Source organism: Gossypium hirsutum, chromosome A02, assembly GCF_007990345.1.
Source record: "Gossypium hirsutum isolate 1008001.06 chromosome A02, Gossypium_hirsutum_v2.1, whole genome shotgun sequence".
NCBI classification, from domain to species: Eukaryota; Viridiplantae; Streptophyta; class Magnoliopsida; order Malvales; family Malvaceae; genus Gossypium; species Gossypium hirsutum.
In genome coordinates this window covers 106,685,737-106,757,825 of record NC_053425.1, presented here as the reverse complement: position 1 = coordinate 106,757,825, position 72,089 = coordinate 106,685,737, and the positions used below count along the sequence as shown (strand labels likewise).

At 31.2% G+C, this 72,089-nt stretch overlaps 4 protein-coding genes and 1 long non-coding RNA gene across 7 annotated transcripts; 2 read left to right on the top strand and 3 right to left on the bottom strand.

Moving 5' to 3' along the window:
- Positions 1–4,330: 4,330 nt before the first annotated feature.
- Positions 4,331–9,084, bottom strand: LOC107909365 (elongation of fatty acids protein 3-like). Its single transcript, XM_041080784.1, has 2 exons — positions 8,349–9,084; positions 4,331–4,707 (listed from the first exon to the last, which is right to left on the bottom strand). The coding sequence occupies exons 1-2, from the start codon at positions 8,905–8,907 to the stop codon at positions 4,418–4,420; spliced, it is 849 nt and encodes a 282-aa protein (XP_040936718.1). The 5' UTR covers positions 8,908–9,084; the 3' UTR covers positions 4,331–4,417.
- Positions 9,085–19,581: 10,497 nt separating this feature from the next.
- Positions 19,582–21,167, top strand: LOC121209684 (E3 ubiquitin-protein ligase RNF185). The gene is made up of 2 exons (XM_041080776.1): positions 19,582–19,826; positions 20,273–21,167. The coding sequence occupies exon 2, from the start codon at positions 20,275–20,277 to the stop codon at positions 20,959–20,961; it is 687 nt and encodes a 228-aa protein (XP_040936710.1). The 5' UTR covers positions 19,582–19,826; positions 20,273–20,274; the 3' UTR covers positions 20,962–21,167.
- Positions 21,168–27,477: 6,310 nt separating this feature from the next.
- Positions 27,478–28,962, top strand: LOC121209683 (probable galacturonosyltransferase-like 1). Its single transcript, XM_041080774.1, has one exon. The coding sequence runs from the start codon at positions 27,581–27,583 to the stop codon at positions 28,673–28,675; it is 1,095 nt and encodes a 364-aa protein (XP_040936708.1). The 5' UTR covers positions 27,478–27,580; the 3' UTR covers positions 28,676–28,962.
- A 4,699-nt stretch (positions 28,963–33,661) lies between these two features.
- LOC121209681 (seven transmembrane protein 1) lies at positions 33,662–37,401 on the bottom strand. 3 transcript variants are annotated; one of them, XM_041080764.1, is made up of 12 exons: positions 37,068–37,401; positions 36,939–36,981; positions 36,783–36,809; positions 36,367–36,465; positions 36,139–36,242; positions 35,862–36,033; positions 35,671–35,775; positions 35,416–35,511; positions 35,286–35,306; positions 35,127–35,185; positions 34,955–35,045; positions 33,662–33,910 (listed from the first exon to the last, which is right to left on the bottom strand). In XM_041080764.1, the coding sequence occupies exons 1-12, from the start codon at positions 37,289–37,291 to the stop codon at positions 33,806–33,808; spliced, it is 1,146 nt and encodes a 381-aa protein (XP_040936698.1). In that variant the 5' UTR covers positions 37,292–37,401; the 3' UTR covers positions 33,662–33,805. The 3 variants fall into 3 exon arrangements, with proteins under 3 accessions (XP_040936698.1, XP_040936704.1, XP_040936701.1); XM_041080767.1 differs by lacking the exon at positions 33,662–33,910 and adding an exon at positions 34,240–34,842; XM_041080770.1 differs by lacking the exon at positions 36,367–36,465 and having other exon boundaries at positions 37,068–37,386.
- Positions 37,402–47,047: 9,646 nt separating this feature from the next.
- Positions 47,048–48,216, bottom strand: LOC121209679 (uncharacterized). Its single transcript, XR_005904769.1, has 2 exons — positions 47,767–48,216; positions 47,048–47,456 (listed from the first exon to the last, which is right to left on the bottom strand). It is a non-coding gene; the product is annotated as an uncharacterized lncRNA (long non-coding RNA).
- Between the last annotated feature and the right edge of the window lie 23,873 nt (positions 48,217–72,089).

Sequence of the window (72,089 nt, the reverse complement as noted above, 5' to 3'; positions counted from 1 at the left end):
CTCATGAACTCTTTAATTTGAGACATTACAGACTTCAAAATGTGGTTAAGAAGACATTTGTTGTTGTAAAAAAATATTTCTCATATTAACAACATCACCTTATTATAGCATTAAAAATAAGGTTGGGTCGTACTAGCATGTTGCATATTTCATAATTCCAATCATAGATGAAATTGAGATGATCCGCACTTTGAAGAGTGCATGTAAGAATGAGATCTTAATAATCTTAATTATGTAGATTCGAATTTAGAAGATGATAACGATGAACTTGGTTAAGGACCAACAAATGATGATAAGTAGCATATATTAAATATTAAAAAGGGAATAACCCAAAAAAATGCTCTAGAATATTTAGATAAAATTCCATATGATGTTTATTTATTTTTTGTTATTTTTATTAATAATTATATTATCAACTACATTTTTAGACTAACATAATATATATGATGATTTGATTTTAATTTTAGAAATTATTTTTATCATACTAATAATTTTTTGTAATAATTAATATTTTTTAAAAATATAAATTATGTAACCGTGTGATTTCACATGACATAGAAAATTACGATGTAATTACACTATACCAATTAAACACGTCTAAGAAATTACAATTATTTATAATTACAAGAGAGTACAATTTATATTCTAATAATTACATTTTCATTCAATTACGTAAAAATAATAAGAGAGTACAATTAAAACTCTAAAAATTACATTTTCATACAAGTGAAATTCAATGTGCTATAAATTTTCTACTATAATGGCCAGCATTACATCATTAGTTGCTCTTTTTTATGATGTTAAATATAGAAATTATGAAGTTTGAAAAAAAAATGTCATACATATTATACTAAAGAAATATCAACCTCTATATCAGCATCATATGTCAAGTAGTTTGAAAATTAAAAACATTTATTATTTCAATTAAAATTAATGACTTTCACAAGTAAAAATTATAAATTATAAATTTAACTACAACAAAAAATATAATTTTTTTTATTTGTTTTGATTTTTTTATCAAAATTAAGGTTACCAGTAACAATGACTAACCCTTTTATCGTGAGTATTTTTAAAGATGTAAATAATTAACCACTAAATATTATCTATTCCCATAAACGAGAATTAAACCCTTAAACACGATTTACTAAATGAAAACAACAACATAACTAATAAAACATTGCTTTTTCAAATTTATAGACTTATTTGGATTAAGATTGAAGCCTCAAGTAATTGACTAATTTACCTTTATTGATATTATTTTGTATCTTACCGTTGGTTGCTTGTAAAATTAACTTGTATAATTGTAGTGTTTATATTACTTAAACAAATGATTTTTAGGGGAAAAATATTATATTCCATTGCCAAATTTTCTTTTAAGAAAAGGATTAATATACTATTTGGTACATAATTTTTTTTTCAACTTGATATTTGAGTTTTTTTATTCTAAATAAGTATTTGGACTTAGTTTCAATGTTTAATTTAGTACCTACGTTTTTTTATCTCGATTAATTAAGTATCTAGGTTCTTTTATTAGATCACATATGTCAAACATTCATAAATTATATAATGTCATTTGGTTTAAGTACCAAATTGAATACTAAAATCAAACCCAAATACCAATTAATATATTAATACTTAAAAGATTTTTTTTTTGGTAAACAAGAACATCACTAGGTGATTACAATAAAAAACATAAAATCAAAAGCCCAAAATATATTTTTGAATTAAACCCCGCACAACTTAAAGAGGTATGGAGAACACCTAGATACTTGTGAATCCTATAGCAGTATGTTTGGCCATAAAATCTACAACTTCATTATAAGCTCTGGAAACGTGACGGATACGAACTTTTCAATTTCTATGCAACATCTTATTAATAGCCTGTAATTTTACAATATGACTAGAAATAGAGTTACTGGCTAATATTAATTCTAGTAACAAAGTATTATCAGATTCAACTCAACCTGTAGATAACCTTTTCTTAAACTAGTTGAAACACTTCTAGGAAATATTTATGATTTTATTTTGCTATGGCCTGAGCGCAATTGAAATTGCGATGGATCCAAAGCAAAGTTCAACTATTCATATAATAGATAGATGGGTTTAGGTTTTTTAATTAAGCCCAATTGTTTTTAAAAAATATGGTTCATAAGCAAGAATCAAAATTTTTTTTGCCATTTGAGACCAATATCTCATAATTGAATATGAAAGACTTTAATTGTGATGTGTGAAAAATGTCAAATCATCATTAATATAGATGGGGTTTTGTTTTGTAATCAAGCCCATGATCAATACCTCATAATTAAATATAGTAAAACTCGAAACTTGAATTTTAAAAAATGTCCTATCACTATGAATGTAGATGAGTTTAGTTCCTTAATTAAGCCCAATAATTTCTAAAAAATATGCTTCTATTTTGTTATTTGAGACTCACACCTCATAATTAAACATGGTAAGACTTGAATTTAGTTGTATGAAAAATATCAAATCACCATGAATACAGATGGAGATAGCTTAATGATTTCTAAAAAAATGATTCATAAGCAATAATTAAAGAGACCAATAGTAAAACTCGAATTTGATTGTACATGAAATGTAAAATCACCATGAATTGCCAAGCTGTTGGTAGCTCCTTGAATAAGCTAAAGACTAGTCCTTTTCTATGGGTTTATAGATTGTTTCCTTCGTTACAAAGCTCCGACATCTCTTAACTCACGTTAGTGCAACATTCAAAGTCTAATTTACCGATTCAAGAAACCACCAGCAGGCCACTCCATATATAAAAATTGTTATGGAAATGCTCAGTTCGTGAACTGCTCAATTACTTTAAAATAAAAATGAACTGTTATCATCATCAAATCCCTAAATTCCACACTGCAAATTGGAACTTGTAATGGCAATAAACATCTGAAAAAAACACTGTACCACAAAATCTGAGAACAGCAAACAATTTTCTTTTTTGAACGTGAGAACAACAAACAAAATTGATGTCCCAACAAAACCACTTTCCCATTTATAAAAGAGTGATATGATCCAATGGTCCCTCAAGATGTTGACCCTTTTAATACTATCATAAAAAGATGGAGAATTATTCGATTTAAGATGCCGAAAATTGATGAATTTTGTCATTTCTCAATTCTCCGTCTACTACAATAAATGATGTTGGTCGAAGAAATTTCATCCATGCTTGTGATCGGAGTTCAATATACATATTTACATATGTATCGTATAAAATTTAAAATTTTTTATTATTTATCACATTTTATTTTCGCTAAATTCCCCCCAAAAATTTAATATTCAATGAAACAAACCAATTCCCTTATTTTAAGAAAAAATTTAAATTCGAGTCGAATTAAAAGATTTTAAATTCAAGTTTTTGAAAGGAGGAGACATAGAGCATCGTTGGAGCTAGAAGAGCCTTGGCACTCTAAAATTTTGAAAAACTTTCATTATACATTTTAAAATTTTTGAGAATTTTAATTAGGTCTCTCAAAAGTTTTAAAATTTTTATTTAAACTTTTCAAAATTTTTAAAAAATTTTATTGCACCCCTAAATTATGTGAAAATTTTAAGTAGACCCTAAACTTAGTGAAGAGAAAACATAAGTGAAAAAGTTTTCTTTGTTTCAGAACTCACTTGACTCAAATCCAAAAATAAATGAAACCTAATATCACTCAAAAAGAGAAAACGTAAGTGAGAAAACTTCTTTTATTTTTAAATTTGACATGACTTAAATTTCAAACATAATCTAAACTCAATATTTCTACCCGATGCGAAAACATATAAATAGAAACTCAATCTACAAACAAGTGCTATGAATTAATTTCTAGGGGAAAAAATGAAAGAGAGAAAAGAGGAAGAATATCTTATGATTGAAGTCTTTATTTTTCCATTATCTTTACAATTTAAGAAAAAAAAAAGAGAATTTGAACCCTAAACTAAACCCTAAACCCTAAACCACAAATATTTATCTTTCCCAATTTCACCATTTGCCATTTTTTCTTCTTGTGCTCTAAACATAGAACTTTTTAATTAAAAAATATTCTTAAAAAATTAATTCAATTTTTCAAAAATTTTCATTAATACCCTCAAAACTTAAAAAATTTTAATTAAACCCCAGAAGTTTTAAAGATTCTTATTTAAGCTCCAAAATTTTGTCAAACTTTTAATTAAACCCCTTAAAATTTGTAAAGGTTTTAAGTAGATCCCAAATACAATGATAGGATCCGCCTGAAAAGGATAAAAGATAGATGAGAAAGGTTCCTCTGTTTCAAGGTGATCGAAATTCAAAAGCAATTGAAACAAAATCAGATGAAGAAGAAGAAGACGATACAATTAAAGTCCTTATTTTTCCATTATCTTTACAAAATTCCTTAAAAACAAATAAAAATCCAATCCTAAAAGATAAAACTGTTTATCACAAATCTTTATCTTTCCCAATTTCACCATTTCTGCCAAATTTTTTTCTTCTGCTCTGAACATAAAATTTCAAAAACAATAACAAAATAACCCCATTTAGAACAGAGTTTAAAACCCAAGCTCCAATTCCATTACACCCACCTTTCATAAAATGTAACGTTAAAACTCCAATATGACACACCAAATTGCAGCTTAATAACACAATTTGACAATTAAGGACAAAAGGGAAACAAGCACTTCTCAGCCCGATCGCCGTCCAGAACCGGTAGCCGTAGACGGCGGAGTAAACTGTTGAATATTGGCAATATCCCACATTAGGAAAAGATAGAAATGGAGGGGGTTTGGTTTGTTATATATAGAACCCCTCCCCCTTTGGTTGTATTATCCCAAAATCTTCTCCTTTGTAATATTTCTAGAGGAAATATTAATTTGGTAGTGTCCGAGGACGTAAGCTAAATTGGCCGAACCTCGTTAAAACTCTGGTATTTTATTTCTTATTTGTTTGCTTTTATTTAATAGCTTTATGTTGGTTATATTTATTTAGTTATTATTGCTATAAATATCTAAGTGAGTTCTGTCTAGTTGTTGGGTTTTAAGCGGGACCATTGTGACCCCTCCAATTTAACTGGGAATTTTCTTAGTATAATTGTTGGCATAATAATTATCTAAATATTTCTGATAATATTGTTATTAATATTATCGTCGCTTCCGCAACAATTGGTATCAGAGCCAAGGTTTTGTAGTATGCTCTGTGTTTGCAGCTTAGTCTGATCTTACACATCAGAAACATTTCCTAAAGCTTGTGGGTATTCTGCATTTGGTGGCTATTAAGTAGAAGCTATGGCAAAAATGACAGAAGAAAAACCATCCATATCAACAACTTCCACTTCGTACATTTTGCCGAGGATTGGAACTGCAAATACGAGATTTGTAGTGGAAATTTTTGATGGAACAGGTCATTTCGGCATGTGGCAAAGTGAGCTTCTAGATGCCCTCTTTCAACAGGGTCTAGATATTGCCATTGAGGAAGAAAAACCAGAAGGGGTTGATGATAAAGAATGGAAGACCATCAACCGATTGGCATGTGGTACAATTCGATCATGTCTTTCCAGAGAGCAGAAGTATACATTCAGTAAAGAGACTTCTGCAAGTAAATTGTGGAAAGCATTGGAGGAGAAATTTCTGAAGAAGAACAGTCAAAATAAGTTACATATGAAGAAAAGACTGTTTCGTTTCAGTTATGTTCCTGGTACCACGATGAACGAGCACATTACCAATTTTAATCAGCTGGTGGCTGATTTGTTGAATTTGGATGTGACTTTTGAAGACGAAGACTTGGCGTTAATGTTGTTAGGATCGCTTCCTGAGGAGTTTGAGTACCTTGAAACTACTCTACTTCATGGAAAATCGGAAGTAACTTTCAATGAAGTAACTGCTGCATTGTATAGCTATGAACTACGCCGAAAGGATAAGTTGAAAGGTTCAGGTGAAGCAGCAGTGGAAGCATTGGTAACAAGAGGTCGTCAGCAAAGTCAGTCTAAGGGGAAGAGAAGAAAGTCCAAAGGTCGAGCTGTTGCCAAAGATGAATGTTCTTTTTGCAAAGAAAAAGGACATTGGAAGAAAGATTGTCCAAAATTGAAGAAAAAAGGGAAGACTCCGCAAGATGCAAATGTTGCAGAATGCAATAGTGAAGCAGAGTCAGACTTTTCTCTTAGTATGACATCTTCAACATTATATGCAGATGAGTGGATCATGGATTCTGGTTGTTCCTATCATATGTGTCCCATTCGGGAATGGTTCTTTGAATTTCAAAAACTAGATGAAGGGGTTGTTTACATGGGTAATGATAACACATGTAAAATAGCCGGGATAGGTTCAATTAAACTGAGGAGTCATGATGGATCTACTAGAATTTTGCGGGATGTACGATATGTCCCAAAGTTGAAGAAGAATCTCATCTCTTTGGGGTCGTTAGAATCTAAAGGCCTAGTTGTGACAATACGAGATGGAGTTCTTAAAGCAACTTCAGGAGCATTGGTAATGTTGAAAGGCATAAGAAAGAACAATCTGTATTACTACCAAGGTAGTACAGTGGTCGGGACAACAGCAGCAGCAATTACGAGTACCAAGAAGGACGCTGAGGCAACACAGCTGTGGCATATGCGTTTGGGCCATGCTGGTGAAAAATCCTTGCAAACTCTAGCCAAGCAAGGATTATTGAAAGGTACAAAGACTTGCAAACTTGAATTTTGCGAGCATTGTGTTCTGGGAAAACAACGAAGGGTGAAATTTGGCACTGGGATTCACAATACTAAAGGTATTCTGGATTATGTGCATTCTGATGTATGGGGACCGTCCAAGACTCCATCACTTGGAGGAAGACGTTATTTTGTCACCTTTATTGATGATTTTTCCAGACGAGTTTGGGTGTTTCCTATGAAGAACAAAGATGAGGTGCTTGAAGTTTTCCTTAAGTGGAAAACTAAAGTTGAAAATCAGACAGGAAGGAAGATTAAGGTTCTCCGATCAGACAACGGTGGAGAATATAAAAGCGATCCTTTCCTGAAGATATGCCAAGATTGTGGCATAGTAAGGCACTTCACCGTAGGTGGAACACCGCAACAGAATGGGGTGGCAGAGCGTATGAATCGAACGCTTGTGGAGAAAGTTCGATGTATGTTATCTAATGCTGGATTAGATAGAAAGTTTTGGACTGAGGCTGTGACGTACGCTCAACATCTCATCAATCATTTGCCATCATCTGCTATAAATGGCAAGACTCCTTTGGAGAAATGGTATGGAAAACCTGCTACTGATTATGACACCTTGCGCATTTTTGGTTCTATTGCATATTATCATGTGAAAGAATCAAAGTTAGATCCAAGAGCAAAGAAGGCTCTATTCATGGGCTTCAATGCTGGTGTTAAGGGATATCGTTTGTGGTGTCTAGAGGCAAAGAAGACGATAATCAGTAGGGATGTTACCTTTCATGAATCTGCCATGTTGAATAAGGTAAATCCAGAAGGAGTGAGTAGTACTTCGCAGCAGGTGGAGTGTACTCCGCAGCAGGTGGAGTTTGAGCAGAGTGTGGTAATTCCAGCAAAAGGTACCACTAGTGATTCTTCATTGGCAGATGCAGAGTCAGATGAGGAAGAGGTTTCTACCCAAGAACCTCAACAGCAATCAGAGCCAATTGCAGTCAGAAGGCAGAGACGAGAAATTCAGAAACCTGCTCGTTTCACTGACATGGTAGCTTATGCACTTCCAGTTGTTGATAATATTCCATCCACTTACACCGAAGCCATTCAGAGTTTAGAGAATTATAGATGGTTAGGTGCAATGGAAGAGGAAATGCAATCTCTAGAGAAAAACAAGATGTGGAAGCTGGCACAACTACCAAAAGGGAAGAAGGCGATTGGTTGCAAAATTGAAGACACTATTGAAGTTTGTGTTATGAGAAGATGTTCGAAGATGTGGAATATCGCCAAGGTGGAGATTTGTTGAATATTGGCAATATCCCACATTAGGAAAAGATAGAAATGGAGGGGGTTTGGTTTGTTATATATAGAACCCCTCCCCCTTTGGTTGTATTATCCCAAAATCTTCTCCTTTGTAATATTTCTAGAGGAAATATTAATTTGGTAGTGTCCGAGGACGTAAGCTAAATTGGCCGAACCTCGTTAAAACTCTGGTATTTTATTTCTTATTTGTTTGCTTTTATTTAATAGCTTTATGTTGGTTATATTTATTTAGTTATTATTGCTATAAATATCTAAGTGAGTTCTGTCTAGTTGTTGGGTTTTAAGCGGGACCATTGTGACCCCTCCAATTTAACTGGGAATTTTCTTAGTATAATTGTTGGCATAATAATTATCTAAATATTTCTGATAATATTGTTATTAATATTATCGTCGCTTCCGCAACATAAACGAGGGTGGTGAATAAAATAGCCAATACTTGAAACGATTGTGAGAATTCAAGCCAAATGAAAGACATAATGGTTAAAATGGAGTTGTTGAAAAGGTGGAAGAAGGTGAGTTTTCTGGTTTTAAAAATGGAGAAGATTGTACGGAACATATGGAGGAACCAAGAAAGGTAAAAGATATATGACCAGAAAAATACACGGCCAGAGGGACGGGTTCCGAGTGGGAAACAAAGAAGCCATTGAAATGGGGTTTTTGTTCTCCGCCAAAACCATCTGGTTTCTTTTATTTCTGCGGCGGTGGAAAGGAGGATTCCGGCGAATATGATAGCCGAAACAACACTCATCATCAAACTATGCAACGCCGGGATCGGACCTAAAGAAACCGGTTTCCCACGGCGGACGAGGAGGCATAAAAACAGATGCGTCATGACGGAGACGATAAGGTAAAAAGCTATAGACGTGACTAGGAACGACCATGTTGAACCCCATGATTGAGTATGACTCCAACGGAAAGCAACAATTGATGGGTGTTGGGAAAGGTAATACGTAACGCCAGCGATCATAGCGACGACGATGGAAAAGCAACGGCGACGGCTTATGATCGACGGTGACGTGAGCTCCGGTGATGGATAATTTAATTCTAATTTTTTTTCCACATGTGTTTTGAAGAAGCTAAAAGATTAAAGGGGAAAGGGTTCGTTATAATGTCTGGCTGCCATTACACTTTGATACTCATATAGTTCTCAATGTTGGGAGATTAAGGTGGTTGTTTTGTTGGATGAGGTGGTCGGAAACAATTTGTTACACGTGTGAATTGTTTTCCCTACACGTGTGATTATTAAAAAATCTACTTTTTTTACTTGGTCAAAAGATTTTTTATCTTAACCACTATGTGTTGTTGAAAAAACAAAAATAGTTTTTTTTTTAATTTTAATAATTGTTTTAAGGTTTAATTATTAAATTATTGTTTTGAGTTTTAAATCGGTTTTCGAACTTCGTAATTTGAAATAGAGTCTGTTTAAAACACATGGATTAAATTATAAAGGTTTTGTTGTCTACAGTAAGGTAAGAGAGAATATTTTTCAGTTTAAATAGATTAAATTTGTTAAATCGATGTGGGTTTCAGTTTGGGTAATATTTTTAGTTTTGTTGGTTATTTCAATTACATATCGGTTTTTGAATTTTCAAATCAATCTAACCAAAGAAAGAAACAGACTTAATTTGATAATTTTCAAGCGTAATACCTAAATTGAAAATAACTCAATTATAAAGAACCAACTAAGTCAGTTAACCTATCAAACCGTTCAACCTAAAGTTAATACGATTATGTAAGTTCTTCAGCTATAATTTGATCGAGTCGATTTCGTAAATTATGGTTACTTAAGTTGATTTAATAAAAAAACAACTAAATCGATCATGAAAACCGGATGCTACCCTACCATAAGGACAACTTGTATTTGATGTGTTTAGAGAAAAAAATATTTAACACTATTTTATTTTTTAAAACACATTAAATTCAAGTTGCCCATACGGCAGGTACACATGTTTATAATTTTGAATATGCCTCCTGTTAGATCCCAACTAACATTTGACGTTTAAATTAATCACTAGACTATCGAAAGAACCTAATTGGTACAATATTGATATTTTGACGACTCGGTTAGAATGTTTTAAAATTTAGATATGAGTTTATAATTTGAGCAATAATTTGTTGACATTTATGCAATTAACCCATATGTTAATTGTGATAAATAACTATTTTTTATAATAATTTGAAGGGAAATTAGCTCAATTAGAATTTTCAATGGACATATTTGCTCAGTCAAAAAGGCAGAAAGTAAAAAAAGGTAAACACATGTACAAATTTTACTTCAGTATTATAATGATGCTTCTGTTAAAGTTTAAATTCAAAGTTTTCAATTTAATTCACATGGACCATTATAAATTAGCACATTTATCATATGCTTTTTAAAGTTTAATTTTAAAGTTTTTTTTAATAATCCGTAATATTATCTGTTCTTTTTGACATAATGTCTAGAACTATTTATAGTTCTTCTCTGACTTATAAATAGGAGGATAATACATTTTAACGCACTCGAACCCACATCCTCCTGCATTAACAACAATATTCATATTAATCGAGGTAAGACTTAATCGAAAAATTATTTATTTATTTAAATTGAAACTCGATTCAATTAGTAATTTAATATATTAAATATTATATAAAATTAAATGAATATATACCAATTTTTAATTGAAATGACATTTTCAAAATAACGAAGTGAGCCTTGGGCAACCTTTTAAAAGTCAATTGTGCCACTTTTAAAGAAAGAAAGATAATTAAAATAATAATAATAATTTGCTTTAAACATAGCCTAGAAAGTAAGAAATGTTGACATAAATTATTATGTTTGATGATGTTGGTGTTCCATTTTTTTACTAATATGATTTGCATTTTTCTTGTTTTACTTAATTATATATTTTACATGCCAACCCACACTTTAAAAAAATATTATAGTCGGTCCATGCATGACATAATTGTAAATTAAAAACAACATATTTTTTTAAAGGAAGATATTGTGATTAATAACAACCATAAGAATATAGAGATATGAAAGATAGTATAAATTATAAATAAAATAGTGTAAATTAATGTTATCTGTAAAAGAGTCTTTTGGAAGAGAAAGATAAACTGATAATAATTATAACATTAGAAGGATTCAGAAATAAATAAAAAAATGTATTTTTTTGATAAATCATCGATAATTGCATTCTAATACTATTATTATTATATCAATTTGATAATGAACTTTGGTTAAACTAGAAATGATTGGCAATAACCTTGAAAGACCCACCACATCAACGATTCATGATCATCTTAAAGTTTAATTTTGCAAACACCATCATAGTGCTTTATTATAGCAAAGTCCTTTGAGAATGGTTCCGAATGAATCTAGTAATGTCCTTACCTTGATAAATTTCATGTATACGCCAAAATACAACTAGAACCAAAATTAAAAATAAAATTACCATTACTTTTAGAGAAAACATAGTGGACAATAACCACCACTATTTTAATAGAAAACAATGTGCCCTAAAAACACATATTAAAAATTATAAATAGTCGACATATAAAAATTATAAATAAAAAATATATTAAAAATTAGTTGATGTTTTTAAAAAATAAAATATATTTAATATAATGATATATATTAAAAATATAATTTTAATTATATAATTACACATATATTTAACATAATAATTAATTATATAATTACATATTTATTATTTTATTTATATAAATAATAGAGTTATTAATTAAAAATATGAATTAAAATTAAAATTGAATTAATTAAAAAGTAAAAATTAGAAATTAAAATATAAAACAAAAGGTAACCCATGATTCTAATTTTTTTTTCTTTTTCTTTTTGTTTTAACCTTTTGATTTCTTGCTAGAATCATGGGTTAGCTGTAGATTTTATCATCTTGAGTATTCATCCAAAGTTTGAGACGGGTACAATTATAATTATATTGATGAACAAATTTATTATATCTAAATTATTTGAGGTAGAATTAAACCTGGAATATAATTTATTTAAACCATAATAATTTTGGACAAGTTTCACATATGATAAATAAATCTGAGTAAATTTAGATAATGTTTATAAATGTTAAGATTGAGACTTTAAGATTTTTGATATTTTAGATTTTAATCTCATTTTGTGTAAATTATTTGTAAATTATCACTATAAATTTGTTATAGTTTAAGATCGAATATGATCGAATTATCGGAATCCAATTATAATTACAACATTTAAAAGGCAAATCATAGAAGAGGAACAAGGTTACAAGTAAGGACTATTTTTCCTTAACAAATTCGGATCGATGTCTCTTTCTATATGTATGTATGTATGTATGCATGCGTAGTTTAATATTTGAACTATTTCAAATTAAAGGTCGAGTGGCCCTTTGGATTGTAGGAGATGCTGATTGATTATGCTCTTTGATGGTTTTTTTGTTTGGTGAGATGATTTTGCCTTGTTTTATTATGTGGTCCAAGGGTTGTTTGATCATTGATGAATGGTGTAGGCAGAGGCAAAGGGAGTGGTGTAGGCACCGCGCTGGTATTTCTAAAATAGAAATTTATTGTTTTAGTCAATCAAAATTTATAAAATTTTAAGTTAAAATATGGTAAAATTATAATTTAGCACATCAAAAATGTTAAAGTTTTAAGTTAATTATTTTGAAAACTATAAAGATATAAGTTAATGTCAGGGTGAAATTGCATTTTAACTTTCATAAAAATATAGAACTTAATCTCAATCCCCTAAAAAAATTTTGAATGCCTCTAGGTGTAAATTATTTTATAAAATGCTAATACTTTAGACATGTGTTTAGATAGTTTCGCGAAAATGAAAAGACTTTTGTACTAAGTTTCGATGGAGATTGAAGTGAGTATTGGTGATCGGATTTGAGTGTTTTCCTACATTTAAATCCTATTGTAATGGGTTTTGTTATAAATATTTTTATATATGATTAAATCACTTTTGGGGGCCTGAACTTGACAACTACTCCCACATTGGAGTTTAAACTTTTTTTTTAGGTCCAAGTTTGTTTTTGAACTTGACAATTTTTCCTACATTTGGATCTAAATTTTTTTTTAAGTTCTTGATATTTCCTTGAATACCCTAAAGTTCAATTCCCAACATGAAAACAATTGCCAAGTTTAGAACTATTATGGGAACATTGCCAAGTTTAGAAACTAACTTGGACAAAAAAATATCCAGGCCCCAATGTCAATTATCTAATTTAGGCCCCAATACGAGAATATTCACCAAGTTTAAAGACTAACATTAATCCAGAAAAAGAAAAGCTCAATCATCATATGAAAATAGTTGCCAAGTTGAGTTTAGATAGTGGTTTTAACCATTTTATATTGTCAAGAGTTTTAAGTAAAAAATAAATTTATAAAATCATATTTTAAATTTAAATTTAAATATATATATTTATACAAATATTAAATACTTTAAAAATTACAAAATTTGTACCCAAATACAAATAGTCATTAAATGCCTTTGGACCACAAAATAAAATCACTGAAAACGTATATCAACCCATCACCAAATCAGATCTGAAACTTCATTGCATAGAAAGAGAATACTATTAAATATATTAATTCAATCTCTATATTATTAAAAAAAATTAAATAACCAATAAGTGGTTCAGTGCAATGGTAAAGTATATTCGACTCTTAAGGGGAAGATCTAAGTTCAAACTTTGGAGATAATATCATGGACTGAAAAATGGGCTTGATATTAAATTTATATTTTAGTCATCCAATTTAAAAAAAATTACAAGTTTGTCACTAAATTATTTAAAAGTTTTAGGGTTTTAGGGACCTCCTTCATAGTTGTATTCTAGTAATCTTGTCACCTCGCCTCTTCCTCCGGCAAAGAAACATGCCAAACTAGACCTTTTTTCCTCTTTTTTCAACTTTATAGTTTAACTTTCCTTAAAATGTCCCGAAACTCTGCTAATATAAACTTGAAGCACTAACGAAGAAGCTCTTTAGTCTCCATCCACTATCGGATGACCACTTGACTCCAATATGTTTCTCTTCTTAATGAGACTTTTTCCTTGACCTTTTGAATTAAGCATTCTTGCCTGGAACTTTATGACTAACTCCTAATTGAATCTAGTCCTCTTGCGTCTCCTTTTCTTCTTCTTCTTCTTCTTTTTCTTTGTCCCTTTGCTTTTATAGATTTTATCTAAGACTCGCAAAAATTAAGTGGCTTTCTTCCTTACTGGAACTCTTCAACTAACTTCTAATTGAATCTATTCTTCCTGAGTTTCCTTTTCTTCTTTACATTTTGATTCTCTTTTCTCTAATTTTATTGTCCCTTTGCTTCTATAGATCTTGTTTTAGACTGGCAAAATTAAACAACGTTCTTCCTTATTTTATTTCTTTCTTTTTCAGTATTTTTGTTTGCTTTTATTGTGATTATGGTGATATTTTGTTGCTGTTTTTTTTTCGCTTAATCAAAGTACAGCAGCCATATAACTATTGCATGGCAGAAACAAAATAGCAGGTACAAGCAGTTCCAACCAAACAAAACCCGAACACTGATAGTAAATAACAATCAATCTACCATAAACCCCCATTAATCCCATCTGATAAACATACCTCTAAACAGAAAGTAACCTGCTCTATGCCTAGAAAACCTCAATACTGCCAACAAAAAACTCCTGCTAACACCACACAATAAATGCACCTTAGATCACCACCATGACTTGAACATACCCTGCCTTTTCAGACTCGCACCCGCCAACGGCTCTGCCATCTTATTCCCATTCTTGTCAGCTTTCAAAAAGGTGCTGGTTTGGGATAAGAGTGTTAGAATTATGTGACCCAAATTCTAAGAGATTGCTTGCAAGTCAAGTTAAACAAAAATATATTTTCTTTCTAGAAGATTTAGTATTTATTAGTATAATATATTTAGCATTTATTAGTATAGTTTATTTGACTTACTAATTTAGCCTATAAATAGGCTCCTTTACAATCTTAGAATTAAGAGATACCCATTAGATTAGAACTCATAACACATTCAGAGAATTTTGTGTTTACGTTTAAGGGTTCTTTGTTTTTCGGGTTTTCGGGGTTTAGTTTTTATCTCCATCTTTTGTACTCTTCATTCTTTTGCCATTATAGTAAAATTATCTTTGCCCGTGGTTTTTTATCCTCTTTTGAGGGGTTTTTCCACGTTAAATTTGTGTGTTCATCTTCTCAATTTCTTCTACTATTTTTACTTGTTCGTTGCTTATTCGGGACGATCCTAACAAGTGGTATCAGAGCTAGTTTAACTTTCATAGATCAGCCCGTTCAGAGATGGCAGCAACAAGGTTTGAAATTGAGAAGTTCGATGGTGAGACAAATTTCAATCTGTGGCAAGTTCGGATGATGGCAATTCTAGTTCAAAATGGCTTGAAAAAGGTTGTTACAGGGAAAAAGCCTGAGAATCTAAATCAAACAGAATGGGAAGAGCTTGATGAAAAGGCCTTGTCTACAATCCAGTTGTGCCTCGCGAATACAGTATTGCAGGAGGTATTGATGGAGAAGACCTCATTCGCCTTGTGGAAAAGGTTAGAAACTCTTTATGCGACTAAGTCTCTGGCTAACCGTTTAGTGTTGAAACAACGTCTATTTACGTTTCGCATGAACGAAGGTGAGCTTCTTAAAGATCACATCAGTCAATTCATCACTCTTTTAAATGATTTAAAGAACGTTGAGGTTCATATTGACGATGAAGATCAAGCTATGCTGTTATTATGCTCTTTACCCTCTTCATACAAGTCTTTCAGGGAAACCCTGATTTATGGCAGAGACAAACTCTTGTTCGAAGATGTGAAGGGTCATTTGTTGAGTAGAGACAAACTCGACAATGAGTTTGGTTTGAATAGCAAAGCAGATAGGCAAGCTTCCGTTTTGGTAGCATCAAAGAAACGAGACAAAAGGTGTCGCTATTGTAAAAAGTTAGGTCACGTCAAAGCAGATTGTTATAAACTGCGAAATAAAAAGCTGCTGAGAGTAACGAGGAAGATGTAGCTGGTGCTAATTTGGTCGATGAAGGCGATGATGATTTCTTGTTAGTGTCAACGAGCGATAATTCCAAGCTTACGTCTAAGTGGATCCTAGATTCAGGATGTTCTTTCCACATGTGTCCTAATAGAGAATGGTTCTCCACATACAGTTCAGTTGAAGGTGGAGTTGTGCACATGGGAAACGATTCATATAGTAAAATAATCGGTATTGGTACTGTTAAAATTAGGATACACGATGGGACGATTAGGACACTCTCAGATGTTAGGTATGTACCTGATTTACGAAAGAATCTCATCTCCTTGAGTATTTTAGACTGGAAAGGATGCAGAATCAACATCGAGTCGAGCGACATTAAAGTATCTCGTGGAGCTCTCGTTTTGTTAAAAGGTAAAAGAACCGGCAGTCTTTATATTCTGGAAGGTTCTACAGTGACCGGTGAAATCGGACGTCCCTCGTCCGTTACGGAGTCAAAGTCAACTCATTTGAAGCGGAGGCAACTTGGTCATAGGAGGGAAAAAGGTATGACTGTTTCGTTGAAGAGAGGTTCTCTTTTGGATGCAGGTTTTGAAAAGTTAGGGCACTGTATTCGTGAAAATCAGACTCGGGTTAGTTTTGATTTGGCAGTGCACAAGTCGAAGGCTAGAAATCTTCCAGCTTCTAAGCATAGATTCGACTCAATTAATTCCCTGCATAGTTCAAGATAGGCCCGTGGCGGGTTTTGGCAAAGATGGCATTGAAAGAATTCGTGTCAAGGTGGAGATTGTTAGAATTATGTGACCCAAATTCTAAGAGATTGCTTGCAAGTCAAGTTAAACAAAAATATATTTTCTTTCTAGAAGATTTAGTATTTATTAGTATAATATATTTAGCATTTATTAGTATAGTTTATTTGACTTACTAATTTAGCCTATAAATAGGCTCCTTTACAATCTTAGAATTAAGAGACACCCATTAGATTAGAACTCATAACACATTCAGAGAATTTTGTGTTTACGTTTGAGGGTTTTTTGTTTTTCGGGTTTTCGGGGTTTAGTTTTTATCTCCATCTTTTGTACTCTTCATTCTTTTGCCATTATAGTAAAATTATCTTTGCCCGTGGTTTTTTATCCTCTTTTGAGGGGTTTTTCCACGTTAAATTTGTGTGTTCATCTTCTCAATTTCTTCTACTATTTTTACTTGTTCGTTGCTTATTCAGGACGATCCTAACAAAGAGTGTGTTGAATAATTTGATTGTGTGGATTTTTCTGGATTATGATTTTGGCCGAAGGGAGAATAGTGAGTGGGTTAAGAATGAAAGGTAGCTAAGTTAATTAGGTTAGAGGTGAGGCATAAGGTTGATAATGGTTTTGCTAGAGTTTAGGGTTTGAGTTGTTGTTAATACTATTTAGATTATAAAGTTAAGGAGTAATGGTGCAAAGATTTAATGACGAAAGTGTAAAATTATTAACTTGCAAATAATTAGATGATCAAATTGTAAATTTACTTGTTCCATACTTAAACGTCTGTTACCAAATTAACAAACTAGTGATTGTAACTTTTGAATAATTCGTTGCTCGACATGTAACTTTATAAAAAAATTAAATAGGGTAGATGTTATCTACTTAATTAAGTAGGGAAAAACTTTATAACAAATTTACTTTATAATTATGATTGTTACTTTAGATTTTGAATGTTGAAAATTTTGAATAAAAATCAAAAGGAAGAAATGACACAAGCATAAGTATAGGACAGGCCTATGACCAAATAATTTATTCTACATTTGAAGTCAATCAATTTTTCCAAACCTACCCATAATGTGACAATAATAAGAATTTAACAATAAAGTAATTTAGCTAGCTTCTAAAATATAAATTATGATATGTAGCATTGAGTTTAAGTATAATATTAATATTGTATATAATTGTTTTAGTCGGACGTAAAATATAAATTTTTAATTTTAGTCAATTTAATTTATAAAATTCAAAATTTTCATAAATTATGTATTGAATAATTACCTTTTTTTTAATATTTATATTAAAAAAATTATTTGATCCAGTTGCAGGGGTAAATCACTGTCATATTGCCTTCAAAAAAGAATTAAAACAAATACACATCATTCATTTAATCTTACGTTCTTCGACAATGAACATAATAATAGCCCTTTACATTATAGTATTATATTTTTAATTTTCATATAATATAAATTATATAACATAAAAATTAACATATTAAAAATGGAAACATTGGTTGGATTGAGTAGAACTCGAGTCTTGAATATTAAAACTCAAGGTCAATTGATAGTTTTCGATCAATATATCTACTTTTTTTTAATACAATATCTAGACCTAGGCATAACCCCTTTTCAACTTAAAAATAGGAGAATAATGCGCTTTAAACACTCAAACTCACGCCCTCCTACATTGATAATAATATTCATGGTAATCAAAGTAATACTTAACCTGTTTTTTAAAAAGCATTTTAATCATTCAAATAGTGCATGTCACTTTCTTTTCTTTTCTTTTCTTTTTTATGTCATTTCAAACTTTAATTATTCTCTATTCCACCTCGGATGAATTGCTATCTTGGTGTAAGAGATTCAATTGCATGGGTTGGGCCTTAAGTATGGGCTCTCAAGAATTGGCCTAACTTTTGCCTGTTAGGTTTTACATATAAATGAGCTTAAATCCCATTTGAGTTTCCTAGTCCAACAATCTTGCCCAACTCACGGTTAGTAACTGAACTATTAGTAATTTTATACTTTGGTCACCCAACTTCAAAAGGTTGCAAAATAGTTATTGAAGTATTTGAAAATTTTCATTTAATTTACTAGACTGTTAAAATTATTGTTGTATGGTTTCTTTTGTTCACAATGTCTGTACTAATCAAAAGCTCTCATTCCCCTTCTTTTATACAATTAATTTTTTTTCATGAAACAACTTTGAACTTCATGAATGCGTAAACCGAAATTTAAACAACTTTCTTCTAATAGGTACTGGTCCACCATACCAATCGTCGAATTGTCACTTGCAGCTCGCTAGTCGGACTTAAAAAAAAAAAACTTAATAACCTAATGACTTAAATAAAACTTTTTGAATTTGATTAGAGTTTATGTTCGAATAGTCCCTCAACTTAGTTCTTATCTTTTTTTTTGGTCCAAAATTTTTTCCCCAGCTTTGGTCTATGTAATGACATGACATTCTAAAATTTTGTCATGTCGTCACATAAAAATTACAAGTTTTTTAAAAAAAAAATAAATTAGGTGATGGTATAGCACTTTAATATTATGTCATGTAATCAGAATACTTTTTGTTAAAATATGTTATAAATCCTTGTACTCTTCATAAATTTAGAATTAGTCTCTCTATTTTTATTTTTAAAAATTTAGTCCATCTATTTTTTATATTTAAAGATACAAATTCAATCATCAACACATTAAATTTCTTTTGTTAAATAAAAATCTACTATAACCCATTTTTTTATTTACATAGCCATCAAATGAATTTTTTAATTTCAAAATGTCATACTGAAAAAATTAATAAAAAAATTAACAATGTTATTAATTAGACTTAAAATTTTAAATCTAAAAAATAGAGAAATTGAATATCCAAAATACAGGGACTTGTATATTCGCATGTCAAAGTAATTAGTCAAATACTAAATCCAAGCGGAAGGTAGGTGAGAATCAACGTTTTCCCCACTGCTCAATTACTTATTTTCTGCTTTGCAATTTACAATTTATTAAAAATATATAAATAATAAATTATGTAGAAATTTGAAAACCCTCGATTCTTCCCTAAATTTGCCCAACTTCCCATTAATAATAACTCTCTTTCCTCGACTCCCTAAAAAAATAAACAGAAATAATTAACGAAAATTGATCCAATCAGTTCCTTCAATACCCAGGTTAGTTTTATTTTTATCCAATTTGGATTATGTATTACGTCTAAGATCTTGTTTTTAGATTTTTTTTTACTGGGTTTAATTGATTATGATTTGAATTTGTTGTCTTCTTCTGATTTTAGGTTAGGGTTTCTTTTCTTTTGTTGGATTAATAAATGGTGTTGTTTGGTTTATAATTAATGTCGTTTATGGCACAATTTGATGAACTATTGTTAAAATAGATTCAATTTTTTTTTTTTTTGGATTTTAAGCGTTATGGTGTTAGTTTCATTTCGAGTTTTCTGGGTTTTTATTTTTGGGTAAAAAATTGGGAATTGGGTTTGTGTTTGGTTGATTGAATTTGAAAGTTGTAATCTTTGATTCCATTGAATTTTAGATTTCTTATTTTCCCCTTTAAATTATGTTTTTGAATTTTGATTGTTTTGATTTATTGTGTTGGGTGAATTAAGGAATGGGGAGCGGTTTTGGGGAATCAACAAGCAGACTACCCCCAAGTCCGCCTTGCTCGGGTAGTACTGATAATGCTAACGATGCCGGTGGTTTTGAATGCAATATCTGCTTCGAGTTAGCTCAAGACCCGATCGTCACTCTTTGCGGTCACCTCTTTTGTTGGCCGTGTCTATACAGATGGTTACACCATCACTGTCATTGCCATGAATGCCCTGTTTGCAAAGCCCTCATACAAGAGGAAAAACTCGTTCCTCTTTATGGTAGGGGCAAAAACCATACCGATCCACGTTCAAAATTGTATCCCGGCATGGAAATCCCTAACCGTCCCACAGGGCAAAGACCGGCAACTGCTCCTCCTCCTCCCCCAGAAGCCAATCCATTTGGCAATTACAGGTTTGGACTAATGGGAGGTTTCGTTCCAATGGCAACCACCAGGATCGGTAACTTCACAATGGGGTTTGGAGGCTTATTGCCATCATTGTTTAACATCCAGTCCCATGGATTCCCAGATGCTACTGTTTACGGAACAACTTCGGGGTTCCCTTTCGGGTACAATACAGTTCATGGCAGTCATCCTCATGGGTTTCCCCAGCCACCAACCACTCGAGGACAGCAAGCAGATAACGTGTTGAAGAATCTTCTTTTGTTGATCGGGGTCTTCGTAGTCCTTGCTCTGCTATATTGGTGAAATAGGTATAACCGCTTAAGCTCAGACAAAGCTTGGTTATCTAGTGTCTGTATATATATGCTTATAGCCGAATCGACGATTCTGTTTTGGCTCGAGAAGAAGTTGTCAATATAATACTTTGCCATTTGTAGCTTCAGGAACAACTTACACTCGTCTTAATTCGTTCTTTTCAAAATAAAAAAAGGAATTAGCTCGTTTCCCCCCTATACATCGAAACATTGTGTTGATTCTTGAATGGTCATTTGGTGTCAATCATGTTAGAACCATAAAAAGAGAACAGCTGTTTTCTTATTTCTTTGCTTTTTCTTGGTGATCCAATCATGGTGGTAATAGCCATATACGTCTCCCATAAGCTAAATTATTGAACATCTTTGGATTTTTATTACATAACCATATGGAACATGAGTTTGATATACAAACACAAATTCATATATAGGCTCCATTTGGTGCTTTGTCTATAGGAACATGCTATCGAATGATAGTTTTGAACACTATTTGGGTGAAAATACCATAGAGGTCACTGAACTAGGAATCAAATTGTATTTTACCCTCTCTACTGAAAAATGAGCAAATTAGTCCCTATATCTTAAATCAAAGAAAAGATTGGTCCTTTCTATTAAAAATTTCATCTTTTTGTATTGTTAAAAATTGGTGTGGCTGATAGAATAACTAGACAATAATGCTTAGTGTGCTACGTGTACTTTATGTTAATATTTAGGGATTAGTTTTTAGCAGTAGAAATGAATGGAATTTTTAATAGAAAGATTAATTTGTTCTTTGATCGAATATATAGGGAGTTAGGGACTAATTTACTCATTTCTAAATAGAGGTGTCAAAATACAATCTTACTCCTATTATAGGAGTTTCTATGATACTTTTACCACATTATTTGTTGAATCAATTACATTGGTTGGATGGTTCTGATGTTAACACATGGGAAAGATAATGCCTTTTGTTTTGTTCCACATGGTAGGGTAGAGAATTTATTAATCATACCATGGAAACTTGGTCATAGGGTACTTCTGGTTTGATCATGCAATTAAACTCAAGAAAAGTAATTGCTCCTACCTCATGATGGAATATGAATGAATTTTGTACCCTGCGTTTTAGGTCTCAATTGCCTTCATCAAAGGGTTATATGCTTTCTTGGACCATATGTTTTCAACTGAAAAATGTCTTACTATTACCTTTTTCTTTTTTTTTTTTTAGATTAATCTTTCTTAACTTTAGAACAAGGCAACCCTTGATTCTTTTCCTCCTCAGCTAACTGACATATGGACTGAGGAGGATGGGGATTGTAAGATAATTCACTCGGTGGGTTGAGAGCCGTAAAGTGAGGGTTTGAAGTAAAAGAGTTGATGGATTGAGGAGGATGGGGACTTGTAAGACAGTTCACTCAGTGGGTTGAGAGTCGTAAAATGAGGGTTTGAAGTAAAAGAGTTGCAGACAAGGACAAGAGTCGAAGGGTATGATTGGTTCATCGAGGTTGGAAATGCCACGTAAACGGATGTGGTTGTTGGATGTTTGAGTAACAAGTGGCGGCAATCTTGTTGTCGTGATTTGTTAGTTTTTAGAGAAGAGTTGAATTGATGTTTTTAACAGACATATCGAATAAAACATTAAAATTTTAAATATGGCAACTCACGTGATAATCTACATGTAATCTATATTTTTTTTGAATTTTTATGATTTTTTTTTAATTTTGGGCTTTGAATTTTTAAAAATCTTTTTTGAATAATTTTATACATTTTAAGATGGCATATAAGACAAATAACGTATGTCAACATGAAGTACACATGTATTGCCACATGAATTGTCACACTAATATTATTAAAAAATTAATGTTTTAGTCAATATTTTCGTAAAAAAAAAAGATTTGATTCTTTTCAAAAGATTAATGATAAAATTTAGCTAAGAAAGAGTTAAATTAACAAAATATATAAACATTGATGGTTCAATTTATCATTGTGTAAAAAAAGAAGAAGAGAAAACCAATTAAACGCTTATTCAACCAGTTTTTTTAGCTCAACTCAACTATTTTTGAGCAATTCACTCAAAATTCATTTTAAACAATTCTTTAACCGAATTGATATACTGACCTGTTTCTGATCCAACTAATTCGATCTAATTCTAACAAGATAATATGCACACCTTAATGCTCAGCACTCAACCTTCCTTCCACTTGTAAATTTTATAATAGATGATGTTGGTTTAGTAGTTTAATCAATTTGGACCCTTCGCATTTATTGTTTTGAACTAATTTCATTGTTGTGGTAAGCTTCTATGAAGCTTCAATAACTACGTGTTCTGTCACAATTCTTGACCAGAAGAGTAAACTGGTTCACATTGGAACAAGACATTATATCTTTCCATGTAATGTCGTATCTGCATGTATCTTTATTAGATTGTAAAGGGTTGTTAATAATTTTCTGATACATAAGTTCCAAAAAAGGAGGGACCTAGCTGAATTTATTATTGTTGCATTAAGTTTCCTGCTATCTGCAACAATGTTTTCGAATGGAAGCTCACTCAAACTATAATATACATGCAAAATCTGAACTTGTACAAAACTTGAATACCGCCTATATGAAATTTGCAGTGTCAATAACTAGCAAATAATTTGATTTTTCTTTTACAACTCGTTCTGTTTTTACCTATTATCTGACGTTGGTGGTAAATAATTTTGTTTATAAAAATTTGGGTGAATTGCACTCGTGGTCACTCAAATCTTAATAAGTTTACACTTTGGTCAACTAATTATGAAAAGTTACGATTTGGTCATTAATTATTCGAAATTGGTCATTTAAGTCACTCCTCTCTTAACTTGCTAATGGATATCAACGTGGGCGGTTAAGTCACTATTCCTCAAATACATTGTTAGTCACTTAATTATTAGTATGTTTTCGTTGTGATCACCTGCCTATGAAAAGTTTCAAAATGATTACTAATAATTGGCTATTAAGACTATAAGTTAATATGTCATTTCTTCAATCCATTAGTGATCATTTTGTAAGTTTTCATGGTAGTGAGACCAAAACAAAAACTTATTGATAATTGGGTGACTAACAGTGGAGCTTACCCAAATATATTTGAAGAATAGTGACTTAATGGTCCATGTTGACATCTATTCACAAGTTAACAAATGGTGACTCAAGTGATCAATTTCGAATAGTTCAGTGATCAAAATTAGATGACCAAAGTACAAAATCACTAACTATTGAGTAACCATGACTGCAATTTACCCTATAAATTTTTTATAGTCATGTTAACATGTTCCAAGTCAGTAATAAAAGAGAAAAAGAGTAGGAAAAAAAAGATTAATAATGGAGTTTTGTTGTTCTTTCTTTGATATTAGTATTAATGAAATTGGTCGATAACGAAGTGATTTATTGATAAATTATTAAAATTTTATTGTAAAATAAATTTCAATATAAGAAATTATTAGTATTATAAAATAATTAATCAAAATAAATTTGAAAAATGAAAATTACACATAATTCAAAAAATAGTATAGATTATAGATGTCAATTACAAAGAATGAAGTGAGAAAATTATTTTAGAAAACTCATGATGTAATTCTATTTGTCTCCTTCGCCTTCACCTCTCTCGGCTATAGTTCATTATTAGGGTATAAATTTATACAAATTCTTGTTTATATAATTTTTTTTATGATAAAAATTTAGAAAGAGAAAATAAAATAAAATGAGATTATTGAATAAAAAAAGTATATCAACAAGTTTTGGGTGTAGTGGTAAGAGACATCATATTCTTAATAATAAAACACAGATTCGAACATTAGAGATGACGTTGTTGAGAAGGACAACTACAAACTCCGAACATGGACCATAAAATGAATATGAAGCATACTAAAAAAAGAAAAAGAAAAGAATCATAATAGGAAGGAATGATATTGTTAAGATGAATAGTTACGAATCTTGAATATAGATCATAAAATGAGCATTGAGTATACTGGAAAAAAAAATAAAAGTATTATAATTGAAAGGGTAAAGGGTGTGTGTGTGGGGAGTTTTTGGCATGTGTGGCACATGCATTTATGCCTCTGGTTTAAACATATTTTTGCTTGAATCAAACTCTAATAATGGAAAGAGAGGGATACTTTCATTTCTCCATCATTTTAGTTAGTAAGCATACATCACTTCTTGGAGAACCATGTGATGTGTCTCTCTATGTGCATGTTATTCAATGATATGGTTGAATATGGTTTTCTCTATTTATTTTTTCATAATTCGTTTTTTATTATTTTTATATAAAAAATTGTAATTTAAGATAAAGAAAAAAAATTCTTAAACTTGATGAATATTCAAAAAGTTGCATATGAAAAAATAATCTTAAACCTCAAACATGAACCATAAAATAGACTTAAAATAGTACTTTTTAAAAAATCCCTTAAGTAATCCATGACACACACGCACAAATATATATATTGGAAAGAGCAAAACATATTAATTATGCAAGTAAACATATGCATTGATCTTGGATGTTCATCACACAACTTATGTCATGGATTCTAGTTACACGAATTATCCATTTGTGATGTGTATGTGATAATGATTTATTCTAGTAAAAAACGTGCATGTTGTAAGAGAAATTAAAATCATAATGATATTAAAGTGCCCATTTTTAACATGTGTAGTCCACTCTTTGAGATATAAGATGATATATAATTTGATTGTAATTAACTAATCCATAAATTTAGTTATTTTCACTGATGCCTGTAAGATCAAGTGATAAAAAGTTTGATATTCTATAAATAAGATTTCGGGTTTAAGTATTGTGAATATAGAAAATAGTTCTGAAAAAGTTTTGCCTTCGGGTTAAATTCAGCTTGTTTCGAGATTTAATTAAGAAAAAAATGTGATTACTGAATAGTAGAGAGTCTAAAAAAAAGATATTTTTTAATTAAAGCAATGGTTTTGACTAAATGATTATGAAAGTAATACTTATTAATTTTATACTATAATTAAACATATTGACAAGAGAGTGAATTATGGCTTGAATTATGTCAAGTTTAGATTTGTAATTTATATTCATCCAGCTCAGATCAAATTATGATTTAATTGATGAATTTCATACCAACCCAAATGAAATTTAAATTAAATTAAAATGGATTAAAATTTTGATTATTCGATTTTGATCCATATCCATGAAGAGCCTGTGGAATAATCAAAATTCAAGAGTTCAATTTAAAAATATTAATCCAATCATTGATGCAATTATGATTTTTCTCAAAATTTATCGTCGAAAGTAAATTATTATAAATTCAGTAAACATACTTGATAATAAGAAAATGTTTATAAAAAATACTAACACTGCCACTGATTAATTGGACTAAAATTTTAACATCGAAAAAAAGAAGAGTAAAAGTAATTACTTTGACAACTTTTTTTAATTGTGAGGATTAAATTTTAAATTTGATAAAATTAGAGGGGTTTATGGCATATTTTACCGAATGTGTAGTTAAAGATGCAGCTCCCACCATTTTCTTGTTTTCCATGTCTCTATCTCTTTTATTAGGACAATAAACTTTCCACCAATGGGACCCAACTTTTCTTCCTTATTGATGTCTAGCTTACGTGGCACTTCATGGTCCCACTCGTCGAAGCCATGTGGCAACTTTCATTTTGTCAATGTCACCCTTCAATTCACGTTTACACCAACGCCCCTTGCATTAAATGTTCTACGGAAGATATGGATCATGTTAGAAAAAGAGAAAAAAAATAAATATTGAAATTTTGGATCAAATCTTAGGTGAATTGACACTGTTGTAATTATAATAATAAAAAAGGCTATCAAAAGAAATTTTCGCCCAAGATTTAATAATTAGTCAATTCTTAACTTACGCGATAGAAATAAAAAACTATTGAATGATTTGATTTATCAACTTGTTCGACACTTCGTATTTGTTTATAGGCATGGTAATGAAATGATTAATGCTCTTGCTAATGCAGGGGTGAAGAGACTTGCGTTATTTAAAATGATTTTTGCTTGGTGATGAGTGTTTTTCTATCCTGTTTCACTCTTATGTTGTGTTAAAGGGTGATGACTGAATTCTGTCTTTCAACTAGTTAGAAAGTGTTTATAATCTTTTTTATTTTTTTATCAATGTCTTTCTCTTATTAATAAATTTGTATCAACTGAGTGGGAAAAAAAAAAACGAATATCAAACCCATAATTTTTGGATTTCCATAATTGTATGTTGAATATCATTAAAATACATAAAATGAAATTATCAATACGCTTAAATTAATCGATAATAAAAGAACAAAAATAAAAATATTATTATTTATAAAATTACAATTTTACATATTTCTAATATTTTTAATTTAATATTTTTAACATATCTATACATATTCATCATCCATTTTTTTTTAATTTTATCATTACAGTAATTAATTCTCAGTGTCCACACCCGAAAATAGCTTGACCATTGGTCCCTAGAAGTACCTGTTTTTTTTAATTTTAAACCCAAACGTGGGGTTTTTTTTATTTTGGGTTCAAAGTTGAAAACACAAAAGAAATTAGAAATCATTGATGTGTTCCCTTTTCCCCTATATTAAAAGCTTAGAAAACCAAAAATCTAAACTCCCACCAACAAAAGATGTCCAAATTTGCATTAGTAATCCCACCAAATAAACTCCACCGACACCACCACCACCGTCACCACCTCTTCCTCCTTTTCCTCCTCATCTCCGCCGTAAATGCCGCCCCTTCCTTGGCTTCAACCACCACTAATAATGACCAAAAGTTCAAAGAAGCTCCACAATTTTATAACGCACCCACTTGTCCTTCCATTAATGGCACCACCAATGAAATGTGTTCCCATGAAGCTGTTCATGTAGCAATGACCCTCGATGCCGCCTATTCGCGTGGTTCAATGACAGCTATTTTTTCCATCCTGCAACACTCTTCTTGCCCTCAAAACATCCTTTTCCACTTCGTCTCCACCTCCACCGCCGACCACCGTCACCTCCGCCTTACAATCACCCACTCTTTCCCTTCCCTTAAGTTCCAAATCTACCCATACGACTCCTCCGTCGTGTCCGGCCTTATCTCAACATCCATCCGGTCAGCACTCGACTCCCCACTCAACTACGCCCGGAACTACCTCGCCGACCTCCTCCCTCATTGCATACACCGCATCGTTTACCTAGACTCCGACCTCGTCCTAGTCGACGACATAGCCAAACTCGCCGCCACCCCACTGGACGAAAACACCGTTCTCGCCGCCCCGGAATATTGCAACGCCAACTTCACTTCATACTTCACCCCAACCTTCTGGTCCAACCCCACACTTTCCCTAACCTTCGCCGGCCGGAAACCTTGTTACTTCAACACCGGTGTAATGGTCATAGACTTACAAAAATGGCGTGAGGGTGATTACACCACCAAAATCATCGAATGGATGGAGCTTCAAAAAAGAATAAGGATCTACGAGTTAGGTTCATTGCCACCATTTTTACTCGTCTTTGCAGGCACCATAGCACCTGTTGATCATAGATGGAACCAACACGGGCTTGGAGGTGACAATTATAGAGGATTATGCAGAAATTTACATCCGGGTCGGGTTAGTTTATTACACTGGAGTGGTAAAGGGAAGCCATGGGTGAGACTTGATGCTAATCGACCATGTCCTTTAGATGCTTTATGGGCTCCTTATGATCTGCTACAAACACCCTTTGCTTTAGAACCTTAAAAAATTATGATTAGTATATGTTTTTTTCAACAATAATTTTCTTTTTCTGGGCTGAGATTTTTTCTTTCAATGATGCCATGGAACTTATAGAGAAAAAAAAATGGATCTGAGTGGAAAATTTTAAGATAAATTTTCTTGGAGATATATGTTCATAGATTCTATAGCAGTGAACATTAACAATCTTAGTACAATCTTTGCTTCTTTTCTTTATCTATGTATTGTTGAGGACAGTATATAATACATGTTATGCCTACTACAGAAATTAAAGATCAAAAGCTTTTTTGGTAGTTTGGTTTAATTATGATTTAGTCCCTCTACTTTACTTTGGTTTGTCTTTTACTTTACGAAAACTAAGAAGCTAATCCAATTAATTTGTTGCATATAAATTGAATTCTTTTTGTTGGTTTAATTGTGATTTTGTCCCCTACTTTTCAAAGATCGAGGAGTTGAGCTATTAATTTTTGCTAATTCACCGTCCATATAAAATGCTGTTGATTTTCAAATCAATCATTTAATGTTTTCTTTTTCTTGTAGGAAGCTTTTAATGTTGATTTGTTCTTGGTTTTTTGGCATGTTGAAGTAATTGATATTATTGCATCAATATTTCATCTTTTTAAATGGTAATAATTTGCAAAAATCAAGGACATTGATTGTGAAAATTAGAAAACCTATAATGGTGTTGTTGGAGCCTAGCAATGTCTGGTCTGAATTGAAATTCACCTTATTTTACTCCACCATTTAAGACAAGCTTGAGTTGTTTGTTTTCCTAGTTTTGTCTATATACCCTATTATGCGATCAACATTGTACTTTAATGTAATGAAAGCTTTATCATGGGAATAGCAATATACATTTTACTACTATTCATCGGGATTCATTTACATTGGTCTAAAATTAAAATAATTTTATATATTTTTATATAATTAATATTTAACTATTCAATTGTTATATTTCATAATCCGTTCATATAAATCATGTATGCCAAATTTAATATAAAGTTAAAATAATTAATTATTTGTTAATGTAAAAAAAAATCAACTATTCAATAAATATTAATATATGCAATATTTTAGATTGATATGATAGAAATATCGAATGATTTAAAATTTTACATCGATGACAAATTCAATTATATTGATAAATTCAGTGGTTGAATCATTAAGGTATTAACTATACAATTAGTTTTATACTAATGTAGGTAGATGCCTCCCATATACATATATTTTCTACTACTACTACTACTCTATCTTTAGCTTTATTTTTTTTTCTTTCTCTTCCTTTCATTTGGTGCCTTGTCTAGCCATAGCAAAACATTAAACTATGTTGTATCTTATTTTACATTGTAGAGAGAGTTTTACCTGACTATCACCTTCGGCTCAAATAAGACTATACTAAAATGGATGAGGACACTTGTGGTTTATACATAAAAATTTGAATATAAGACATTGGTACGTATAAGTATATTGAGGGAAGACCGACTTTTTCTAGAGAAGTTTTCAAAGTGGCGTCTATTGTGAGCCAACGAACTCCTCATTAAATTGGTATTGTCTTCGATTGGGGTTTTGTCTCCTAACTTTGGGAGAGCCCAAATGCCTGAGGCTATTTGAAGAGGTGGCATGTTCAATAAAACAGGAGTGTTTCATTAGATCGAATCATCTGTGGTGCACAATCACCTATCAAAATGATATGAGCATTCGTGCTTGATAGGATTTGACCTATGCCCCATAAACAACAACAATGAGCAAAATATGCTATTGCCTTAAGCACTCAAGTTCTCCAAAAAATCGAAAAATAAAACTCCAATTACAAATAAAACTGATTCATTCCCAATATACTATTCTTCAAAAATTTCTTTAAAAAAATAAAATAAAATCAAACTACCCTACATTCAACTTTCCCATATTACCCAATTCTCTACTAACAACCACAAATTAAGTTGATATTTTTAGCAAAATTTATGGTGTCCCGACAACATATATCAAAGCCTTGCAACTCCTTTTTGTTTTTTGCCTTTAGTCACATGGGGCTTAGTTAGAAAGGGCACTAAACATGTAAAATTTGTCTTTTTTTTTATAGGAAGATGGTAAATCTTTAATAGTAATGTGATCAATGCGACTCAAATTCAAACTACACTTAAAATAGTGAACACCCTAATCATCAAACCAATACATGTTATTTAAATTTGTCCAATTTTTTTATTTAAATTCGATGTTGATAACTATTTAAATAATATTATTGTATTGATTATTAATTGCAAAATAAAAATTATTAATCCAATGATTAACATAAAGTAAAAGAAAGTGATTGTGAATTTGAATAATTAGTAAGAATATATTATGCCTATGTCAAACAAAAGCTAAATGCTTATTAAGTATAATTCTTTTTTAATGTTTTGTAAAGGCAACTTGGGATTTTTTTTACTATAATGGGAATTAAAATATCAAACAAAAGTTATGCAAATCTTTCACTAACTACCATATATAAATATATATAAATTTAATTATATATAAGGGAAAAAAAAAGCATATTGATTCCATACTATAAAGTCCACCCAAATAAGTCAATAATGTACAAAATTAGAATATCTTTTTATAAATTTCTTTTGGGACTTTGATTTTCCAAACAACTACTGAAATATGCTATATTTTATTGTAAAAAATATTAAATTTCGATATTTTTATTATGCTTAAATTTAACATAATTTGATATCTCTGTGTTTATAATATCTTTAGTTGGACCAAATAATTAACACTGTTATACTTTTGGCTAAAATAAATCATGTCAGTGTACTGAGTTGAAAAGAATATTCTTAAGACAAAAATTGCATTCTCTTTTTAATTGAATCAATTAACCATGATAATTATTTAAATTAGTCGATAACATTACAAAAATTGAGGGATCAAATTATAATATAAGAATGAGCTTGAGGATATTAAAAGGACTAAATTATAATTTTTTATACAATATCTAGAATTACCCATAGATTTTCCTTAATCCTTAAATAGGAGGATAATATGCTTCAACACACTCTAACCTATGTCCTCATGCACAAACAACAATATCGACACCAATCAAATAAAGACTCAATCCGCGAAACAAAGGATTTTTAATTAATTAAATAAGTAAAGTAGGTAATCTTTTTCCCAAAAAAATAAATCAAGTGGCAAATTATTTCAATTTTCAATATCCAATTTTCGGCTTTTTGCAGCGCTGGATTATTGTTTTCTTTTCTTAAATTTCTCAAAGTTAAAATTAATTAAATCTCTCATCATTTTTTTAAATTGATAAGTCTGAAATTATTTCATAAATTCATGTGCTAATCAAAGAGATCAAATTATTAAAATCTTAATTATATAAAAATTAAATTTATTTTAACTGATATTCAGAAACAAGGGGAAAAGACAAAAAAGAAGTATGATAATTTTATTAAGCAATTAAAAATTTCAAATGCAAATTAAAAAATTAGAAAAAAAAAGAGATTAAACAAAAAGCTTAATTAATTAGATGGGTAAACACGTTATCTACTTTTCATGTTGATATTATTTTGACTTTTTTTTTAAAACAAAAGATTAAATTAAAGTAATAAAGACTTTTTTGCTCATAATTAAATAAATAAAAGCCTTTTATTTTGTCTTTTTTTTGCATTTTTTAGTGGCTGCAGTTTCACTTTTGTCTGATTCCCATTTACTCTCTTTATGAATTTTCTTTTAATGATCATATATAATATTATATATTTATAAATTAATAATTGTATTTTCACGCCGATTAAATCTTAGTTTAATTTATATGAATATTATTGTTAATATATACACTGAAATTTATGAATTTCTAAAAATTTAATTACTTTTATAGAGAAAATTATTTTAACAATATTGGGATTAGAGATTAGAGGTCAACTCTTTGCTTTATAATATATTATCAATATATAGTAAATCTCTAATTTTGAATGAAGTCAAGTCAATGAATGAAGTTACCCTTTGAAATCTTATGTAACAATATAAAATTGAAACCATGTTTCAATGACAAGGAGCTTCCATGTGAGCAGAACACGAAGGAATCAAGCAACGAGGCAACTCACTTAAAAGTATAATAAACTTTTTTGGAGGGTGGGAGGTGGGGGATGTCAGGTTCATCAAATGCGTTTTAATTAACCGTGTGGTAATAGTTCATCTCTTCTTTTAATAATGCGATTTGAAGTTCGATTTTAACTCATAAAAATAGAATATATTTCGTGACGAGGAAATTAATCATTACTGTCAGTAGTAGTGGATATTCAAATTTTGATCAAAAAATATATTATAATTAGTCATTTATATTCAGGGATAAATTCAAGGCGGGTAGAATTTTGTCCTCCAAAATAAAAAATTTGTTTTCTTTTGTTCATTTGTAAACTTAAAAGTTAATATATTGTTAAATTATACTTTAACTCTTCAAAAAATTAAAAAAAAAGTTAGTTCCTTAAAAATGGTGAAATTATATGTTTATATATAATAAATTTTCTAATTTCATCCTTGCTTACGTTAAAGATTATGTCCTGCATGTAATAGGATTGGTGCCATCTCGTGATAGATTTTCAAGCAGAGAATTTTTTTTGGAGGGGGCACTATAATTTGTGGTGAACTAAAAGATAGGATTTAATAATTGCTTAAGAGTTGTTTGATGTTGATGCTTTAGCTGGATTCGTTTTCTTTTGTCTCAAATAGTGTTATATATATTAACAATTATGATATGAATAGTTTGAATAATCTTGATATAAAATATAAATGATTTGATTTTAAATAAATCGAGCTTGAAATAATTAAATAAGTAATCTAAAGTGATCTAAATATGATCTGGTTAAAATTCAAAATGATTTGAATTTATAATTAAAACTAAACTCGAGTTTTAAATTTGAATGATTTGAAACTAAAATTATTCGAACATGTAATGACCCAAATTGAAAAACTTGAACTTTAAACTTGAATAGTCAAAATAATTTAAATCCGAAATTGAGCCGAACCAAATTATTAATTTGTTGATAAAAAAACTAGTCTTCCTGCATAAACACAAAACTTACGTTACATTACAACTATATGCTATCAAGTAGGGAGGTGATTATTTGAATCATTGAATGATATTGCAAAATGTAAAATTCAAGGGTTAACTTCTTTATTTGCTTCCTTGTAGTCTCCATAATCTTCTCCATCACTGTTAACTGTCTGTCTGAAATACTTGTAGTAAATATACTGCAATATGATCTGTTTGTAAACAATGTTAAGGCTTTATTATTGCAGTTGAATCATCAAAGTATAATTTTTATATCAATTGATCTTTTTACAAACTCAGTTATCTTCTTAAACATTAAAATATCAACTAAAAAAATATTAAAAATACATGTTGATCAAATTTTGAACATGTTTGTGTATATTTGGGAAAAGAAAAAACGACCCATAAAGTGATATTAGTTTTTTAAAGACTTAAATACAAATTGTTCAATAGACATACATATGTTTAAAATTTAATTCACGTGTTCTAAACACAAGATAAAGGGGTAAAGGTAAAAAAAATTGTTCAAAAAGAACTCGAATAATTTATAACTAAAAGAAACTTAAATTGCTATTATACCATTAAGGGAGCAGCCAAGACTAGCATCTGCTCCTCTCTAACTACGTCCTATTTAACATTTTCTTCAAATTAGGGATGACAAAAAACTTGAATTTGATGGTTTCAACTTTCAACTTACCTCAATCTATTAAGGTTAAATTTCTTTTAAAATCGGGTTCAGGACTGGTCAAGTTTAGTGAAATTAAAATAATAGTCGGATTGGATTTTAAATGAATCCGTCCATTCATTTTGAGATATTTATAAAAATACCTTCGATATATATATATAATTTTTGCTTTCAATATATTAAGTCTAAACTAAAAAAATAATTTTACTCGTTTTAAAATAAAAAAATAAAACAATTAAAAATATAAATTTATTTGTTTTAAAATAAAAATAAAACAAAATTTAATTCTATTTGGATGGGTTGGAGTTGAATCTCCTATTAAATTTCGGATTTGGGTTCGAGATTGATTTTTTTTTTTTAAGGATCTGAGTCGAGTCGGGTTGGGCGGTGCAGATTAGTCAACCTCTGTGGCAGGGTTGAGGTAAGCAAAAATCTGCCCTGCCCGTCCTATTGCCATCTCTACCCCAAACTAATGTTAAGATTTGCCTGAGATACAAATACTTTTATAACTCAATTAAGAAATGAGATTTTAAGACTAAATTAAACCTGAAATCAGTCAAGAAAAGGATACAAATAAATCCAATGCCACGCAAACAACAGCATCTAGCAACCATGGCATGTTTGCTTTAATGTGTCCCCATTCGGTGGTTCTCACTAGAATACTGTTGAAGCAACCATTAATGAATCGAAGCTTTAAATAAAGTAGAAATAAAAATGGAGAACATTGAGATTAAAGATCAAACCTTGCCACATAAGTTGCATTAGCTATCAATGCAAAGATGAACATGAGAGGATTCAATCCCTGTATGATGAATATTTTTTCCAGACATTAAGCAAAAGAATATCATTTTAAAAGCAAAAAAAAATAAAAATAAAAATAAATCTTATAATAAGAGTGTTACCTCCACATTGCCCCTTTTGATCTGATAAAGAAACAACGATTTTGATTACGAAACTGGGAATTTTATGGTGATTATATATCAAAAAGAAAAAAAAGACTTAAGTTTTTTTTATTGGAAATTCGATGCTTACATTTAACCATATTTGAGGGATTCGGCCTCCCATGTATATGGCAGCCATTAGCCATCCCAGCCATTGTCCAAATGCACTATGCTCCATACTATGCTCCTGTGACCAGTGGTAAAATGTGGCATTAAGTTTTGAGATGTTTAATTGAAAATTTTAAAAACTCTCTCAATCTTCAGATTTGGCCAATAACCTGACACTCGGAAAAATCTAAATGTACCAATTTTTGTGGAATTTTAAGGTAGAATCAATGGATCATACCTGTAATAGCCTTCTATTGGTAAAACCGGTTTTCACTTCCATCAAGGCCTTACTTCCAAAAGGCAAATTGAGTGATGCGGCTAGAAATGTGCCATAACTTTTAGCCTAAAAAACCATCATATATCTTTGTTATTCAATCAATCTTTCAAGAGTTTGAAAATCATTTACCAAGTTCGAGAATTGACACTCACGGCTCTCGGGATCGGCCTAGGTTGAGTTCCAGACTTCTTGGACAAAACAGAAACCGTTTCATCATCGGACGACGAATCACCGTCGAGTCCCATAGCTGAAGGACCACTTTTAGCTACCCTCAAGTATGTTCGGAAAGGTGGAGTGCCACTACCAGCCAGAGATCTAGCTGACCTGAAAATAGTATAACATTGTACATAATCAGGAATAATAGTAAAATAGATACAAAAGATACCTTAATTTTATATTAAAAAAAAGAAAAAGTTAAAAGAATAGTACGTGTAATAAAATTCCCTACGAGGATGGGGTTTGCTTGAGGACTTAGGTATGGGAATTCCAGGTTCATGTTTGCCAGGTTTCAATGGTTCTTTCTCATCTTCAACCTATAACATTACATTTAAAAAAAACAAAACATATGAAATCATGTCTTATTTAATTCTATTACAATTTCCTATAATACAGGGATTAAAAAGAAAAAAACAATGTCAAAGGTTGTGTAAAGTGTACCACGTCGTTGGTTTTAATCCGTCTACATTTCCACCACCTGTTGATATAATCATAGTATACACTTTGCAACACTAGAACCACAGTACTTATTGTATAGAGCTGAAGTACAGAACCACACAATTAATTAGCTTCTCATAAGTAAAAAACATTACTTTATTCAAAATTGTCCTATATGGAATGAGGACTAAGGTTTTTTAAAATCCCAATGAAGCCGAACTCTAAATGTTGGGTTAATAGCATAGTGGGGCTTAGGACAACTTGAGAAACAAACCCATGGTATAGATGGACTTTGGGCCATCTTTTTATTCAAAGAATAGTCCTGAATTGCAATTATGAAATAAATGAAGGGTTTAACATGAAATGGAAAAACATTTCAACCTAGGAAAATGAAAAATGTAAGTCACATGTAATAGTACCAGAGCTGTGTAGAACTGAGTCGGCAACTGCATCCACAAAACAAGAACCAAAAAAAAAAAAAGAAAAACCCAGTAAGCATAATAAATACATATATCATAAAACATGAAATTATCATAAACATGGAGGAAATTTAAAAAAAAAAGAACACAACTCACTGTTGCAGGTTCAAGAAGACAACCAACAAGATTAAACACATCACTGCAAAAAAAAAAACAGAGATTAATGGTTTCAAACATGAACAAAAATGGTGAGTTTATGCTTTTTTAAAGGAAAAAGAACCGAACCCAGCAACCCAAGTGAGGAGAAAAAGGAGGGAAACACCATGAGCAGACTTGGTTTTGAAATTAGTAATGATTTGAGGGATCTCTGCAACACCCCAACAAACCAAACTAATAATCCCAAACCCAAAAGAAAATTCATCTTTTAAATTACAAAGACAGTCTCTGAAGTATCTTTGAACCCAACCAATACAGGGTTTGTTTTCTCTAACACAATAAGGTTGAGTCATTGACAATGCTTTTTCTTTTGCAGAGAAACTATCAATATGATGAAACAGTGTTGAAGTTGGTGAGTTTTTTTTTTTTGTGTGTGTGTGGAAAGAAGAGCCATTTGTTATTATATAGCAGAAAAACAAAGTGGGATTTTTACTTTTTTTTATATAATTAATTATTACTAAAAAAAATGGAACACCAATTTGTAACTATTGTTCATTTGTTTGTTGTCTTGTTGGGAGTTAATGGTGGTGAAAAGGAAGCCTTTCTGGTACGCATATTCATTATCCATGGATATGCTTTACTTTATATTCATTTTCATGTTTTCAACTTGCAGTGTACTGTGTCATTATTGCATGCAAGTAATACCTTAGTTGACGGTCCAAATTTATCTACAAATTTACATAAAAGTTAGAGTTAATTAATAATTATCCCTTAGGTTGTAATTGAATTTTAAAAATATTAGTCCTGTTTTAATAAGTTGTTTCATTTGTGTGACATTTTAGTCTTAGAGTATATTTAAAATCTGAAGATTGAATTTTAAATATCATATTAGATTTAACGTGTTAGAGAAAACAAAAGATTGTCATTTAAATTAGGAGGGCAATATTTGAAAGCGTCAAATCTAAATTTCAAATTGTTCATATGTTTGGTATAAATGTGTTGAAAATTTGATCTTTATAAATCTCAAAATTATATATAAACTTTAATTCAATGTGTAATATGATACATGAATTTTGATTTGGTGTACTTATACACAAGAAATTTTGATTGTGGTTCAAATATATATATACATGAAACTTTATGTTTGATTCAATTATACATATTTAAAGAAATAAATATATCAAATTATTTTTATATTGGATAGATATAATTATTTGTGTATGTAATATATAAATATAAAATGATATGCTATATCAATCATTGTGTTAATAATTTTTAATAATTGGATCAAATCAAACTTTCATGTATAAAATTGCCCAAAATCAAAGTTCATTTATAGTTTTGAGATTTATCCCTTTTAAATATGTTCCATGTCAAATCGAAGCTAACATTTAAATGCTGAAGCTAATGATCAAGCTAACAAAAAGGTAGCATCAAAGAAGCGAGACAAAATGTGTCACTATTGTAAAAAGTTAGGTCACGTCAAAGCAAATTGTTATAAATTGCGAAATAAAAAAGCTGCTGAGAGTAACGAGGATGATGTAGCTGGTGCTAATTTAGTTGATGAAAGCGGTGATGATTTCTTGTTAGTGTCAACGAGCAATAACTCCAAGCTTACGTCTGAGTGGATCTTAGCTTTGAGATGTTTTTTCCACTGTGTCCCAATAGAGAATGGTTCTCCACATATAGTTCAGTTAAAGGTGGAGTTGTGCGTATGGGAAACGATTCATCTAGTAACGTAATTGGTATTGATACTATTAAAATTAGGATGCGCGATGAGACGATTAGGACACTCTTAGATGTTAGGTATGTACCTGATTTATGAAAGAATATCATCTCATTGAGTATTCTAGGCTCAAAAGGATGCAGAATCAACATCGAGTCGAGCGGCATTAAGGTATCTCGTGGACCTCTCGTTTTGTTAAAAGGTAAAAAGACCGGCAGTCTTTATATTCTGGAAGGTTCTACAGTGAGTGATGAAATCGGACGTCCCTCATCCGTTACGGAGTCGAAGTCAACTCGTTTGGAACAGAGGCAACTTAGTCATAGAAGGGAAAAATGTATGACCGTTTTGTTGAAGAGATGTTCTCTTTTGGATGCATGTTTTGAAAAGTTAGGGTACTATGTTCGTGAAAATCAAACCAGAGTTAATTTTGATTTGGCAATGTACAATTAAAGGCTAGAAGTCTTCTAGTTTCTAAGCACATATTCGACTCAGTTAATTCCATGCATAGTTCAAAATAGGCCCGTGGCGGGCTTTAACAAAGATGACGTTGTGGAAATATGAGTCAAGATGGAGATTTGTTAAGTATGACTGCTATTTCAATCAAATTTGAGAAATAATCTTCTAGTTAAACTCTGTTTATTTGGTTCAATCAAACTCTAATTAGTCTAGATTATTTTATTATTACTTGACCTATAAATTTAGCCTATAAATAGGCTCTTTTACAACCTTAGAAAATACACCCACTAGAAATTAGAACTTATAACACATTTAGAGAATTTTGTGTTTACGTTTTGAGGGTTCTTTATTTTCAAGTTCTCGGGGTTTAGTTTTTATCTCCATCTTTTGTACTATTCATTCTTTTGCCATTATAGTAAAATTTTCTTTGCCTGTGATTTTTTATCCTCGAAAGAGGGGTTTTTCAACATCAAATTTGTGTGTTCAATTTCTCAATTTCTTCCGCTATTTTTACTTGTTCATTGCTTAATCGGATTGATCCCCAACAGACTTGATGTGAACCGTTAGTTTTCAATTGTAAAAAATGTTACATTATGGGATACTGTAATTAATTTGAACTTTTGAATGTTGTTCTTATTGTATTTACAACAGATAAGTTCGAATGAAGAAAAAAAAATTACAATCTTCCAAATGCATGAATCTTTCCGAGTAATTAGGATGTTGTTCCTATAGTACTTAATCTATGGATTAATTAATGTAAGATCCCCATGATCATGTAGGTGTATCATGTGCATCCAAACAACATGTAATATCATATCCTTTATATAATATAAAACATCTAAGAACATGGCATGCAAAAGCATATGTTTATATTTGAATTATGTGCGGGGCATTTTTGTGTTTCTAATCATTCTTCTTGCATTATACTGAAAAAAATGATCAAGACATAACAATACGATCAATACTATCGATGAGGTCTTGGCGTTCTATAGCAATGTTGAGATCTTGAAAACTTCGAGAATTCAGGTTCTAATTCCACCTTGGCGTAGTTAAGGGAAGAAGAAGGGACTTTAGACCCCTTGTTAAATGAATTAATAGCAACTTTTGTCCCTCCTAATTATATAATATTCAATTTAAATCTCATTTAAATACTCTTTTTTTTTTTATCTCTCCCCAAACTTTTAAAATTTTATTTTCGTCCTTGTGATGATTGATACTTCTATTTTGGGCTACTTTGTACTTCCCTTTTTTGGAACTTTAATATATAAAAAACTCATTTTACTATACAAGCATTATATAATCCCATGGACCAAACCCATTATTCCATCCATGTTCAATAACGCAGTGACAATTTGCTTGAACATAGCCCTAAATCCATCCAGGTTCATTTTCAACATAAAAAACAAAACAATGTCATGATGCTTCAGTTCAGTTTCAGACGTTAAAACTTCTGATCCTTTAGAGCTTAATCAATGGCATAGGGGGACAAAATTGTTAATAATCAAAATTGAGTTGTCCTTTTATGGCAAAACATAAGTTTAGATGCCATGTCAGCTTATAACTAGAAATTTCGTTCCCATCCTTTTTTATATGCCCAATAAAATGATTTAAGGGGGAAAAAAACAAAACATAATCCTTAAACGAAGAGAAAAAAAAGACAGAAACGGCGACGGTACGCTGCAACTTGTGAGAACGAAATGCGTCACACGTGGCTTCGTATTTCTTTTATATTATGATTTGCTTCGTCATGTTTATCCTAAAAGATTTTTCGATTTTATCTTCAACTAAAATCTACGGTCCATAGTTTTTAATTATTTTTTAATAATGAGAAGGAGGTTCTAAAATGATGAAATTCGAGATTGGTGTTAATTGAAAATTTCGTATAATTTATTAATTTAAGCGCGAAACGAGGATTAACGATAAAGGCAGCTAAAATTAAATGTATTTACATAAAGGGTTAGTGTAAATATTAATTATAGGTATTTAAATTTAACAATTAGGTTTCTTTTGAAACATGTAATTTTGGTATCTAAATTTAATAATTAGGTTGGTATTAATTTTAAAATTTAGAAAATATAAAAGTGTGATGACGTGATATAATTTTTAAGTACCGCAGATTTATAGAATAAAATAAGCCTAATTATCAAGTTTAAATATTGAGAAAAAAAATACAATTGTCAAAATGGATTTAATTTTCCAAATTTAAAGGGTCAATAATTACATTAACTTTTACCGAATTCATATTGTTAACAAATTTTTTAAGAAAAAGTGTATATAAAATTAATTTAGGACGTGTCACGATAACCTGCAACATGTTTTACCTTTAAAAATAAATTAAAATTTTCTTTCAAGTTATAACTAATTAAACTATATCAATGATTCCAATCAGAATTTTAACTTATATAAGAGGTAATTAAAATTCTTAAAGACACCTGTTTAGTACAAATTTGAACCCTGTTAACTCCATTTACTATTAGAATTTAGAAGCATTTAAGCGAATAATTTACAAATAATGAAAGTTAGAATTTGGAGGCATGAGTTTGCGCTAAACCCAAAAAGAGATTATGTTGCATTTGTAAAAAAAATAAAATAAAAGTTAATGCAATTATGTAAAAAGATTATAATCGAATAAAAAGAAATAAATTATATACAAAATTATTGAACATTAACTTGGCAATAATATACCAAGAACAATGTTCACTAGTTCTCGATTTCAGCCAAAAACATTTAATTTAAGTAATAGAAACGTAGAGATATATTTTTGCTGAAAAAACTGAGCCATCAATTTCATGTAAGTTGACAGAAAGTGACCTTAATTTGGCCATCATTTTCAAAACCTTCACAGAGATTTCTGAAGGCTTGGATGGGATAGGCATCTTTTATAGGCAAAAGGTTTTTTTTTTCTTTTTTTTTTAAATAAGACTTTTAAGTAATTAAAATTTTCATGGGTTAGAATTTTTCTAGAAAGATTATTTAGTTTTTGAAAATCGAATTTGGGAGTAAGATGAATAGGTTTTCAATTAAAATTTATGTTTATATATGAATATATATTATTACATAATATGCATTTTATGTAGTGTAAGATAAGAATGGCTTTCATTTACATCATTGTCTGCTTTTTATCTCCAATCTAGAATCGTGTCTCTTCATAATGATATTAGTCGGTTAGAAGGGATTTTCTTTTTCCTTCTAATATTTTCGGGTTTTTTACCCTAATATTATAAAAAAAAATTTATACACCAAAATGAGTTGTCAGCCAAATTAATTACGAAAATGGTATATTTTTTGAGGTCGTGCGTACCTGACAGGCACAACTCATTATTTTATTATTAATTTTTTTTTGTTTTAAAAAATTATTATTATATTATTTTTAATATTTATATTAATATATAGATAAAAATACGGGTTTTACACGGATAAAAAATACCCGAAACGGGTCGAGCCTGTCAGGTAGGCACGACTAGTCCTGCCTAACAGTCAGCCACAACACCCTGCACATTTCCCTTTTCTTTCTTTGCATTTTACAAAAAATTGGTCTTATATCACTTTTGGTCCCTCTACTAGGCCTAAAATTAAAATTCAATCTTTATACTTGAATTTCTACAATAATATTTGGTCCTATTTTTTATAATTTTTTTCCAAATAATTAATATTGTTAATTACTCTGTTAAAGTTTTAACATGTTTTTTTAAACAAAATATTAGTTTAACAAAACAATGATATGTTAAGCTGTAATAAGTTTCAAATAATAAAATTTCTAACAAAAATGTATTCCAACTTAACATATCATTATTTTGTTAAACTAATATTTTGTTTAAAAAAATACGTCAAAAATTTTATCAGAGTAATTAACAAAAATTTTAATACAATTTTGTTAGAAATTTTATTATTTAAAACTTATTCCAACTTAACATATCATTGTTTTGTTAAACTAATCAAAAATTTTATAGAGTAATTAACAAAAATTTTAATACAATTTTGTTAGAAATTTTATTATTTAAAACTTATTCTAACTTAACATATCATTGTTTTGTTAAACTAATTTTTTGTTTAAAAAAACACGTCAAAAATTTTATCAGAGTAATTAACAATATTAATTATTTGGAAAAAATTATAAAAAATAGAACCAAATATTATTGTAGAAATTCAAGTATAAAGATTGAATTTTAATTTTAGGCCTAGTAGAGGGACCAAAAGTGATATAAGACCAATTTTTTGTAAAATGCAAAGAAAGAAAAGGGAAATGTGCAGGGTGTTGTGCCCACCTGTCAGGCACGACTAGTCGTGCCTACCTGACAGGCTCGACCCGTTTCGGGTATTTTTTATTCGTGTAAAACCCGTATTTTTATCTATATATTAATATAAATATTAAAAATAAAATAATAATAATTTTTTTAAAACAAAAAAAGAAATTTAATAATAAAATAATGGGTTGTGCCTGTCAGGTAGGCACGACCCCAAAAAGTATATCATTTTTGTAATTAATCTGGTTGACAACTCATTTTGGTGTATAAATTTTTTTTATAATATTAGGGTAAAAAACCCAAAAAATTGTATTTGTAGTATTTCGATAAACTCGACTCACTTCACTTATTTTGAATCAGTAAATTTTTTCTTCAACAATTATGTATGTTTTTTTAATATTCCCACCATATACTCTGTATTATCTTTGAGGACCTGAGCCTCTCGTCTCCAAAAATTATCTACTCGCTTGGTAAAAATTCTTGACAGGCATATGCCTTTTAGGTGTGAATACGCTTCAAGTGTGAACATGCTTTTGATGATCATTAGACCCCACCTAAGCATAACAACGTCATATTGTTATAATAGAATAGGGCCCACGATGTATGTCTTGCATGTCCTACACCTTTTGCACACTCTCTAATAGTAACCTTCCTACAATAGCTTTACCACGACACAAGAGACTCTACAATAAATATCCTCTTAGACGATGAAAAAGGAATCTTTTGGCCTCTTTAGCAACCTTCGAGCATTTGTAATGAACTGAAAGTTACGGTATCGAAAATTGAGTCTTGAGTACTGTTTCCGTGAAATTTATTCATGAATATTTATTATAAATATTTATGAATTATAGTTGAATGGTTATTTAGTGTTTAATTAAGTGAAGTAGCTTGAATTTAGTTTAAAGGGCTAAATTGCATAATGAATAAAAGTTTAATTATAGATTAAAGAAGTAAAAGGGACTAATCTAGTAATTAGACCCTAAGTACCATGTGTGTGTTAATATTGAATAACGTGTGTAATAGTTGGTATATATGTGTAATAGCTATAAGATATTTTATGTTATAGCTATTAAACATGTTAGTTTTATATTTATTATAGGTTAATAATAGTATAATAAGTAAAATTGATAAAATAGAAAAAGAAGATAGAAAGACTAACAGAGAGCAAACGTGAAAGAAAGAAGAAAGAAAGAAAGAAAGAAAAAAGGGAAATTTGAGGATTAAGGCCCTAAAGTTTGATTGGTAAGTTGTTTTAGCTCATTTTCTTATGATTTTTATGTTTATGGGTGCCTAATTCAAAGTTCTACATGTATGAGGTTAAAATGAAGAAAAATAGAGAATTTTTAGATATTGATTTAGTTGAATAAATTGAGGTTTTATGGGTTAAATTGATAGAAATTGAAGTTAGAAGTGATTAGTTAAAGGAATTTCTAGGTTAGGTTTAAATAGGGACTAAGTTGAATAGAGCTCAAAATTTATGTTTTATAATGAATTTTATGAGTTAGAAATTGTTAATGAGTTGATTAAAAGAGAATATGAAGCTTAAGTTAAAGAAAAAAAAAGATTAGTAATGGAAAAAGGACGAAATTGGAATTTTTTGTAAAAGTTTGGTAGAAAGTGAAAATGTGTTTTATGAATTAATATATTGATGATTTTTAATTGTATGATTGTTAGTAGCAAACGTAGCACCGGATACGTCATCAAAGAAGGGAAAAGAGAAAGTGAACGAAGATATCGATTAAATTCGATAAATAGTGGTTTGTATTTCTATAAACCGAGCTTAATCGTTATTGCTATATTTGATATTTATATTGTATGAAAATGTGAATGAGGTAAGTATTTTTACCATATTGAAATGAATGTGATTTTGAATACCCTATTAACAGTGTCGGGCTAGTCGAATATAGTTGACATGTCATAGGAATTGGAAGTATTGGGATATTCCGACATTGAGTCGATGAGACACTATGTGTCGACTACTATTAAAGTTTCGGATTTGTTCCGATGAAGTACTTTGTGTACTATAATGTTAAAGTTCTGGATTTATTCCGATGAAGCACTATGTGCTTATCCCGGAGTGTGGGTTGGATCCGTGTATCCGTCAGTGTCCGAGTTATGTTAATAAGGGTAAATAAAGTAAAGGTTATTAAAGTACTGATTGATATTGAATAATAGCAATAATGTGTTTGAATTACCATGTTTTAAAGTTGATTAAGCTATTGTTTATAGAAATACCACTGAGAGTATTCTCAGTGTACGGTTTGTTTCCGTACGCAGGCTAGGTACGAAAGTATAAGGACTCAACATACAAGCCTATCCCCAAACTCAAATTGGTGAAGTTTCTATCTTTTTGGAAAATGGCATTGTACCTAGGATGTCTTTCGGTCATTTTGAAAGTATCTAAGTTGTTAAGAGATATTTTGGTATGTTTTGTAAATGTTACCAAAACCTTAAGTATGGTATGTTTTGATATGTTAGTGAAGAGTAATAAGAGGAAGTGTTGGTAAATATTGTAGAGAGAAGAAATGAAGATGTTATAAACTTAGTTATCAACATTTTATACTAAAACAGATTTGGACAGTAGCGGTAGTCCAACTTTGAAAATATACCAAAAATAGTATAAAGTGAATTAGATAATGAATAAAATTTTTAATTGAAGCTTAATGAATATATTTTTATATGGAAGAAATAAAATAGGTAAAAGAGTTGTATTTTATGAGATGTTTACGTTTTAGTGAAATAGGGTTAGAACAATTTCTGGATTCCCTGTTCTGACTTTAGAAATTCACCATAAATTGTGTATTAAGAATTAGGACTCAAACTTTATTTGTATCGATTCCTTATTGAGTCTATTTTTAATTGAAACAAATGGCATAGTCATTGGATTTCTGTACAGGAAGAAATTTGATTCGTAGTGCACAAGGGTCAGAGTATCCGAACCCTGAAATAGGGGAGACTTTTTCTAATAAACTGTACTAGTTGGCCTGACCAAAAATTCTAGAAAAAAATTAGTAAGTATATATATGAGTCTAGTTTCAGGGAAAATTTACGGAATTAGATTTCGAGTTTCGTAACTTGAGATATGATTTTTTTAGCGACCGTGACGCAAATGGATAGTTTACTACGAAAACTGTTTAAGTGCTAAGATAAGTTTTGTAATGTCTCCTGCTCGACTCCGGCAACGATCTCGGGTAGGTTCCTTTTCAACTCCCTTCTTAAGTTCTCAACTTATCATTTTTTCTTTTTCCGGCTTTCCGCCTTACTAGCTGAACCAACATCTTTTTCCCCACCACATCCTTCTCTTTATTGTACACTATATCAACATACTATAGTCCTAGATAGGGTGGCGATAAAACGTGCTTTCAATCACCTTAGATGAGACATAGCGGTTAAAGTCTGGCATGGCAGTTAATAAGTGGTGCCCTCTTGAATGTTGAGTCGAAGGATATCTCTGAGGGGTGCTTCCAAGGGGTATGTTTGAAGGGTTTATTGAGACCACTCGTGGGTTCATTACTCGATTCCAGTGACTAAGGTATAATAATGATAAAATAACATATATGTTATATGTATTTTTTTAATAAAGTCTAATATAACATTCGGTACCTGAATTTGACATTTTTTTCTTAAGTTGGTACCTAAGTTTTTTTTTGTCTAATATGGTACTTACACTTGACACGTTTTCCTAATTTGGTACTTAAACTTTTTTGTATCCAATTGGTACTTAAACTAGTCAAATGTTATACAAATTACACCAAAACAACTTGTAATAGCCAATTTTGGCCTAAAAGCCCAAACCAATAAAACAAAAAATAAAACCCAAATAAACAATTAAAAAGTCCCAAATAATAAAAAGTCTATTACAAAATTAAAACCAAACAAAAAAAAACCAAATACAAACCCAAACCAGCCCAAATTTTAAAACCCAATTAAAACCCAAACTACCTAAGCCCAATTCCAACCCTAGCCCATTACAAAGAAAACAACAGCAACCCTAGCCACTAGGCTTCAGCCGCCGCTCCTCACCAGCAGGGCCACCACGTGAGCCGCTTCGTAGCACGCCGCACGCCATCTTCTCCACGCGTCACACTACACCTGCAACAAAATCAAATGCAACAGCAAAGAGAGAGCACGCGAGCAATAGAGAAGTAAATAGCAAAAAAAAAAAGCAGAAACAAAGGGTTGTGATTTCGGCTATAAGAGCTGTATCGATCTCTCTGTAATTTTTTTACGAATATTAAGCAATCAAAAAAGCAAAACACAAGAAAAAACATTGATTTTTATTTCCATATCTCGTTTTCTTTTCGTTCTTTGTTCTTCTTTATTTTTTATTTTTTTATCTTTTTATTTTTTATTATAAATCTATTTTAAACAAAAAGATAAAAAGAGGAGTAAAAAAACTCACTGAAACTGCCTCGTGACCGCCTCGTCAGAGGGCTCTTCGTCGTTGTCGCGATCGAACCCAAAAGGGGGCACGAGCCCTTACCCTTTCGATTTCAAGGGTCGAAGGCGTTTTGGCCTTCAAACGCGCCTTGAAATAGGGCTAAAAACCCATCTTTGCGCATCGTAGGCCACCGGGTACGGTGGTAGTGCGGCGGACGGTGGATGGGTGTCCTTTTGGTCAGCCGTAGGGAGAGAAGAGGGAGAGTTTGGGAGGATTTCAGATTTTTTTTAAGGAGAAGGCTGAAAATGATTTTTTTTAAAAAAAATTGGGCTTATATACAAACCATGAAACGGCGTGTCGTTTTTGGGTAGGAGGCCAGGTGCCAAAACGGCACCGTTTTGGACTGCCCGAGCGCAACCCGACTCGGATAAAAGGGATCCGCGTGTTTTGTAGCTTTGGGGTTATTTATGCAGTGAGTCCCTCCAAGTTTACGCGTCCTTTAATTCAGTCCAATCCTTACTTTTATGCCTTTTTTAAAATTATCCATACAGTTTCTGTTTTAATTCATTTTGGCCCTAAAAAAAAACGGCTCATAGAGGGGTCTGGGGCATTTGCTATTTCGCCCATTGCATTTTCAACTTGCTGCGAATTGGACCTTTATTTCATTTTTGTTATTTCAAATTTATACCCTGAACTCTGGCTCATTTTCAATCACTTCCTAAGACCTTTTAATTCATTGATTTACCTATTTATTTTAAAATGTTTTATTACGTGTTATTTTAAATATTTTATATGTTGTTTACGTTGGATTATTTATGTACATTATTTATCTTAACTTGTTTTAATACACTAATTATTTAAAATTGTATTATTGTTTATTTTAAATTTTTTTTAATATACAATTTGTATTCCAAACCATTTTGCATATATTACATGTAATACTCCGAAAATTTTTACAGTAAAATATTATCCGTGATATAGTAAAATAAGGAAATAAAGTGACAAAAAAGGAAATTTTGAGTTATGTCAATATTGGGAAAAATATTATGATATATTAATTCAAGAAAGCACTAAATTGCAAAGATGAGAAAAGTATTGTTGCATAAGAGTAAATACTCAAAATTTAAGGGGTTGAAGTGTAAATATAAAAAGTTGAAGGACTAATGGTGCAAATATTTTAAGGGTGGAATGATCTAGAAACCAAGAAAAATTGATGAATTAGGACCAAATTGAATAGGTGAAAAATTATGAGGGACTAAATAGCAATTTTACCAAATTAAGTGATGACTCAAGGATGAAATTCTAAAAGATCATGAAGGGCAAAATGGTCAATTAGTAAGAGAGAGAATTTTAGAATGTAATGATTATGTTGATAATATTTTAAATTAATTAATTAGATAAATATTATTTTATTAATATTTTTATGAGATATTTATTATTATATTATTATTTATTTAGTATAAAAGGAAGGAAAGATGAAGAATTATCATCATCTGTCCTTTCCCATACAAACCAACGTAAGAGAAGAAGAAGAAAATAAGTTTTCTTTCTTTACAATTTAGTCATTCCACCAAAAATTTATTATTTTCACCTAAAAATTGAAAGAATTTCCATAGCCATCAAGAGAGAAAGATAGCAAGGAGATGATGGGGAGCAAGAATATCGAGTTGGATTCAAGAAATAGAAGCTGGAGGAGAGAGAAAAATCAAGTTAAAGATTGAAGTCAATAAGAAAAGGTAAGAACATCGAGATTTCAATATATTTTTAAGTTTTATATTTTTAAGTTTTCTTGTCATGTTAGTGAAGAAAAAATAAGAGAAAGTGATAAGAAATAATGTAGAAAAAGAAAATAATGGTGTTATAAACATGGTAATTAATATCTTGCACTAAAACAGTTCTAGACAGCAGCAGTAGTCTAACTTTGAAAAATCATCAAAAATTGTATAAATCGAATTATAGGATTAATAAAATATGAAATTAAAGCTTATTCAGTCTAGTTTCTTATAGAAGATATTATGTAAGCAATGGAATTGTAAATTATGAGATATAATAAATTTTGTGAGACAAGGTCAGAATGATTTCGGGTTCCGCTGTTCTGACTTTGAAAAATCATAAAAAATTGGATAAAAATAATTATGGGCTTAAATTTATATTTTTAGAATATTGAATGAGTCTATTTTCAAGATAAATAAACAGGAACATTATTCAAATTCTGTACCAGGAGATAATCAATTTTTAGTGAAGAAGGGTCACAACTGTCAGACAGTAGAATAGGGGTAACTTTAAAGAATAAACTGTATTTTTTGACTAAACCAAAAATTCTGAAAAATTTTATGGTAAGAAGATACATGAGTCTAGTTTCAGGGAAAATTATCAGATTTTAATTTGGAGTTCTAGAGCTCCAGATATAAATAATTTAGTGACTATGACACAGATGGACAGCTTGAATATTTATAAAAGTAAATAATAAAGATTATAGATAATGTTACTTACAAATGTGTTATATACATTAAGGATGTGGAATGGAGAGGAGGAGGAGGAAAATATATATGAATATTCAGCTAGCATTGTTAATTTGCCAATTAGCCCAAATAGCCCAATTAACCCCAGCCTAAAATTACAAGGCCCAATTGGCCCAACACCTTAAACACCATCAGCCAAACAAAAACCCTAACTCCTCCATGTGCGCCGCACCCGTTCGTACGCCCTTCTTGGTCGCCTCGCCAGTGCCTCGTCCCGAGGCCTGGCACCTTTCGTCGTTTTGCACCAAAATGGCGAAAACCAGCCCTATTGACTTCCAAAACCTGGAAAAGAAGGCAAAAAGAAGAACAAATGCAGAAATAGCAGCAGACAATACAGAGCGGTAGCAAAAGACTTAAAATATTGTATTGAAATGGCTATAAGAGCCATATCCGATTGTAAGAAAAAGGGGGGTGGGGATTCATCATTTAATAAAAAAAACATAAAAAAACAGATTCAAAAGAAAAGAAGATGATTTTCAGATCTAGCTTTTTCCGATTTTGTTCTTTTTTTTTCTTTTTCTCGATCTTTATTTGTTGTAGATATAAGAAAAAATAAAGAAAGAGGGACTTATCGTAGTTTTGGCCCCCTCGAATCTTTGCTTGCTTTGTTGAAATCGGAGGCTAGGCGAAGATTCTAAGGCTAGGAGCGAGACCCTCAGGTTCATGGTCGAACGAGGTCAGATGAGGCCTTCGTGAGGTGGCTGTTGGCCAAACATGGAGGCAAAATGGCAGTTGAAGGGTCTTCTTTTTTTTGGCCGAATGAGGAAGATGGAGGCTAGGTTTTATTTTGATTTTAGATAACAGATTGTTGATTTAGGTGTTTTTTTTTGAGTTATGGCTAGCATGAAACGGCACCGTTTAGGGTCTATTCCTACGGTGAAAGGGATATTTGCAAGATTGATCCCTCCTTTTCGCATGGTTATTCGATTGAGTCATATTTTCATTTTCTTTGTGAATACCATGCGAGAATCACGGGGCATTCCATCGAGAACTGTACCGCTTTTAAAAAGCTAATCGAAAGATTTATCAAATTAGGTATCGTGAAATTCAATGATCCTTCTAGAGTAAAAAAATCTGTTATTCCAACCTTTCTGTTAAAGGGGTGGACATTATGAGTTCCATGATGGATAGGGTAATGAAATCCAATGGTATATCGAGCTCAGGACTCTAGCGCAAGACCTGGTTTTGGGGAACTTGAACATTAACGACGTATCAGAAGAGGGAACCCGGGAATAGAATTTTGTGAGCATCTGCCCTTACATACTTGGGAATGTTTTGAACCATGAGACTGTGGAAGAGACCCCTGTATTTTTAGAGTTAATCTAGAGTAATATTCAAAACATGCTTGTTGCTTTAAGCCTAGAAGCAATGAGAATCATTTTGTGAAATAGGTTTGTGTCTTAAGTCTTTATTTCAATAAAATGCATCTTTTTGAGCAAATATTCTTTTATTTTATTTCATACTGTACAAATAATCATTCTTAGATTCATTTGTTCTTTAAACTTTCTTCCAAATATTCATTTATTTTTGTCATTCATGATCATACCATACAAATAAACATCCTTAGAATCATTTATTTTTTTGGTATCTGCCTCCAATAGGCCCCCAGAATCTCCTTTTGAGCAAGATATGTGTTTTGAGGGATCTCAAGACTTGGAAGATGACAGAGATTGTAACATATCTCCTGATTTGTTAATGATGGTAGAGTAAGATGAAAACAGATCCTACTTTACGAGGAGTCAATGAATAGTAGGTCTAACAGAAGAGAAAAGGCAAGGATCGAAGCCTGCGTCACTGCAAAGACAAAGCAAAGCGTCCATATCAAGATATACCTGGGCTACTAAGGCCCGCAGATGCTGTTAAAAGAGGTCCCTAAGCGTGTCAGAAAGACCCATACTAATGACCAGGCTAATCATGAGATTCAGATTCTACTGGTCTAACATAGAAGGGAATTGCATCAGTTATGCCGTAAATGCTAAATTTATGGAGACAAGATTCATGCGCCCCTTCATTTCTTCGTAGACTTTCTCTATGTGGTGCATGGAAGCTATGGGCCGATCTCTTCGAAAGCTTCTAATCGATACTTATTCGTCTTTGGGGTCGTCGATTACTCCGTGAAAAAGGTGAGAGTTGTTTCATATGCCAATGTCACTAAGTTGACAGAAATCAAATTCCAAATTTCAAAAAAAAAGGAACTCAACAACAAACTAAAAATCATGGGGCAGATGACTAAGACTTGTAAAGATTGGCATAAGAAGTCACCATGTTTATCGAACGTCGGTCAGGATCTTAGCCGTGGCAACACATTGCTCATTGGTTTATGGAATAGAAGCGCTCTCGCCCGTTGAAGATAAGATTACTTGTCTCTGAGTCTTGTCAGAGCTAAAGTTGGATAAGACAAAACAGATCCAATCCTAATATGATTAGGAGGTTGAAAGCCATCTGTCATTAACGATATGGGCTTACGATGAAGAGGTTCATCCTAGAGAATTTTACTAGGGAAACTTGATATTGAAAAGATCCTTCCTATACAAAATGACTTCAAAAAATGTGGATGTCAAACTGAGAAGGACCTTATGTAGTAAAGAAGGCCTGTTTTGGAGGGGCATTAACATTGACCGAAATGGATGGCAAAGATTTGCCCAAGTCGGTGAATTCGGATTTTGTCAAGAAGTATTTCACTTAGAAAGTGAGAAGCCAAGGCGAAAACCCGCAAATGGCACTTTGAGACCTTCAAAAAAAAAGGAAAAAAAAAGAGAAAAAGGAGAGGCTGAGGCGAAAACCCGCAAAGGGCGCCTCGAGACCGAAGGGGATTCGAGTTGAAAACCCCAATTTTGGATCAAAGTGGGGCATACAACAGTTTTGGCTATGCTTGAATTAAAAATAAAGAAGTATGTTACGTCTTGGGGCATCGACAAAATGCTCCGGATCCCCTAAACACATATTGAGCTCAGAAAGGTCCTCAAGAAGTTGGTACAAAAAAAGCTCAAACTACGATATCTGGGGCACCTAGTGTCCATTTTGCCCATTTTGAATTTGTTATCTTTGATTACCTTATTCTTTTCAGGATATGTCCAAATAAATTTCCTTCTTATTACGTTGCTATCTTTGATTAACTTATTCATTCTCATTGCATTTGCAATATTTGATTAATTTATTCGTTTCGAGCTATGCTCCCAATCAATTTCCTTCTTGTCTATTGTTTTGATCTTTTTCGAGCATTTTTGCATTGAAATAACGATTAATGGAACAATAATACTTTCACAAAAGAAGTTCTGCATATTACTTTGGAAGCTTCTAAATAGTACAGGAGCCTGAAACAAGACTATTATTCAGAACTCACCAAGCCCAAAGGTTAGAAATATTTAAGTCCAAATTGAAATTATCTTCTTGGGTTTTCTGTTAAAGATATTGGTTGAGCAAAAAGAAATTACATTAGTGTTATAATCCCGGAAAAGAACGAGCAATGGAATTATTCTCGGGAAAAGAAAAATGATACTCTGCATTCATGTAAATATCAGGCATATACATCTGGTCATTACACTCAGAGAATAGTGTAACAGATCAAATTGATTGAAGATGATACAAATCCTATACCTCCGAGTTGCAGCATGATAGATAGTGAACCTTATTCCTCTGAAGTTGCAGTGGGAGGTACAAACTTTATGTCTTCAGAAGGTGCAGTGGAAGGGACTCTAAAATTATAGCGGGGCAAGCTTGCTGAGCAAACTGTGATTATTTCTTTGACTTTTCTGTCAAGAATACCAGCCGAACAAGATGGCCGCGTAATACGTCAGTGATAATGTCCTAATGAACAACGAGCAATGATACCTTAAGCCTTTTAAAAAAATGGATCATTTTCATTTTTGCATTCATATATCATTTATAACACATCAAGTTAGGAGCATTTTATTCATTTTGATCATAGCATCCTAATCATAGATACATAAAACCAATTCTACAAATCTTGTTTCCCTGAAGTTTCAGTGGAGCAGATCGAAGACACTGAATCTTGTCTTCCTGAAGTTGCAATGAAGCAGATTTAAACCATTATCCTATCTCCCTAAGGTTGTAGCGGAGTAGGCTGAAGATTGTAGATCTTGTCTCCCTGAAGTTGCAGTGGAGCAGATCAAAGAGGATGAATCTTATCTTCCTGAAGTTGCAGTGAAGTAGATTTAAGCTAACATCCTATCTCCCTAAAGTTGTAGTGGAGTAGGCTGAAGATTGTAGATCTTGTTTCCCTGAAGTTGCAGTGGAGAAGATCAAAAATAGCGAATCTTGTCTTCCTGAAGTTGCAGTGAAGCAGATTTAAACCACCATCCTATCTCTCTAAAGTTTTAGTGGAGTAGGCTGAAGATTGTAGATCTTGTTTCCCTGAAGTTGCAGTGGAGCAGATCGAAAATAGCGAATCTTGTCTTCCTGAAGTTGCAGTGAAGCAGATTTAAACCACCATCCTATCTCCCTTAAGTTGTAGCGGAGTAGGTTGAAGATTGTAGATCTTGTCTCTCTGAAGTTACAGTGGAGCAGATCAAAGACAGCAAATCTTGTCTTCCTGAAGTTGCAGTGAAGTAGATTTAAGCCACCATCCTATCTCCTTAAGTTGCAGTGGAGTAGGTTAAAAAAATTATAAATCTTGTCTCTCTGAAGTTGCAGTAGAGCAGATTAAAACACACCTTATTTCCCTGAAGTTGCAGTGGAACAAATCAAAGCAACAGTTCCTATACCCCTGGGGATACAGTGGATTGGAATGAAGCTACCTAAAGAAGAGAAGATGCCAAGAGGTTAAGATTCTGCAGGATCAGACAAATTTGGCCCTTTTTAAGTCTCTGCTCCATTTTCGTTACACGACAACGAGCAAAGAGGGGCAACTGTACAGGCCTAAATTTGCCCGGGCCCGATCTAACAAAACCAATTAGCCCAAGTAGCCCAATTAACCCCAGCCTAAAATTACAAGGCCCAATTGGCCCAAAACCTTAAACACCATCAGCTAAACGAAAACCCTAACTCCTCAATATGCGATGTAACGCCCCCACGCCCGAAACCGTCACCGGAGTCGAGCTTGAGGGGTTACCGAACATAATTTATCAAATTAAGAACTTTAAATCATTTGTTTCTACATTCACAGCTTTCTAGCTACCCGCGTCACAGTTACAAGAAAAATCATATCTCGAGTTACGAAACTCAAAATCAAGATCTGTAAATTTTCCCTAAATCTATACTTATATATCTATTTACTAATTTTTTTATAAAATTTTTGGTTGGGCCAATTAGTACATTTTATTAGTTAAAGTCTCCCCCGTTTCAGGGTTCGACTACTCTGACCTCTGTGTATTACGAATCAGATATCTATCTATACAGAATTTCAATGACTACGAGGTTTGTTTCTATTAAAACTAGACTCAATAAGGAATCTTTAAATATAAAGAATGACTTCTAATTATTTTTTTACAGTTTGTTATGAATTTTTAAATTCAGAACAGAGGATCTAGAAATCACTCTGGCCCTGTTTCACAAGGTTTCAAATATCTCATAAAGTATAATTTATATGCCTGTTTTTTTTAATCCATATGAAAATAGACTCATTAAGCTGCAATTTCATAACTTTCTCATCATTTAATTCCATTTATACTATTTTTAGTGATTTTTCAAATTCATGTCATTGCTGCAGCAATATTCTGTTTTAAGGCAAATTTCATCTTTTCATGAGTTGTTATGAACTAGATAACCTATTAAACTTCCATGATATCAAACATGATCTAAATTTACCCATCACCATGACTTATCAATATCAAACATTTTCTCAACCAATCATGGCCATATCATAAAATTATTTACACAAAATAAGTATATTGCTATACATGCCATACTTAAGTTTTACAAGCCATTTACCCAGATGAAAGTCCTTTGGATAGTGTGATCGAACCTTCGACCTGACCCGATTCCCGAGCTGGCTTGTTCAAAACTACAGTAAATAAAGAGGAGGGAGTAAGCATAAATGCTTAGTAAGTTCATATGTAAATAACAAGTAACATAACAATACAAATATACCAAACAACTTCTTTAGCATGGTATCACCAAAACATATATCACATTTCTAAACATCATTCATCATCTTACCACCTTATCGTTGTTGTATCTATTTTCAACCCGAGGGTTAAGAACATACCTGTCCAAAGTGTCCATTTCACAACACTTACCAAAACGTCGCTTGCATCTTAAGTGTTCTTCCATTTCACTAGAAATTTCACCCGTTGAACACATCGGAATACAACTCGGATACACGAATAATTTGCACATAAGTGCCTCATATATAATCAAGAAATCATGTAACCCGCCCCTAAGTGAACTCGGACTCAACTCAACGAGCTCGGGCATTCGCATCCATAAGTGAACTCGGACTCAACTCAACGAGTTCGGATGCCTAGTTACATTTCACGAACTCGGACTCAACTCAACGAGTTTGGACATTCGCATCCATAAGTGAACTCGGACTCAACTCAACGAGTTCGGATGCTCAACCATCCTAGTGACATGTCACTTGTATCCTAATCTATTCCTAAGGTTCAAACGGGATTTTTCTCGAACACATATCCTTGCCATCTTCCGTAAAATACCAAAACCAATACTCGGTAGTACTTTATATTTAACAATTAATACACATAATTTGCATTTTATTCGAAAATAACCACAAATCATATATTTCATAATAAAAACCAGCATATCATATAATTAACATCAATAACTTAAAAATAACAATTATGCTACATTATTTACACATGAACTTACCTTGGTACCAAAATATAAAGATTTTGCAATTTAGTCCACAATCTTTTCTTTTCCTCGATCGCGACTTGAATCTCGTTTCTCTTGATCTATAATGCCAAATTTATCTTATTTAATACATACATTCATCAAAACAGCATTTAATATGAACTTTGGAAAAATTACACTTTTGCCCCTAAACTTTTGCATAATTACACTTTTGCCCCTAGGCTTGGGAATTAAACTTTATTCCTTATTCTTATGTTTTATAACATGCTGATCATTTTTCCCTTCTATGGCAACATCAAATTCTTACTCTAACATATACTTGTGACTATTAGGTATTTTTGCCGATTAAGCCATTTTACTCGTTTTCACTCAAAACCGATTAGCACAAGTTGTCTAACATAATTTAAAACCCCATATTCTATCATAAAACATCAAAATACACAAATTTCACCTATGGGTATTTTTCCAAATATAAACCCTAGGTTGAATTATTGCTAACATAAGCTTAATCGAGCTATCGGGATTCCAAAAACGTAAAGAACATTAAAAACGAGGCTTGGAATCACTTACTATGGAGCTTGGAAGCTTGAAACAAACCCTAACTATGGAGAACCCTTGAAATTTCGGCCTAATGAAGAAGATGGACAAAAATTGGCTTTTAATTTTGTTTTTAATTCATTTTAATAACTAAATGACCAAAATGCCCTTACTACTAAACTTTCCAAAAATTCCATCCATGTCCAATTTTTGTCCATAGACTTAGAAATTGGTCAAATTTCTATTTAAGACCTCCAAATTAATATTTCAATGCAATTTCATACTAAAAACTTCTAGAATGCAAATTTTGCAACTTATTCGATTTAGTCCCTACTTTCAATTTAAGCACTTTAGGCATAGAATTTCATCACAAAATTTTCACACAATCATGCAATCATATCATATTTATCAAAATAATTATAAAATAATTATTTCTATCTCGGATTTGTGGTCACGAAACCACTATTCTGATTAAGCCCTAATTCAGGATATTATATGCGCCACACCCGTTCGTACGCCCTCCTTGTCGCCTCGCCAGTGCCTCGTCCCGAGGCCTGGTACCTTTCATCGTTTTGCACCAAAATGGCGAAAACCAGCCCCATTGACTTCCAAAACCTGCAAAAGAAGGTAAAAAGAAGAACAAATGCAGAAATAGCAACAGACAATACAGAGCGGTAGCAAAAGACTTAAAATATTGTATTGAAATGGCTATAAGAGCCATATCCGATTGTAAGAAAAAAAGGGGGGATTCATCATTTAATAAAAAAAACACAAAAAAATAGATTCAAAAGAAAAGAAGGTGATTTTCAGATCTAGCTTTTTTCGATTTTGTTTTTTTTTTCTTTTTCTCGATCTTTATTTGTTGTAGATATAAGAAAAAATAAAGAAAGAGGGACTTATAGTAGTTTTGGCCCCCTCGAGTCTTTGCTTGCTTCGTTGAAATCGGAGTCTAGGCGAAGATTCTGAGGCTAGGAGCGAGACCCTCAGGTCCGTGGTCTAACGGGGTCAGATGAGGCCCTCGCGAGGTGGCTGTTAGCCAAACATGGAGGCAAAACGGCAATTGAAGAGTCTTCTTTTTTTTTGGCCGAATGAGGAAGATGGAAGGCTAGGTTTTATTTTGATTTTAGATAACAGATTGTTGATTTAGTTGTTTTTTTTTTGAGTTATGGCTAGCATGAAACGGCACCGTTTAGGGTCTATTCCTGCGGTGAAAGGGATATTTGCAAGATTGATCCCTCCTTTTCGCATGGTAATTCGATTGAGTCATATTTGCATTTTCTTTGTTTTTTAATTATCCCTAGAATTTGCACGTTATTTCAATTCGGTCCGCGCCTAAGCACCGTGTTTTGGGATCGGGATTATTTCCAGCTTTGGTCCCTGTATATTTTCACGTGTTGCGCGCTGGTCTTTTTTTCTTCTTTTATTTATTTGCCCCGAATTTTGATTTTAAATTCGATGTAGTCCTTTCCTATTTATTTTCAGTATTCTATTCTATTTTCGATTAGTTTAATATTTTCCTCGTTATACTTTTCTTTTACATTAATTAATTAATTTTATTATTATTACTAAATTTTCGTAGTACTATTATCATAGTTTTATATATATGCACATATATTTGTCTACTGAAAGTCATATATGCATATTTATACCTTATTTTTACTGTTTATCTACGTATATATTTTGATACATTTTTTAAAATCATTTTACTTTTCTTTAGTCCCTCTTTTATACACTTGCGTTTATCTTTTTCGAACTTGGACTTTAAAATTTCATCTTATTTTCGATCGAGCTCTTATTGATGTAAATTTAAACTTTTTCAATTTATTTAAAATCATTTTATTTATTTCAAATTTTTGTATTGAATTGTTTTATGTCACTTATTTCGAATAGTTTTATATATGTTATTTGTTTCAAATATTATATATATATTTAAATTTTTTAATTATTTGTTGTAAGTTCTTGTATATTATTATTTTAAACTTTTACATGTATACATTTATATTATCTATTTTAAATGTTTTTATATATATAATATTTATATATAGAGCCCTTTATATATACATTCTTTTACTTCAGATTTCCTTTTATATATTATATATTTTAAACTATTTATTTTAAATTATTATATATATATATTAAACTCTATTTATTTAGTTCAGTACATTTTATTCATTATCTATTTTAAGATTTTTCTTTCATAGTCTTTATCTTATACTTACATATGTATACATTATTTATTTCAAATTTCTCTTTTACATGTTAATTATCTTAAACCCTTTTAAATATTATTTATTTTAAACTATTTGATTTATTTATTTTTATATACTACCATGAAATTGTTTTATGTTGTTTATTTTTAAATTGTTTTAAACATCGATTATTATAAATGGCTTCATATATTATTTATTTACCTTTTTCACCGTTATATACATTATTTTATTTTAAGTTGTTTCATATACATTATTTACTTTAGATTTTTATATCTCGTTTCTTTGTATATAGTATTCATGTTAAATAGATTTAAGTTATTTATATACATTTGTGCATTTTGAATCCTTTTCATATTATTTATTTGCTTTTTCTCTCACGCATTATTTAATTTAACTCTATACATGTTATCTACCTCGAATTGTTGTATATGTTATTTTGTTTTCTTTGATCGTTAAGGTTGATTTTAAAATAGTGTATTATGTGAATATTTTTATTACGTGCCCTATAAATCATTTATTATTTATCTTCATATTGTGACATTCATTAATATTGTATCTAATTCGTATTTGATTGTTCCACGCTCTATTTTACACTTTTGTTTTACTTAGCTCAAATCATATTGTGTAGTAAACCCCAACATATTTATCCAATTTAGATCGCTTTATTGTATTTCAAACAAAATAAGTGCATGCCTTCAAATGTTGTATTCGCTATTACTAAAAAATATATATATATATTTTAAATAAGGCAATATTTCGCGTTTTAGGAAATTCGAGGAATCGTGCCCTAACTTACCGGGTTTCGATTTTCTTCTTAAACCTAAAAACGTCAAATATCCCTTTAGATTTCAAAATACACAAGCTTTCGATAAAGATTAAAGGCAAACTTGCTCCCGAAGATTTAAACGTCGCGTCCTAACTTACTGGATGCGACACCTTACTATCTCGGGACGAGTAAGCCTTTGATGCTCATTTCTACATAGTTAGGCGTTTTAAAACGAAAATTCATAAAAAAAGGATCGTAAAAAATTTGAAATAAGGTAACATTTCGTGGTTGGAAATTTCGAGAAATTGTACCCTATGTGTTGGGTTTCGATTTATCGTTTGACCGAACGACTGAATATCCTTTTTATAATTTCAATGCATAAGTTTTGGAAATCATGAGATGATTTTGGCATCAAGGGTTTGAAATGTCGTGTCCTACGTGCTGGATGTGATATTTTATTTCTTCGGAATAAGAGAATCTTAATATCCACTTCGAGTTATCCAAACATTCATAAAAAGGGATCGTATTTCAAAATTTATTTTAAATCTTTTCAATTTTCGACATTAAGACATTAATTAATCAATTACGTACCAATTTTGGGCGTTATGAGGGTGCTAATCCTTCCTCGTACGTAACCGACTCCTAAACCCGTTTTCTCAAATGTTGTAGACCAAAATCGTTGTTTTAGTAAACCAAAATGTTTAATTAAAATGACCAGACTTCTTGGTGATCCGATCACACCTAAACAAAAAGATTGGTGGCGACTCCTAATTTTCGTTTCCATTTTCAAAACCAAAGTCGATCCCCCTTTTTCAAAAAAATGGTTTCGACATGGTAAATTACCAAAATGTCCCTGAATCTTGATATTTCTGCAATTTCGCTAGGTAAGTTAGTATAACTTGAATTATATTCTTAAATGTTTGAAATGTATGTTTTTAATATGAATATGATTTGAATGTTCATTGTATGAAAATTGATGAAACATTAACATATTTGATAAAAAGGGGAAGAAATCTCGGTTGAATGAAAGGAAAATTCTATGGATCTCTGAAAAGGAATTGACGGTAAAAAGGATCTAGCCCGGACGGGTGATCCTATCTTGATATAGCCCTCCCGAAGAATACGTGTAAATGGATTTAGCCCAGACGGGTAATCCGAATCAGGGTCTGAATTTAGCCTGACTGGTAATTCAGATCCAAGCTCATTAGAGTAATTGTTGTTGCAGGGGATTTAGCCTGGACTGGTAATCCTGACAATACTCTATGAGTTTATATTACAGGGGATTTAGCCTGGACTAGTAATCCCACTGTAAGGATGAGGTTCGCGAGAGTGTGCTCTCTAATATCAAATGTGTAAGACCATGGTTGAAAGATACCATGGCAACCTGATATGAAATGTGTAAGACCATAGTTGAAAGATACCATGGCAACCTGATATGAAACGTGTAAGACCATGGTTGAAAGATACCATGGCAACGTGATATGAAATGAATAAGACCATGGTTGAAAGATACCATGACAATATGAGGGGAAATGAATAAGACCATGGTTGAAAGATACCATGGCAACATGACGGGAAATGAATAAGACCATGGTTGAAAGATACCATGGCAACGTGACATGAAATGAATAAGACCATGGTTGAAAGATACCATGACAATATGACGGGAAATGAATAAGACCATGGTTGAAAGATACCATGGCAACATGACGGGAAATGAATAAGACCATGGTTGAAAGATACCATGGCAGCGTGACATGAAATGAATAAGACCATGGTTGAAAGATACCATGGCAACATGACAGAAAATGAGTAAGACCATAGTTGAAAGACACTATGGCATCATATAAATAAGACCGTGGATGGGAGACGCGATGACATCTATTAAACAATTGATATTCAGGTAATATGTATCAGATGACAAATGGTTATATGAAATGGTTGTGTGAAATGTTTACAAGAACTGGTCATATGGAAATATATGTACAAAATAGTTGTATAAAATAATTATGAAGATAGATAAACGAAATAAGAATAAGTACATGGAATATAATTTATGTTAAGTTTGATATAAACTTTACTGAATAAATATGCATAAAATATATGGAAATGATGGAGCATGAAATATTGATATAATGAAATGATTGATATATACTTATGAAGAAACAGTAAGAGAATGATATGTTTCATGACATGTACATATGATTATCTTTGATATGTTGATACAAGGAAATTATGTAAGTAAAGACAATTATTAAACTCAAGTGTGACATGTCGAGAAAATAAGTATATCAATGTTGAATTTATATGAAATATGTGCAAGTATACTAACAATGATGTTGTTTGACGCTTAGACAAGTGCCAAGCTATTGATTGAATGGTAACATGCTTAATTATAAGAAGCATTGAAATGGTAAGTACTTAGATAAAAATAAAATTTAAGATTTTGCGAAATTTTTTTTATGATCCCGATTTAATTCAGGTTGGTTTTTAATGTATGTTTGGGGCTTCGAGGGCCCAATAGAGAGACGTTATGATTATTTTCAAAATATGAATAATAAATGACTCAGAATTATCTGAAAATATTCAGTAAACTCCGGTAATACCTCGTATCTATTCCGGCAACAGATACGGGTAGGGGGTGTTACATTACAGATTTTTGGTTCTTTTCACATATTATCTATATAGTTTATTTCAAAATGCTTTTATAAATATTATTAAAAACTATTTTGTATAGATATTATTTCTTTAAATCTCCCTTTATTTTGAACTTTTATCTATTATTTTTAAATTGACTTATCTATTGCTTATTTTAAAATGTTTTACACATCTTATTTTAAACTCTATTTCTTTATTTTAAAATGTTTTATTACTATTATTTGCTCTTCTTATATTATTCATTTCACACTTTTATACATATATATACATACTATTTATCTTAAATTTTTGTATAAACATATATTTTTATCGCTTAGTGTGTTATTGATTTTTAAATTTCTTTTTTCACATTATTTATTTCATACTCATTATTGTCATTTTAAAATATTTTATATTTTATTTATTTTATTTTAATTTATTTTATACTATTTTTAAAAAAAATATTATTTAATTTATTGGTCTTTATCTATCGATGTTATTATTTAAATGTTGTATAATTATTTCCATTGTGTGTATTTAATTCATCTATTTCGTATTTTTGTATTATTGTTATTCATTCCTCTAATGTTGCGTTCATGTATCATTATTCCATGCACATTGCCATATTTTTATTTCATGTCATCGCATCGTGTATTAAGTTCCAATGTTCCTATCCAATATGGATCATTTTATTTTACTCCAAAACAAAATAAACGCACATCCCTAAATATTGCGCTCGTCATTATTCAAAAAGAAAATTTTTAAATAAGGCAATATTTTGCGTTTTAGAAAATTTGAGGAATCGTGCTCTAACTTACGAGGTTTCGGTTTTCTCGTTAAACCTAAATGGTCAAATATCCTTTTAAGTTCCAAAACACATGAAATTTCAATTAAAATTAAAGATAAACTTGCGCTCGGGAGTTCAAGGCATTGCATCTTAACTTACGAGATGTGATACTCTGATATCTCGAGATGAGAAAATCTTTAGTAATCGTTTTGACTTAATTCAAGTATTTTTAAAATCGACGTTAATAAAAAAGAATTGTATTTTAAATCCGCCCCGATTTTCAACTTTCGACATTAAGACACTAACTAATCAATTCGGTACCAATTTTGGGCGTGACGAGGGTGCTAATTCTTCCTCGTACGTAACTGACTCCCGAGTCCATTCTCTCGAGTTTCGTAGACCAAAAATACTATTTTAATAAACTAAAGCGTTTTATTAAAGCAAAGGTTGTCGAAACCACCCTTCTTTTCAAAAAATTTTAACTTAATGAAAAATAGGGGATCGACTTTTGAGAAATGAAAACCTGGAGTCGCCACTGATCTTTTTGTTTTGGTGTGATCGGATCACCTAAGAATTTGGTTATTTTAATAAAATATTTTTGGCTTACTAAAACAACGATTTTGGTTTACGAACTTTTGAGAAAACGGGTTCGGGAGTCGGTTACGCATGAGGAAGGATTAGCACCCTCACTACGCCCAAAATTGGTACCAAATCGATTAAATATTGTCCTTATGTCTAAAATTTAAAAATGTTTTTGAAATGTGGTTCCTTTTAATAGCATTTGAATAACCCGAGTTGGTCGTCAAAGTCTTCTCGTTTCGAAGGAATATAGCATCATATCCAGCACGATAGGACAAGATCCTTTATACCCTCGAAAACAAGATAAATTTTTGATTTCCAAAAGTTTATAAGTTGAAGATTACAAAAGAATGCCCGATTATTTAGTCCAACGTAAAACCGAAACCCAGCACAGTAGGGCACGATTCCTCGAATTTCTAAACATCGAGCATTGCCTTATTTTTAGAATTTTTAAGAAACATGAGTGAAATTCTAAAGGGGATATTCGATTATTTTGAACCAACAGAAAATCGCAACCCAGCACAATAGGGCGCGATTCCTCGAATTGCCAAACATCGAACATTACCTTTGTTTTATGAAATCTTTAAAGACATGGGTGAAATTTCAAAGGAATATTTGATTGTTTTGAATGAACGGGAAATCGCAACCTAGCACGATATGGCACGATTCTCGAATTGCCAAACATCGAGTATTACCTTCGTTTTAAAGAGTTTTTAAAAAACATGAATGAAATTCCAAAGGGACATTCGATTATTTTGAGCAAACGAGAAATTGCAACCTAGCACGTTAGGGCACGATTCCACGAATTGCCAAATATCAAACGTTTCCTTCGTTTTAAAGGATTTTTAGAAAACATGAATGATTATAAAACTAGCTTAAAGAGCATTAATTTGACTCGAAATAAGACGAAACTAATCATAAAAATTTGGATTTTATAAAACCACATTTCGTAAACCAAGTGGAAAACAATGATATGGGATAATATATGTATGCATAAAAGTACGACAATGGAAGAATGAAGATAATGCAATTTATTTAATCAACTAACAAGCACTTAAACAACTAAGTATAACTAACTTGGAAATATAACTCAATTTCAATCATGCATGGAGAATAATTAACATGACAATATAAAACAATAAATAAATAATATGCAATGATAACATGCATGGCATAATATAATATGACTACTACTAGATACACAAAACAAAATGCAAATCAAAGAAGTAATATGGTATAAGACTATTTTAAAATAACGACGAATAAATGGACACATAAAATATAGGTTGACAAATTTGTATAAAAAACTAGTGATAGATATATAATTTTTTTGAAATGGATATTATAGAATGAAAGTTTGAATCAAATTGAATGTAAAATATTTTAAACACGAATTCATTTAAAAGTTAACAAAATACATGATAATTTAAATAATATATATAATACGAAAGAATAATAAAGATATATGACAAGACATAAATACACAAAATAGATTTATAAAACATATGTACATGTAAGTTTATTGTAAAAAGATCATGAGATTAATAATAGTATATATATAAATTTTAAGTTAGTCTAAAAATTATACATACCGTTATATGAAAATATTTAAATAATAGGCTATATAAAACACAAAAGTAAGATAATATAAAGATATATTCAAAAATCATAATTTTATAATTATAAAAAAATGAAGTTTCTAAAATTATTTCATATACATACATAAAGAAAATACTTGACAAATCATAAAGCAAAAAGTGTTTTAAAATAGAAAAATCTATTAAAGTAATAAGTGTATTAAATATATATATAAATCTAAAAGTAAGTATATGTAAATTATCATAGAAATGATAATATGTATAGGTTTAATGATGTATGTAAATCAAATATATGTACTAATATAAGTAAGTATAAAAATAATTTAAATTTTATGTAGAATATGCATACTAAACATGTTAGAATAATAAAAATATATGCTAAAATACATGGATAGAATCAAAAGCCATTATACATATGAAATAACATTAACTTTATTATAAAGTATATATATGTGTATAACAATGTAAAGGAAATAAACATTCATATAAAATATACGAAATGTGATGGTAATATTACAAAAACAAATTTACAATGACAAAGTAACAATTGCCAAAGTTGTTTAAAAAGTACAAAAATTGATTACGAATAAAAAAGGCAGTAAAACAAAAAGAACTTAATTAAAATTAAACTAAAACAAAGGGATAATTAGCAAATAAACAATAATAACAACAGGGACCAATATGCCATGCGCGCAAGTGCGTAGGCACTGGAACTGGAAATAATCCATGCCACAAAACGCATCACTGAAGCGCGAACCAAAATGCGAATGCGTACAAATTACAAGGCAGATTTAAGAAAATAAAGAAATCTGGACTAGACCAAATTAAGCACTAGCGTGAAAGAAAGGGATTAAATGCGCAAATTTCCCTTTACCATAGCAAGCGCGCGGATCCTGAGGGTTAGGAGTCGGATCGAGTTGGGCTTATCCATGCGGCGCCATTTTGGGTTCTTTATAAATGCTCCTTTAAGCCTTTTAGCCGAACCTATGGAGAGGGGAAACCCTAATGCTTAGCGCCACTCAGCCATCGCTTCATCATCACGAACGATGAATGATGACCTCCGATGGCGCCCTTTTTCTCCCCTGTTCCTAGTCCGGCGCTTAGGTTTACCAATTTTGGCCTTGAAGTCTTCTCAAACTTCGATGTCGATGAAGATGATAGACTCCGGTGGCTTACATACGAGGGTAAGTCTTCGTTTTTATCTCTCTTTTTTGTAAAAAGAAAAGAAAACGGGCAAGATCCGAAGATGAAAACAATTTTCAGAAGAAAAAAAATAGAATATATGGCATTCGAAATCACCTCTTAATATCGGTTGCTTTTTTGTATTGCGTATTGTGCGTTTTTGTAACCCATTACAAAGATTAAAATCCTGGCTTTATAGCCGAAAAGAAAGAAAATAAATCAAATAATCAAAAAATACAATATTTTCTCTTTGTTTGTATTTGCTACTGTGTTTGCCTCATGTGTTTGTAGGTACGGAGCACGCGTTGGCGTACGTACGGGAGCTGGGCTGGCGTACGGAGGCGCAGACGTGGCTGCTGGAGGGTAAGGAGGCTGTTGGGGTCGTTGCGGCGCCAACAGAAGCTGCTAGGGTTTCTGCCTTGGTTCTTGTTTTAGGCATTGGGCTTATTGGGCCGTCTGGGTTTTGGGTTAGAGATGGGGCTGATTGGTTTTGCAAACGGGCTTGTAACTAGGCTATTGAATTTGGGCTATTTGTAATAGTTTTGGACTGTTATAAAATTTAAGTTTTGGTCTTGTATTTGGATTTAATATTGGACTTTTATTATTGGGTTTTTATTATTCTTTTGTTTTTGTTTTGTTTGTAACGGGCCAGGCAAATTTGGCCCACTACAAAGGTGATCCGATAACACTTAATAAAGATCGGTAGTGACTCCCGTTTTAATCTTCGCTTTCAAACAAACTCGACTCTCTTTCAAAAAAATAGTTTCGACACAACTAACATTGTTATTTTTTTATGAGGGAACAAAAATAGCTAATGTATGGCTGAAATGTGGCAAATGATATGAAATTTAATAGCATGAATAACTACATTTATTTGGAGTTTTTTGCTAAACAATATATTCAAATTATTTTGATTGTTAACGGCAAGAATGATTAAAGAGGGAACGCATGCTTAAAGCATCCCCTCAATTCCACAAAAAATATCGTCAACATAAGAGGAAATCCATGTTAAAAAATTGTGCTTCGGCTTATGCTTAACAAATGGATATTAAAGGAGAAAGTTCGAGTTTTAAAAGCCCAAAAAAAATTCATTATGTTAAATAAAAAATAAAATAAAAATAATTGAACATTTAAAATACAAAAAAAAAGAAATTCTATATCATTTGTCACATGTCGGTCATATATTTATTATTTTTCTACCTCATAAAAAATAACACTAGTAGTATAGCGGAGTAACTTGTATAACTTTGAGCAAATTTAGTCACCAAATTGAAAAAAAAACTTATGTACCAAATTAGAAAAAAGTCTAAGTTCACGTATTAAATTTGACTCCAAAAAAACTTAGGTATCATATTAAGAAAAAGTGTTAAATTCAGATACAAAGTTTGATTAGAAAAAAGTTTAGGAAGCAAATAAGAAAAAATGTCAATTTCAAATACTAAATATTATATTAAACCTTCCAAGGTTAAACCAAACTTAGAGTTGATATACAACCCACATCCATAAAATTTCTTTTTATATTGTTGCCATTCAACTTGGGCGTGGATTATATAGGTAACTTGGATCCAACATGTTAAAAATAAATATAATATCATTAAAATTTATGAAGGATGTTCATTTTTTTTAATACATGATATCTAAACTATCTATGTAATAAGTGTCGAAACCATTTTTATTTTGAAAAACAGAAGTCGACTTTAAAACGAAAATGGAGTCGCCACCAATCCTTTTTGTTTAGGTGTAATCGGGTCACCTTGTGATCGATCATTTTAATAAAGCATTTCGGTTTATTAAAACAACGTTTTTAGTTTACCTAGAAAATGGATTCGGGAGTCAGTTACGCGTGAGGAAGGATTATGAGAGCATTTGGAGCCGTATCCTCCTAATCTTCATCTAAACTTCGATTTCAAAAAAAGCAAACAAGGATTTTAAGGCCCTTATCAAGGTAACTCCCTCCCCCTTTTACACATTCATGTGAAAGATCTATGTGTAAAGCAAAGAAAGAAAAAAGAAACAATTCGAAAACCCGAAAAAAAAATTCAAATCACCTTTAACAAGTATTGTTGCTTTGATCTCTGTTTGTGTTTGATTTTGTAGATCTTTTGTTTTCAAATCGTAAAAAAAAAAAAAACCTTTACAATATATTTTCAAAGGCTTTTATAACCGATTTTACAACTTATTTTTGCACGTTTGTAGGTACGTGGGCGAGCACGCCACTGACGTGGCGCGATAGAGCGGCGCACATTGCGGGGGTGGTGGCGTCGGGCACGAGAGAAGCGTGGGGTGCAGTGGCTCCTAAGGTTTTTTGCTGAACCTGTTTGAGTTTTAGTCCATTTGGGTCTTAGGGTTTGGGTTGGCTTAATTGTATTGGGCTGTTTGTATTTTGGGCCATGGTTTAAAAATTTGGCTTTGAATTTGTAAACAAAATGGACTGTTTATTTTGGTTTTTTATTTATGGGCCCCGGGCTAAATTGGGCCATAACAATAAGTATAAACACAATTAAAAATTGATCCAAGAATTTTAAATACGCTTCAAAGTTTATTTTAATTAACATTTAACCCTTAAATTAATAGTTTAACTAATTAAAAAACTTAATTAATATGATATTAATAATTTGAGATGTCAATTAAAAACTCTAAAATGTGAGTTTAATAGTAAGTAAGATTGGGAGTAAGGAAATTTTGAATTCTCAACTTCGAATTTCAAATTTATTTTAATTAAATTGGATTAGTTTATTAATTAGTCTGATTTGATTAATTGTTGTCCATGGCAACTTGAAGAACTCTCATTTGATCCCACCCAGCAGCTATTATCACAACACAAAAAAGATTTCTCTTCATCACTTTGTTTGAAACACATGCTGTCATTTAGCATATTATCCATAAAAATTAAAAGTCAACTTTGACATTCCTTGGCAATGAAACTTAAGTGCCTAAAGACAGCTTTCAACCTTGGCAATGAAACTTTATTTTTAACAATATAACATCATCTGATTCAAAATTGTACGTTATCATAGCATTAACAAAACTATTCTTTAATTTCCATTTATTTTGGCATTAAAAAGAACATTCTAGTAATCCAACATACCCAATGGATTCTTTTCACTCCGGTCTCTCTTTTCACCCTCTTTTTATGTTGTCGCTTGTTACAAAGCTATTCCAGAACCAACAGCCTGGTATTTGGTTGGATGATTTGATGATTGGATCGACGATTACAATTCCTATTCGATGTGATTGTCTCACCAGGAACCAAAACCGATGTAGGAGTTAACTATCTGTTGAGCTATCCGATTGTGTCGGGTATTAGTGAAATTTTTGGTGTTGACATCGGGATCCACTATCGAAAATCACCGTGCCACCTCCACCGCCACCACCATGGCCGCCCTCGCTTACAACAATATTCCCAAGTGGAAGCTCCAACAGAGCATAGATTTATATAGTTGTTGGAGTTTTTGTGAGCTATTGTGCTATAATGAACACAAAAATATTTCTTTCTTTATATCAGTTAAAATAGCTATGGTGATCCAAATAGGGTCAAAAATTAAGGGTTCAATGGATTTTGGGCCGGGCTTGAATTAATATGGGCTCTATTTAAATTATGGGTCTGGCCATAATTTGGCCCAAATAGTTGATTTGTAAAACCCTAACCGTTGGGTTCAATGCTCTTTGAGTTTGGAGTTGGGGATTATAATGAAGTTGCCAATATAGTTTAGCAAGTAATGTTTACAATGAAAGTAATGTTTAAGGGTTTACATTGTATAAATTGATGTTGATTGAATCTTAGTTCAATTGGCGTCAGCAGTGTTGTCAATGTAAGAAGATATGAGTTTGAGCATGTTAAAGTGCATTTATTTTTCTATTTAAAGATGGGGAGGTGTTATGGGTAACTTTAGGTATTATATTAAAAAAATATTAAAACTTGTTATTAAAATAAATTTTTAAATTTTTTTATGTTTGTTTTTAAGGGTTTAAAGCTATGGGATCTAAAAAAGAATTGTAGATTCAAGTTTTGATCTTTAAATGTGATGAATAACATTTTTAAATTGCATGAACCAATCAAATTAAATTTTGATTATGTTAAACTTTTTAATTATATATATAGAAGGGATCATAGAATATTATGTTTGTTTAGAACAACAACAATATTTCAAGTTTTTGGTCCCATAGTATTCTCTATTTTGAGAGAGATAAATTGTTGGTATTGTTAAAACTTAATTAAGCCCTCATAGTAAAATGTTTATAGGTCGGGTTGGATTGAGTTCGAACTAAACTCATTTATATGTCTATATTCATTTTCTTTGTCTAAACTTGGCTCGAATATGAGTTTAATTTTTTTACCCAAGTCAAATCCAAATATAAATATAAAAATCTAAGCTTGATTGACTAGTCCATATTTAACTTTGACAATTTTTTTTATGAAAATAACAAATTTAAAAAATAATGAATTAGCATACAATTTTGTCTTCGGGTTTGTGTGGATGGCTTGGCCCATAAACAACTATACTTGATAGGTTTCAATTTCATTGTGCACAATTTTCATGTGGGGTCTCTAATCTTACCATACATAATTGCCATGGTGGGTTTTGTGCAATTATATTTCAAATTCACATCCTTTTATCCTTTGTATTGGTTTGATTTTTTTTATAATTGCTCAGACATTTATCTATAATTATATTATATTTATACTTATAAACTCTAAAAAAAATAAATTTTATTACCATATATCCACTTCTATTAATTAATCCATAATTCTTT

Coding starts and splice junctions, on each gene's coding strand:
- LOC121209683 (XM_041080774.1), top strand. CDS start 27,581: ATGTCCAAATTTGCATTAGTAATCCCACCAAATAAACTCCACCGACAC.
- LOC121209681 (XM_041080764.1), bottom strand. CDS start 37,291: ATGACTCAACCTTATTGTGTTAGAGAAAACAAACCCTGTATTGGTTGG. Junction 36,034..36,138: donor CGTAGGGAATTTTATTACAC/GTACTATTCTTT, acceptor TACTATTTTCAG/GTCAGCTAGATCTCTGGCTG. Junction 35,776..35,861: donor CTAGGCCGATCCCGAGAGCC/GTGAGTGTCAAT, acceptor ATGGTTTTTTAG/GCTAAAAGTTATGGCACATT.
- LOC121209684 (XM_041080776.1), top strand. CDS start 20,275: ATGGGGAGCGGTTTTGGGGAATCAACAAGCAGACTACCCCCAAGTCCG.
- LOC107909365 (XM_041080784.1), bottom strand. CDS start 8,907: ATGATCGCTGGCGTTACGTATTACCTTTCCCAACACCCATCAATTGTT. Junction 4,708..8,348: donor TATTTTATTCACCACCCTCG/TTTATGTTGCGG, acceptor AATATTCAACAG/TTTACTCCGCCGTCTACGGC.